Here is a 72,089-nt window from a genome sequence, read left to right on the forward strand (position 1 = left end):
TCAAAAACGGCTGCAGCAGCATATCGACAGGAAACTGCCAGAAATTCAGGCCCGTTTCAGAAGAGGGCGTGGAACCAGGGATATCATTGCTGATGTCAGATGGATCCTGGCTGAAAGCAGGGAATACCAGAAGGATGTTTGCCTGTGTTTTATTGACTATGCAAAGGCATCTGACTGTGTGGATCATAACAAATTATGGATAACACTGTGAAGAACGGGAATTCCAGAACACTTAACTGTGCTCATGAGGAACCTTTACACAGATCAAGAGGCAGTTGTTCGGACAGAACAAGGGGATACTGATTGGTTTAAAGTCAGGAAAGGTGTGAGTCAGGGTTGTATTCTTTCACCATACCTATTCAGTCTGTATGCTGAGCAAATAATCCAAGAAGCTAGACTATATGAAGAACAGGGCATCAGGATTGGAGGAAAACTCATTGACAGCCTGCGTTATGCAGATGACACAACATTGTTTGCTGAAAGTGAAGAGGACTTGAAGCACTTACTAATGAAGATCAAAGACCACAGCCTTCAGTATGGATTGCACCACAACATAAAGAAAACAAAAATCCTCACAACTGGACCAATGAGCAACATCATGATTAATGGAGAAAAGATTGAAGTTGTCAAGGATTTCATTTTACTTGGATCCACAATCAACAGCCATGGAAGCAGCAGTCAAGAAATCAAAAGACACATTGCATTGGGTAAACCTGCTGCAAAGGACCTCTTTAAAGTGTTGAAGAGCAAAGATGTCACCTTGAAGACTAAGGTGCACCTGACCCAAGCCATGGTATTTTCAGTTGCATCATATGCATGGGAAAGCTGAACAATGAATAAGGAAGACCAAAGAAGAATTGATGCCTTTGAATTGTGGTGTTGGCGAAGAATATTGAATATACCATGGACTGCCAGAAGAACGAATAAATCTGTCTTGAAAGAAGTACAACCAGAATGCTCCTTATAAGCAAGGATGGTGAGACAGCGTCTTACACACTTTGGACATGTTGTCAGGAGGGATCAGTCTCTGGAGAAGGACATCATGCTTGGCAGAGTACAGGGTCAGCAGAAAAAAGGAAGATCCTCAACGAGGTGGATTGACGCAGTGGCCACAACAGTGGGCTCAAGCATAACAACGATTGTGAGGATGGCTCAGGACCGGGCAGTGTTTCGTTCTGTTGTGCATAGGGTTGCTATGAGTCAGAACCGACTCGACGGCACCTAACGACAACAACAATAGATTTTCTTCTCTGCTTGGTAACCAGAGAGGGCAGGAGAACCCAGAACTCTCCCAATCCAAAGCAATGCCACTTCCTAACAAAATCCGAATTACGGCACCAACCGTCTCTGAGAAGGTTGCAATGAGTCAGAATCATCTCAACAGTAATGGTTTTTTGTTTTTTTCAGTTGGGGAAGGGTGTGCCTAGCGCCGGGCTAATCACGTCACATATGCAAACTTGTTTAATCCTCACAGCAACACCAGGAGGCCATTGCTATCACTGTGCCCCTGTTTAAGATCAGCGGACCAAGACTGGGAAGTTATTGGCCCATTGCCATCACTAAAAACATGAACCTGGAAGTCAAGGATTCTCTAATTCTGAAACCTGTGCTATTAATTTAAAATAACCATCCCTCCATGTTAACCTGCATCCTGAGGAATGCATAAAAATTGTTTCCCACATATTCCTACAGAAGGCCCAACCTGGTAGATTAAAAAAAAAAGTTTGGAAAATAAATGAATAAGAGACCAGAAATAATAAGTATTTAAAAAGAATTCTAAGGAAAGTTATTGCCCCTGCAAAAAATAAAATTCATATATGTTTAGTTGCTTGGATACATGGTTGAAAAACAAGAAAGGGTATTTGAAGGGTAGTTATAAAATAGGAGACTCAGAAAGCAAAGAGATTTAGACAAGTGATTAGAGTCAGGTACCAAAAGGGACACTCAAAAAGAGTGAAACGGGAAAAAAGACAAACTTTAAATTTGGGATGAGACTCAAACTAGACTGTATCTGCAGTGTAGGTTCTATGTAACATGCAGCACAAAGCGGCTGACAGTTGAATTTAATGAAAGCTGATTTTTTCTTTTTTAGTTCCTATAGGATACATAATTCAACAGCCATGAAAAAAAAAATGGTGCCTGCCTATGATAGAAAGAACTCAATTAGGCCTTTGACTCTCGTTCTTGAAAGATAGCTCTTGGAATTCCTTGAGCAATCAAAGTGTCTTTGTTTTTTTCTAAACCAGCCCAGCAACACTTAAATGTGTAAAATTAGAGGGCTACACACCATGCCTGGCAGCTAAACTTATGACACAATTAATCATGCTTATCTATTGATTCAATCAATCGTGACTATGCATCGAGGCCCCAATCAAACACACACAATGTTATAATAGGCCCTGAACTTGGAAGAAATGAGGCTTCCTGGATTGGGGAGAGAGTGGAAAGTCCCTGGGGGTAATGGAAATCTCGAGCCTAGATCCCTGCCCAAGTGAGACCTATCCTTTTTGTTTATACTTTTTCTGGTTATAATAAATGGATGACTATTTAGACGATGCCCTGTGAAGTTTGTGAGTCATTCCAAGGAATTAATGAACCCGTGGTGGGTGGGAAGAGCCAGCAGAGAGGCTGGTGTTTGCCTATTTGGCAGTCTAAAGGGCGAAGTCCTTCTAACTTGTGAACTCTGACTTAGTGGGGTGGCTAATTCAGAGAAAGGCTTCACGAACAGCTGATCTGAAGATCAGAGTTCTTCTAAGTATGTGCTTCAATTCAGCTCTGGGTAGCTGGAACTTTGGAGAGAGAATGTGCTGTTTGGAGTGGCTGGTGAAAAGGTGAGGATCGAATCCAGTTCCAGGTGGGAATTGGACACATGTGTATCCTTACCATGCAGTTTGCAATAGAGGTGGGATTAGCTATTTTGCCCCTTGTTTAGTGCAGTTGGAGCACTGCCAGTGGAAGCGATTGGTGTCCTGCTGTCACCAAAAACAAAAAGGGCCCTCCATGGTTCCCGATTCTGTGCAACACTCCTAGCTGCCAAAGGGATTGGGAACAGGAGCTTCTGGCATTTTGCTTCTACAGAAAGAGCCTGGGTCTCCTCCATAAATACTTATAAGGAGGAGAGTTCTCTAAATGTAGGCAGGCAAATCAAATACTGGACAGTTAAAAGGAATAATTACATGTCCACTGATGAGTTGTTTCAATTTCTGCCCCTTAATATGGCCTCAAAACACTGCAGATAGTCCTATAGAGTCCTCTTTACAATGCTCACAATACACCAAATCTCAGAAGTCTCTTCAACACATCCAAAAGCTTCAGAAAGCTGTCAGATTCCAGGGCTTCAGGCCTAAGTGAAAAGCATAAAGTGCTTCCTAACCCATTCTTGCCACGAGACTGTTGTATCTAATGGAATCTCTAAGACCTGTCCGATCGCTCCCCAGAGTATTTAATTAATTTATTTTTTTTTTGCTGTCAGGTCGATTCTGACTCATAGCGACCCTATAGGACAGACTAGAACTGCCCACATAAGATTTCCAAGGAGAACCTGGTGGATTCAAACTGCCAAGCTTTTGATTAGCAGCTGTAGCTCTTAACCACTACACCACCAGGGTTTCCAAGTATTTAATACATGTCTCAAAAAATAGAGTTGTTTTGGAATTATATGGAATTTGCAGAACTGAATGTATCTAAAAGTCATGCCACCATTCAAATATGTGCCCCTGAATCAGCCCACTGTGCCACACTGTTGACCTGTGTACCCCAACATGGACACTTTGCCTTACAGGGCCACTGAAATCCTTTTGGACGCTCTCATCCTGGAAAGCCCAGTTTATCATGAAGTCCCTATCATTAACATTTACCTTGCCTCATTTCACAGCATCTTCTAATTTTTTTTTTTTTCTAAATTTAGGTATAGCCAAGTTTTAACACCAGAACAAACCAGAGTATTGTGTTTTCAAAAAGTAGCTCTTGATTAAGACAGTCACATTTCAAATCCTGGCTCTACCACTTACTAGTTATATGACTTTAGGCAAATTACTAACCTCGTCAAGCCTTAGTTTTCTCTTCTGTAAATTAGAGCTGCCAACATTCTCTGCCTCATAAAGTTTTGAGGACTATTAGCAATAATACATAATGATGCGTGTAAAAGCACCTGGAACAGTTTCTGACATATTGAATTCCTTGGTGTATTAGTTTCCTAGGGCTACTGTAACAAATCACCTCAGCATGGTGGCTGAAAACAACAGAAATATATTCTCTCAGAGTTCTGGGGGCCAGAAATCCAAATAAGTTTCACTGGGCCAAAATCAAGATAGTGGGAAGTCTATGCTCCCTTGGAGGCTCTGAAGAGAATCTGTTCAGTGCTTCTTTTGTCTTCTGTTGGCTGCCGTCATTTCTTGCCTTGTGGCTGCAGCACTCTAATCTTTGCTTCTATGGACACATTGCCTCCTCCTCTTCTGTCTGTATCTCCCTCTGCTTCCCTCTTAATAGGGATACTTATGATTATATTTAGTGCCCACCCAGATAATCTAACCTCCACATCCTTAATTTAATCACAAATCCTGCCATATAAGGTGATATTCACCCTTTTGCCCTGTTAAGGTAATGCTCGCAGGTTTCAGGGATTAAGGCATGGATACCTTCTGGGAGTTATCATTCAGCCTATGAAACTTGGCAATCCTATTATCAATGTTTTTTTTATGACAAAATCGACCCTTAAGAAGATTGAGTAGTACTGGGAAAGCCAGCACAACTCATACAAGGCAAGGTCATGGAAGCTTCACAGATGCATTCAAACTCCCTGAGGGCCCAAATTGCTCAGCTGAGGGCTGTGAGGACCATGGTCTCAGGGAACATCTAGCTTAATTTGCATAACACAGTTTATGGTGAGTTTTTGGTGAGTAGCACCTGAGGTCTTAAAAGCCTGTGAGCAGCCATCTAGGCTATTCCACTGGTCTCACTCCTTTGGAAGCAAGGAAAAATGAAGAAAACTAGAGATACAAGGGAAAGATTAGTCCAAAGGACTAATGGACCACATCTACCACGGCCTCCACCAGGCTGAGTCCAGTACAACAACATGGTGCCCAGCTACCACCACCGACTACTCTCACAACGATTACAATAGACAGTCCTGGACAGAACTGGAGAAAAATGTAGAACAAATTTCTAACTCAAATAGAAGGACCAGGCTTGCTGGCCTGACAAGAAACCCTGAGAGTATGGCCCCAGACACAGACATCCTTTCAGCTCAGTAATGAAGTGACTCCTGAGGTTCACCCTTCAGCCAAAGATTGGTTATGGAAAAACAACTGGAAACAAAGAGCAGAAGGCCATAATTGACAAGGAATCAAGAGCTTTCAGCACAAGTTTCTACATCTCTAAAATGGGTGGATTAGACTTGATATCCAAATGAGAGTGACACTTTTCTAGCAATTCCTGGTAAGTCTTCTCGAAATTTCCCATTAAAGTAGTTGTGAAGACATGAAAAAAATTAAATGTGCAATAGTCCAGGAAATGAAGGATAATAGGAAATCGTTTATGCGCACTTGGGAGGAATTTCTAGTATGTATGTAGAACATAGATGGAAATGGACTGACAAATAAAACTGCTGGCATAGATATATTTTGTCCTCTAACCCAGAACATAATGGTAGATGATGGCTAGAAAATGCCAAACCTTATACTCACTGCCCCACCACCTGCCACCAGCTTGGAGATTAAAAAAAAAAAAAAAAAAAGGGTCCTTCCATTCCCACTCCCGTTGCCTCACCATGCAAGTACGATAATACAGATTGTGAAAGTTAGGTCTTCCATGTTACCACCTCCGCCACCATATCCCCGATACACATGTGGGCCTAGCCCTTTAACAAGTATTAGAAAATATCTAGAATTTCAAAGGCTGACAGTATACTACATTTTGGGATGTGTATGTAAAGGCAGAGCCAGGGAAATCCCTGGTAGCAGATATGTCAGAAATTGTAATTTTTCATATAAGTGATTCGGATCGGAAAAGAGCTGTAGGCTGCCACAGGTGATGTGGGCATAGAAATGTTCAATCCCCAAGGCAAAGTACTTAAAATATAGGATAGGCCAAGAGTTAATCTAAAGCTGGAAGAGCCTTATTGGATAAGTTCCACCTTTTTGGGTCTCAAGTAGTATTTAACAGGCACCTAAGAGGACACTGACAGTGGTCAAAAGAAAACTGGGTTTTTTACCTTCTGGCAAACCCTGAAACTAGACAGATGTTTCCTCAGTCAAAGCTGAAAGATCATTAAAACATTTTCATTTTCCTCATGATTTTTCTACAACATAAAAAAAGAGAGCATGGATTGTCAAAGACTTCAGGAAAATCATACCTCTGAAACTTATTTACTACAAGAAGACTTTTATAGAAAAAAAAAAATTGCCTCTTTCTGAAAAAAGTCATGATACTATGGACTCCATTGAAAAATAATAATAACATATCATGGTTTTGCCCTAAAAAGAGATCAGGATAAGACAAAGGACTGAGATTTAATCCAAGGTAAGAAAAATTTATGATCTCCCCTGAAACTGGAAGAGTAGAATTAAAATCCAAAAGCAGGCATTAAAGAGGTGAATTTACACTTAATTAGCTCCTTCTCAAGGAAAAAGATAGAGAAGCTACCTCAGAACACTACAGAAAAGATAGAAAGATCAGGAGTAAATAATAAAATGGAGAGGAAAGTAACAAAGGGAATAAAAGAAGCCAAAAAAGATGTTTTTAATTAAGAAGAAATCCCATAAGCTGGTAAAAAAATAAATGCAACTGTAGATCAAAAAGTTCACCATATCTCAGGAAGGAAGAAGATATAAAACATGACAAAAAATGTTAAATTTCAAAGATTAAGAAAAAAAATCCTATAAGAATGTAGAAGGATAAATGGTTTTCAGCAATTAAAAAAAAAATCCTGTTAGTCTCATTTCTCCTTCCTCAGACGAGATTTTAGAAGAAAACGGAGTTTATAGAGTTTGATAAGAAATGAGGCTATTTCCTACACAATACAACCCCCATCGTCTAAGTGGGAAAGATATTGTTTTCTGGATTCTGTTGTTGTCGTTGTTGTTCAAATATGTTAGGAAACAGAAAAAATAATCCCGGCGCAGATTGTCTGAGAAAACATACTTCAGAATATATTTCAGATGACTAAGGGTTTAATCAAAATTAAAGTGCCAAAAATATGGAAGACATGTCATAAAGAAAAACTGACAACTGAGTAAAATTAAATAAGTAGTTATACATCTAAGCAATCTTGTGTAAATGAGATAAAATTAATACAAATGTCTAAAATAATCTTTGAACAGATAGGTCAAATGAAAAAAACTATGGATTATTACTAATAACATGTCTTCATAAAATTAAGATTTATTAGCAAAAATGGTAAAAAAAAAAAAAAGAAAAGAAAAAAGCTAAAAGATTAGTGTTACATAGGGGAAAAATTTTTTTTTTTTAAATGGAAGTAAGAAGTTATTATACTGTTGTTCACTGATAATTAGAAAAATTTAGATTACGTTGTGTTTTTGAAAAACTTAAAGGTGATCACTGGCGGGATTAAAAACAGGGTGCACACCTGTTTTCCAAATCACTACATAACAAACAAAGCAAGATTCAAGCCTTTGCAAAGAATAAGAATAAAAATTAAAAAATAGTGCTACTATTTATTTAACTCTTACTCTGTGCCAGGTGCTGCACCTGTTGGGTTTTTGTTTTTGCTTTTGTTTTTTCCTTTATTTCTTACAAACCTTCTATGAAGTAGGTGCTATTATTACCACTATTTTTAAGAGACTGTAATTGAAGATCAGGAATATTCAGCAATTGATTCAAAGACAAACAGCTATGAAGGGCTAGAGCTGAGTATTTTAACTCAAAAAGTTGGACTTCAGGGTTAATGGGCTTGTCCATCAGAATATGCTTCCTCCTCAAAATGATCATATGCCAGGAACTGTGCCATTATTTTACTTAATATTTTTTGACAACTCTAAGTGATAGATAGAAACATAAAAAGAAGCAGAAAACAAGAAGTTATTCAGCATATCAGTTATACAAGGGACTCAAAAATCCCACATGAAAGCACAAAGAATTGGGGGTCTGGCTTTTTTTTCTTTTTTTTAAGTTTATTTATGTTGTTGGTGAGAACATACACAGCAAAACAGGCACCAATTCAAAAGTTGCTACGTGTACCATTTAGTGACATTGATTACATTCTTCAAGTTGAATTCTCGCCCTCTTTTTCTGAGTTGTTCCTCCCCCATTAACATAAATTCATTGCCCTCTAAGGTTCCCTAACTAATCTTTTGAGTTGTTGTTGTCCTTTTGATCTGATATGGATCGTTCTTTAAAAAACATAATGCTCAAGGCTGATATTTTTTCCTAGTTAAGCCAAACTAATGCTTAGTTTTAAGAAGACTTCAGGGAATATTTTTTGTTTAAGATTTAAAGATTATCTCAGGACAGTAGTTTTAGGGGTTCATTCAACCTTCATGGCTCTAGGATGTCTGGAGTCCATGCGGATTTGAAATTCTGTTCTGCATTTCCCCCTTTTGATCGAGCTTCTTCTATGAATCTTTGATCAAAATGTTCAGCAATGGTAGCTGGGCACCATCCAGTTCTTCCGGTCTCATGGCAAAGGAGGCAATTATTCCTGGATGCAATTATCCACACATTCCATATCCTTCTCCTCCTGACTCTCCTTCCTCTATTGCTCCAGATGAATAGAGGCCAATTGTTGTTCCTTAGATGGCTGCTCACAAGCTTTTAAGATCCCAGGCACTATGTAACCAGCTAGAAGGTAGAACAAAAGCCTTAAACATGTTATTAGGCCAATTAATGGGATATCCCATGAAACCTAGACCTTAAACCTCCAAACCAAGAAACAAAATCCCATGAGGTTTTTGGTTGTACATAAGCAGCTTTAGCAGCTCTTTTTTTTTTTTTTTCTTTTTTTGTGGTCTTTGTTGTGAACATATCTATCACACAACTTTTGCCAAACCAACTTTTTATAGGTGTACACCTTATTAACAGCAAATACAGGAATCAGCTGTGTAACCCTACTCTTAATCAATGCGCTATTCCATCACCATTAACCCCCCCTTACCCCTCCCTCCCTCCCACCCCTGGTAACCACTAATAAACTTTGTTTTCTATACATTTGCTTTTTCTTGTGAAGTTATGCAATATTCCTCCTTTTGTGATTGACTTATTTCATTCAGCATAACGTCTTCCAGCACCATCCATATTGTAGCTTGTACCAAGACTTCATTTCTCCTACTGGCTGAGTAGTATTTCATTTTATATATGTACCACATTTGCCTTATCCACTCATCTGTTGATAGGCATTTAGGTTGTTTCCATCTTTTGTATATTATGTGAAAAACAGTGTGGCAGTTCCTCAAAAAATGAAAAATAGAACTTCCATAAACCAACCAAACCAAACCTGTTGCCATCAAGCCAATTTTGACTCATAGCAGCCCTATATGACCTTGCAATTCCACTCCTAGGAATATACCCAAAAGGCTTAAAAGCAGAGACTCAAACAGACTTGTATACCAGATGTTCATTGCAGCACTATTCACAATAGCCAAAAGGTGGGTTTGCTTTTTTAAAAGATCCAACCTTGTCAAGTTTATACTATTTGGCTTAAAACTTTAAAAAAAAAAAAAAACTAACCTGTTGCTGTCAAGTCGATTATGACTCATAGCGACCATATACAACAGAGTAGAACTTCCCCACAAAGCTTCCAAGGAGTAGCTGGTGGATTGGAACAACAGACATTTTGGTTAGCACCCGTAGCTCTTAACCAAAACTAAATGAAGCAAAAAAAGAAAACACAAAGTAAAAAATAAATAAGAAGAGAAAAACTCTACAAGATGTAAGACAAAAAGTGATAAAAGGAGAGCATGGGAAGCAAGATTGATATTGTAGTCAGCATTAAAAGAGTTAGAAATAAAAAGAATCATCACATTGTAATGATTGTAAAAATTTAATCTATAATTAACATAGATAACATAAATAACACTATAATTATACTAAGTTTTTATACATAAAATATGTCGTTGCTGTTGTTAAGTCAGTTCTGACTCAAAGCAACCCTGTCTATGTACAACAGAAAGAAACAGTGCCTAGTCCTGCACCATCCTCACAATCATTGCTGTGTTTGAGCCCATTGTTGCAGCCACTGTGTCAATGCATCTCGTTGAGGGTCTTCCTCTTTTTCACTGGCCCTCTACTTTACCAAGCTTGATGCCCTTCTCCAGGGACTGATCCTTCCTGATAACATGTCCAAAATATGTGAAACGTAGTCTCGCCATCCTTGCTTCCAAAGAGCACTCTGGTTATACATCTTCCAAAATAGATTTGTTCATTCTATATATAATGTATAAACCAGAAAACTAAACCCATTGCCTTCAAGTCGATTCCAACTCATAGTGACCCTACAGTACAGAGTAGAAGGAGCAGGTTTCCAAGGAGGAGCTGGTGGATTCAAACTACAGATCTTTTGATTAGCAGCTGTAGCTCTTAACCAGTAAGTGAACTTTATCTTTAATTAAGTGACCTTACAATCTTAGGGAGGAAAATAAAATGGACACAGACAGATACTACAAGGCATAATGCAGTAAGTGTGGCCAAAAAAAAAAAAAAGGAGTATAAATTGCTATGGAGCCACAAATAGAAGTTATTTACTACTAGCTGGCATCTCTGGGTGGTACAAACGGTTATGCACTTGACTACTAGCTGAAAAGTTGGCAGTTCAAACATACCAAGAGGTGCCTGGGAAGACAGACCTGGCTATCTGCTTCCAAAAGTCATAGCCTTGAAAACCCTAGGGAGCAGTTCTACTCTGCACACGTGGATATACCATGAATCAGAATCAACTTCTTGGCAGCAACTAACAACAACATTTTATACAAACCTAATATACGTACATATATGTATATACATGTATACATACATACATGTGTGTATATCCAGTCTGCATTAAATGATAATTGTATATATAGAATCCCTGGTGGTACAGTGGTTAAGCACTTGGCTGCTAACCAAAAGGTCAGTAGTTCAAACCCAATAACTATTACTTAAGGATATATACCTATTAGAAATATAAAGAACAGTGAAAAAAAAACAAAAATGTGGTGAATCCCTCAATGTACCAATGTCTATATATGTGGCAGATCAGGAAGATTAAAAGACATAGAGAATTAGAATAATGTAATTAATCCTATAGCTTTAAGTCAAGCTTTGTACCCTACAGACAAATCATCGATGGAGATTCAGCAAATGGATCTTACACTTAGCCAGAGTCTCAACGCCGTAATTATAGAGGCTGAAGTTACAGTGGCCAGATTTTTTTATAATAAGACTGTAGTATTATAAATTAGTTTGTTCATGTAATAAAAATATCTTAAACATTAAGATTTATTCCAAAAACAATACAAAAATTTCATAGTAGCCTAAAAAAATAGAAAATATGACAAAATAAAATATGAGGTCACCAAAACTGCCTATAAAGGTATGTTAAAAGTCTTAGAATACTAAAATGTTTTTTTAAATAGAAAAATAATTAACCCAATTGATTTAAGAAATAGAGGACTTTTTTATATATTTAAAAATAGCTGACCAAAAAATAATAAATTTATGTATAAAATGAAAATAATAAATGAGTACAGAAGAAAATTAAAATTAATATACAATGACTGTTTCTTAGAGAGTAAATTGTATAACAGAAATATCAACTCAAGAAAAATATATGAAAATAAATATAGAATATTTTATACAACTTTATATTGACAGCAGTGGGTTTTGTATTGATTGATAGACTTCAAGGAAATGAAGGCTACCCTGGAACAATATACCAAAATTAATTAAAAGAAAATTAAAAATTGAAGTATATTTCTAAACATAGAATGCATGGGAAAAAGATTACTTCCAAATATGTCTCTGTGTGGACAGGTGAATTATTTCAACCTTTAGCATTGTAGGTTACTCTAGCATGTGTGTGCCTTTTCAGCACCTAGGAAACAAATAAATCATTTATTGTCATTGTACCTAAACTTCAGCCATAGGAAAAAATAAAGTTTAAAAAGGAAAAGTATACAGAGAAGCTGCTTAATGTCAGTCATGCTAATTTGTGGCCCCCGAATAGGCTTTCAAATATATACGACTTAAATAATTGACTCAATCTGCCTAATTTTCTATGTCTGGGTGGACATAGGCAATGAAGTGTTCTGTTCACTTCAGCAAAATAAAATCCAAGTTGCAATTGATGGGTTTGAATTTTCATCTCTAGCTCATTAATGTCATCTCCCCTTTATTTGATAGTTAAAAACTGAAATGCCTTCATTTTCATATTAGATCACTATTCTTTAGGAATCTGAGGGGAATAGCTTCAAAATATTCTTACTTAGTCCCACTAAAGTCAAGATTGCTTCAGGGAGAATGTTTCTTAGAATAGAAACTCCATTATTTCCATTTATTGTGAAGATGATCTTTTACTACAAAGATGAATTCCCAACCTAATTAACCATTACTCTGACTTTCAGTACCTAAAAATGAGAAGAATTTTGCAGTTTACTATATATTGTAAAACTTGAGCTCAGTACACCTGGTTGATTCAATGGAAGAGTTCCTGCTGTCTTCTGTTGTCTGTAATAAACTGTGCTTACCCCAGCCAGAGGTTTGAGTCAATCAAAATATTGTGAACAGTTGTCTAAATAATTTGATGAATCACTTTAAATTTTAAAATTCAATTCATGGTAAAATCCTTTTCTTGCTTTGTTCTTCCCTCATCTATAGCCTTCCAACCAGTGCACAGGCTCATGTTATTCAGTGTCCGTCAAGAAGTCCGGGATGCATCTTCATACTATTCTGTTGAGTCTCTTGGTCTTCATGTTAACAGATGCTTTGGAAACTGTGATCATATCTTAAAGCTTCCTCTCTCCCAGCTGAGGGCTAATCAGTTACCCTTTCTTTTACGACCCCATCTTCCTACCTTCCAATGTATCTTTTTTCTCTTTTGAATATTCTGTTGTTTCAAATCTTTTATAAATTATGAAAAAAAAATTCTTTAATATATTAATTCTTCTAGTATTTCCATATTAATGGAGCAGATGACCTGGACCAAGTCATGGTGGCCAGTAGGAGAATAACTACCTGAGTGATACAGGTGGATCACTTCTCAGTCCTCAAGCACCTTGTTAGCACATCTGCCTCCATCTTCCAGCCATTTTGATTTCTGTGCAGCTGTAGTAACTGATTCTGACCTGATGCACTATGATTTGATATTTTCTTGCTGGAGTTGTTTAGATAATTTTCAATCTCTAGTTTTGGGGTCCTGATGGCTAGTGGTTGAGTGTTTGGCTGCTAACCAAAAGGCTGGCAGTTCAAATTTACCAGCCTTTTCTTGGAAACCCTATGGAGCAGTTCTACTCTGTCCTATAGGGTCACTATCAGTTAGAATTGACTCGGAAACAGGTTTGCATTTTGGTTTAGTTTGGTTTTTGTCCTACATGTGTATTTTTTATTTCAATGCATGATTTTTCTAATTTGTCAAATCTAATTGTGAAGATTTTTGTTTAACATTGAGGTGTAATCCATAGGGAAAGCTGCAGCCTTTGATCTTCATCAGTAAGTGCTTCAAGTCCTCTTTGCTTTCAGCAAGCTAGGTTGTGTCATCTGCTTATTGCAGGTTGTTAATGAGTCTTTCTCATCATTCTTGATTGAAACCTGAAGTCAAGACAACTAGAGGAGCCAAAATATAATCAAAACAGACTGGATTATGGATGAAGGATAGGGACACTGAGGAAGTGCTGACAGCATAGAATGGACTTTCTTAGGGTTCTAAAGCTTATCAGAATACATTTATGGACTTAGCCAGACACTCTGTTCACTCTGTTATTACTTCTGTCCAAATTACTTCTGTTCAAACACACTCAATTATAGTACAGAATGAGTGATGAATTCAGTTTGGCTTAAAGAGACAGAACACACAAAATAACAGTGGATAAAGCAAAAAGAATGTATTTCTCTCATGTAGTCAGACTAAGTGTGATTGTGTTTTAGTTACCTACTGGGTGGCTTTAAAGAACAGAAATTTATTTTCTCACAATTCAGGAGGCTAGAAATCTGAATTCAGGGTGTGGTTCTAGGGGTAGGCCTTTTTTTTTTTTTTTTTTTTTTTTCCTATTTTCCGCTTCTAGTAGCTAACAATCCTTGGAGTTTCTGGGCTTGTAGATTCATCTGCCTCTAACGTGAGACAGCATCAGCCTGTCTTCCCCTTGTATCTGTATGTGTCTCTATATCTATGCTGATCTTTATGTAACTCAGACGTGATTAGGTTTTGGATCCTGATTGAATGTTTATATTACATTAGATTGTATTAGCTTAGATTACATTATGGAAGTTGATTACATTGTATTACATTAGATTACATTACATTACATCACATCCATAGGCATAAGAGTTAGGATTATAACACATATTGTTGGAGGGACACAATTCAATCCATAACAAGTGTCTTCACAACCATTAGAGGACCAGGCTTTTCTTGCCACATCAAAGTGACCTTGTTGATATAAGATGACAGCTCTAGCTCTAGCCACATATCCTCATCAAGTCAGAAGAAAAGAGAAAAGGGCAGAAGTACATGCTCTCTCCCTTTCAGGTCCTTTCTGAAAGAGGTCTGTTATTACTTCTGACCAAATTAGTTTGGTTAGAATTTAATGATATGGCTGTGCCAGCTGTTAATGAGGTTGGAAAATTTAGTTTATGTTTTGGAAAATCATATCCCCAGCCAATATTTGGAAGTTCTATGATTAAAGAGGAGAGAGGATAGATATTGAGGAAAAACCTTCATTACCTACCAAGACTTAATACCTTTATTTTTGTTAAATAAGAATTTGAATAATTTAATAATATATGAAATCTGACTGTCTCTTCTTATTATACTTAGTCCAACCTTCCCTTGAGGAGGTCCAATTGATCAGTTTTACCCTAACAATGCAGCATATACAAGATGTGACTTCAGGAGAGACATCATTGAACACACTGTCATGGGTATCATAAGTACGTGTTTATACAAATCATACTAAACGATGTACACCTGGCATTTCACATAAAAACTATTCTGTATATTAAAGCTCGTGAAAACAGATTATTTAACGTTAAGTGTTGCTTTAATAAACACCCCATTGCCATTGTGTCGATTCCAACTCATAGCGACCCTATAGGACAGAGTAGAACTTCCCCATAGGGTTTCCAAGGAGCGACTGGTGGATTCGAACTCCCAGCCTTTTGGTTAACAGCTGAACGTTTGGTGGTACAGCAGTTAGGAGCTCTGCTGCTAACCAAACTATCAATAGTTCAAATCCACCAGCCACTCCTCGGAAACCCTGTGGGGCAGTGGTACTCTCCTACAGGGTCACTATTAGTCGAAATCGACTCGAAGGCAAGAGGTTAATAAACACATGCAAATTTTAATCTCCACCCTGACTGCACTTTGACATCGCCTGGGGAGTTGGTCTTTTTGTTGTTGTTCGGTTATCTTTTAATAATTCCAACACCCAGCACCCACCTGAGACCAATTAATCCAGAATCTGGAGGGTGTAAAAGAAAACTTTGACTTTGACATCGCCTGGGGAGTTGGTCTTTTTGTTGTTGTTCGGTTATCTTTTAATAATTCCAACACCCAGCACCCACCTGAGACCAATTAATCCAGAATCTGGAGGGTGTAGGGAAGGGAAATAGGACCCAGGCCTCTTTATCTTTTAAAAGCACCTTCTAAAGAATGTGGATAGGACCACATCAATAGTAACTGCTAATGAAGCTTTATAATATAAGCATTAAAATTGTGGCACTGATTATTTTAATTGTACTCAAGAGTAAAGGGCAATTAAGATAATTCATGATGTGATTGATCTTTCTGTATATGGAAGACTGTTACACTAAAAAAAGCAAGTCGCCAAGGTGAATTAAATACATTTCTGATTTCCCTTTGAAATCAGACTTCTTTTTTCAGATTAATTAAATAAAGCAATTGCAATTATACAACACATAGTAGCAATGTAATTTTTTTCAAGTATAGAAAAAGGGGAAGGAAGGTGAGGTACGCAATATGATAAAAAAATATGAGAGGATTTAGTGAAGGTCATTTAGCGTCTTCACAAAAGCTGCTGGCACTAGGTGGCTGGGGGACTCAGAGCAGCCCACCACCCTTTCCTCACTAGTCAGGCTTTTGGGTAGTTCCAGCTTTCCTACCCCCAGAGGACAGGTAGAAGTTGATAAAACCTTTCTCCTAAAAAGTACTGCAGGGGCAAAGCCCTATGACCAGGCCAGTGAAAGCTTGGATTTTAGACCCAGATCTGCTACTGCTTCTGACTACTAATCTGACTTCTAACAACTCTGAAGCAAGGTGCCCCCTAGTCAGGACTCCCCTAATCAAACACATCCAATTAGAATACAGAATGGGTGAAGAACGCAGTTCAGCTTAAAGCGCAGCCATTTGACAAGTGGTGTCTAGGTCCCCTAGTAGCTCCAGAATCCTGTTTCCACCTGGCACTTCTCCTATTTGGAAAAAAAATTAATAATTCAAATTTCCTGTCCAAATAACTGCATCAGTCCTCCCGTGACCATAGGGTCACACCAGAATAGCAGCAATGACTAGAGGGAAAATGTTCAATTTGAGCCTTTTCCAGGTCCCCTTGACAATTCAAACACATTAAGTTAAGAGAACGTGGTTAGAGCAAACTCAGGGTTTAAAACAACACATAAAACACCTGGCCTGAGCTCCTCCTTATGTGGTCCCTAAGGAAGAGCACTGCCTAAAGGTTTTGAGGCTTTCTAAGAGATATTAATCATGAGGTCTATGGCTATCCAGTGGCCCAAAGGAAGAAACCTACTTCAGAATGGGTGATAGAAGGGGACAAATCTCACCAAAAAATGCAGAGACCAAGGTTAAATAAGGAAACAAGTACCGGATATGAAACAAACCTGGAATGTGTCTCAGTGGCCAGAATGAAGAGCCATGGATACTGGAATGGTCACATAACACACAGACTTGAAGGTAGAATCAAGACACTTGAGGGTTTGTAGTGAGTTACATGTAACCTGTTAAGGGCTCAGAGTAAGAAACGCCATTAAGATGAATTGAAAAAAACGTGACGAGTCTAAGGAAGCATGTATCAGAAACGAGAACACCAAAGCCACCCAAAAGCAGGACCAGATAAAAGAAAAAAACAAACCCTTTGCCATCAAGTTGATTCCAACTCATAGTGACCCTACAGGACAGAGTAGAACTGCACCACAGGGTTTCCAAGAAGCAGCTGGTAGATTCAAACTGCTGACCTTTTGGTTAAGCAACCAAGCTCTTAACCACTGGACCACCAGGGCTCCAGATGAAATAAAGAGATTGATAATTAGACTCAGAAGAGAATTAAGATATCTTAGGCAGATTGCACACCAAGTTTTCTGCTCTTGCTTATTAAAGACTCCAAGTTTCTTTCAGGGCAGCCATATGTCCTGCTACAAATACTCAGTTTCACCGCCTTCCTTGCATGTGTGGGGAAGGAGAGCAGTAGGGTCACAAGATCATTTCTGGACCATGTGATGCAGAGAAATTCCTGAGGATGCCATCTTCTCCTAAATAAGAAAAAAATACAAAAAGGCTCTGAAGGAGGCAGGCTGCTGGTCCTTCCTCTCCCTCCATCCTGGAGCATGAATATGAAACCAGAGCAGGAACCATGAAGTGGGACGGATATGACAAAGCTGTAAGGTAAGGATGGCAGGAGGAGGTTGGGACATGGAGGCCTCACAGAACCACTAGACCATCCTGGACTTCATGGTAAAATACACCATTATTTGACTAGGCCACCTTCCATGCAGACCATAATATCCAATAAGCCAAATAGCTCATTAATCATAGTATTAATACTTCATGACTCTGCAATGCTGAAGAATTGAAAGGACCGAACAACCTGTGCAATAGAAGATAGCCCATCCAACATCTGAGCAGCAGAAATAAGCAGATGCCCTTTGGCAGTACCATAATCTCCCTTGAGATGTAAAAAAAAAAAAAAAATTAAAATGTCCATACAGAGCCTAACGAACTCAACTTTAACACAAATGCAGCAAACTTCTTAGAGGATCCTTCCTGAGCAGGGGGATGTTTGTTCCATTTGTATAACAATGGAGCAAAGATAGAAAAAGGCTAAGATTAGAATCGTGCCAGAGCTCTGACATTTGAGATGATATTAAAACTACAAACTGGCTTTCATAAACGACGAGAAACACACAGGAGAGAAACACATCTGCCTCCTGTAGCTGATTCAAGTTTGAAAAGAAGCATTAAGACTCAGCAGTTCCAGATAAAGCCTGGAGAATTTGAGATGAGTCGCAGAGAGGAAAATAGGAAAATACTATATTCCTAGTTGATGAAGAGGTATTGAGGCCTGAACACCTGGCTGCCGGAGAAAATAAATTCCCTCCAGGTTGCATTTTATTTATTTATCGCTGTAGTGGGTAGCATTTGACTTCTGTACGGACTGAACAGAGCAAAGTGACAATTTGTTTTTTGGTTTTGGTGTTTGCTGGTAAAGCCATTATTTTCCCAAGGAATTCATCTTCCTGACATGGCTAAGCCTGGTGATGTCCAGCCCTGCACTGCAAGAATTGCCAGGCTGCTATGTAGATATTCATAGAATTGAAAAAGAGAAAAGGCCACCTTGGCCCAACAGTTATTTCTGTTAAGATAACCCAGACCTTCACAGGAGCTTCAGCACAGAGAAGCTGCCAGCAAGGCTTCCAATTATGCTTTAGAAGCCTGTTGCTTCCCATTTTAGCCAGGATGACTCTTTAAGCCATGCTTCCTCATAAACTCATGGTATCATGATCTCTGATCAAGGGTCATCAAGGTTGACCCCCACAGCTGACCACTGCCTCACCATTTCTAACTCAGAACAGGCCAACAGAACAAAAGTAGAGTTGGTAAACTCGTATCTGAGCAGCAGGGGTCCCTGGGTGGTACAAATAGTTAACACACATGGCTGCTAACCAAAATGTTGGAGGCTCAAGTCCACACAGAATTGCCTCAGAAAACAGGCTGACGATCTACTTCTGAAAAACCAGCCATTGAAGCCCTCTGGAGCACATAGAGTCACCCTGACACACATAGAGTCACCATGAATTAGAGTCAATTCCATGGCAACTGGTTTTTTTTGTGTCCACACAGCAAGTCAGCCACCCCGTCACCACCAAAATACCACCAATTCCTAGCTCACTAATGGACAAATGAAGCCAACTCGCATAGACTATAATCAGACTGTGAGGTTAAGGGTTTGAAGATTTTTTTTTCCCAATCCGCTAAGAACCTCATTGAGAGTCTACGGTCTGCAATTACGTCAGGAAACCTCTACTTCGACAAAGAGAAAAATCACTCTATAGAATGAAACTTGAATTTTCATTGTGACTGAACTGAGTTGATGAAGAAAATTCTAACAACTTACTACTCTTTAAAAAGGAAGGCAGCATTTTATAAAAGTGAGGTAGAGTTCCATTTGAAAGCCAGCTTTCTTCAGAACTAGCCATGTGGCCTTAATCTGCTCACCAGTATCTCGGAACCTTAGTCTCTGAAGGGCATCATGAGAGATGCCGTGCAGGGATTTATGGAGGATTAAATGAAATGACTTCTGCACTTTGGTAGTTAAAAGATTATTAGTAGTTTCAATGTAGTTATCTTTTTTTTATTTTGGTGAAAGGATGCATAGCCAAAGATACACCATTTCAACAATTTCTACATGTAAATTCAGTGACATTGGTTATATTCTTCAGGCTATACTACCAGTCTCGCTTCCCTTTTCAAATTATTTCTTCACCATTATCTTAACCTCGCTGCCCCCTAGGCTTCCCATCTAGCCTTGCCAGCTGCCTTTGTCAATTTGACTTCCACTTAATATGTAGAAGCCCTAGTGGTGCAGTGGTAAAGCACTCAGCTGTCAACTGAAAGGTCAGTGGTTCGAACCCACCAGCCATTCTGTGGAATAAAGACATGGCAGTCTGTTTCCATAAAGATTACAGCCTTGGAAACCCCATGGGACAGTCTACTCTGTCCTATAGAGTTGTTATGAGTCAGAATCAGCAATGGGTTTGGTTTTGGGGGTTTATTTTTTGGTTCAAAGAAGGCTTCAATGGATAGTTTTTCTGTAAGGGTTAAAATTTAAAGATTATCTCAGGGCAATAGTTTCAGGGGCTCATCCTGCCTCAGTGGCTCTAGAAAGTCTGGATTTTCTTGAGAATTTGAAGTTCTGTTCTGGACTTTTCTACCTTTTTATCAGGATCCTTCTGTAGACTATCAAAATGTTCATTAATGGTAGTGGGCACCATCCAATTCTACCGGTCTCATGGCAAATGAAGCAGTTGTACATGGAGGTAACCAGACATACATTCAATTTCATCCTCCAATTCCTGACTCTCCTTCTTCCTCTATTGCTTCCAGTGAATGGAGACCAGTTGATGGTCATTTGTTAGTTTTTAAGACCGATGGTCACTTGCTAGCTTTTAAGATCCCACTGACTACACAACAAACTAAAAGGTAGGAGAGAAGTACTGAGAAACAATATCAGGCTGATTGATTGCGATATCCCCTGAAACCATGACCCTAAAGCTCCGAACTAAAAACAAATCCCATTAGGTATTTGGTCATGCACAAGCAGTCTCAACAGCTGCTTTTTTTTTTTCAGTAAAAATATATGTTAAAAAAAGTTGCCAATTCAACATTTACCAGGTACATAGCTTAGTGATATCAATTGCATTAATCAATTGTATAACCATCACCCTTAATTGATGCCAAATTTTCCATCACCATTAACAAAAACTCACTGTTTCCCAAACAGTAGTTCCTCTTTCCCACTCCCTCCTGACCCTGGCAACTACTAATAGACTTTGGTTTGTATATATTTGCCTATTCTTGTCATTTTATATAAGTGAGATCATACAATATTTCCCCTCCTGTGACTGACTTACTTCACTCAGCATAATGTCTTCAGGGTTCATCTTTGTTGTTGCATATATCAGGGCTTTGTTTCTCCTGCTGGCTAAGTAGTACTCCATTGTATGTATGGACCACATTTTTCTTATTCACTTGTCTGTCGATGGACATTTATGTTATTTCCATCTTTTAGCTACTGCGATTAGTGCTGCAATGAGCATTGGTGTACGTCTGTCTGCTTGCATCTCTGCTCTCAAGCCCTTTGGGTATATACCTAGGAGTAGGATTTCTGGGTCATACGGTAGCTCTATTTTTATTTTTTTGAGAAACTGCTACTCAGTGTAGTTATCTTTTGAAATTTCTAAAAATGACTAATACTTTATGAGGAAAATATAGATTCAAAACTAAATATAAAAAACATTCTAGATTATTTAAAAATTTCTGACCCTACTTCTGAAAATTAAAAGGTACACTGACTTAGGAATATGCTGACTTGCTCCAAGCAACAGTCTAACTGGTAAGGACAAAGGTCTGTTAGACCAGGAGAGTTCACTGCTCTTAAATCATAGGAAACAAACCCCACCTTCAAATATATGCTAAAGAGTACACTTCCCCAGACCAGGAGTCAAGTCAGTCCGAGGTAATGAAGAGTAAGCTTGGTAAGGCAAACCCAATAATGTGGTAAAAAGCCAGGGTTGAAGGTAAAGGATGAATTGTTTGCCTAGAACATCTGGGTTGTAGACACCACAACAAGGTCCAGGACAACCATAAGTGCTGCCTAAACAAACAACAAGAAAGCCAAGGGGCAGAGATCTCAAGCTTGTGAATTCATAATGTTAGCTTCCATTACTGAGCACCTACCCTATACAGGGAGACCCTGGTAGCTTAGTGCTTAAGTGCTATGGCTGCTAACCAAAAGGCCAGCAGTTCAAATCTACCAGTCACTCTTTGGAAACTCCATGGGACAGTTCTACTCTGACCTATAGGGTCACTATGAGTCGGAATCCACTTGACAGCAAAGGTTAACCCTATTCCAAACAAGTTACACCGGTTAAAACAAAAATCATATTAAGCCAATAATAGAAATTGATTGAAATTTATTGAACCTAAAATTTGCAAATGGGGCAACATTTTGACAAAAACAAAAAAACCAAACCCATCACGGTCAAGTCAATTCTGACTTCTAGCGACCTTATAGGTCCAAAATTCTTATACCAAATTTTATCGCCATTGTCATGGAACAAAGGGTGGGAACAGAACTGATAAATCTGTGGTCAGGAAGGATTTTCACGCAGCATTGTCTCGGAGAACAATTAAAATAATTACTAATTTATCCCAAACGTAGCTCCCAGTCTGACCTTTGGAGCCTGTTAAACAGCCTGAATTCTTCAAAAGAGCACAATGCCCAAAGCACAACGACCTTACTTGTTTATCTGGACTGTTGTTTGACTCAAAAGTGGTTATTAGGATCAAAAGGACATCTAACAGCAGTAGCCTGTGTGGGTTACCCCAATCTCCATGAAAGCCAGAAATCTGGATTCCAGGAGAATTAAAATGACTTTGTCCACCCGTTATCCCATGTAACCTTCATAATAAAATTATGAGGTAGTGCTAGCTTTCCCTCACTCGTATGAGCAAAAACACATTCAAAACAGTTCAGTCACTTAGGTCTTATAGACAACTTTTGAGCAAAAATGAATCTGTAGTTTCATGAAATTTTTCCTCCAGGCTCAAATTTACAAGGAACCTATTACCTTTAGGCTGGTCCACGGCTGTTATGGCAGATAACCTGGGTCTCATCTTGCTGTGTCCCATTCAGTCCCCAGGTCTCTTCTGATTCCCAGCTCCCAAACACAACCAGCCTGTGTCCTGCCTGGTTCTTTCAGGACAAAGATAAAGGGTAACCAGATAACCTAATAAACATTCTTATACTAACATATTCAACATAAAGAAAACAAAAATCCTCGCAACTGGACCAATAAGCAGCATCGTGATAAATGGAGAAAAGACTGAAGTTGTCAAGGATTTCATTTTACTTGGATCCACAATCAACACCCATGGATGCAGCGGTCAAGAAATCAAGTGACATACTGCATTGGGAAAATCTGCTGCAAAAGACCTTAAAGTGTTAAAAAAAAAGATGTCACTTGAAGGACAAAGGTGTGCCTGACCCAAGTTATGGTATTTTTCAATCACCTCATCTGCATTCGAAAGTTGGACAATTAATAAGTTAGACCAAAGAATTGATGCCTTTGAATTACGATGTTGACAAAGAATACTGAATATACCATGGACTGACAGAAGGACAAACAAGTCTGTCTTGGAAGAAGTAGAGCCAGGATGCTCATTAGAATCAAGTATGGGGAGACTTCATCTCACACATAGTGTATGCTATCAGGAGGGCACAATCCCTGGAGAAAGACATCATGCTCGGTAAAGTAGAGGGTCAGTGAAAAAGAGGAAGACACTCAATAAGATGGATTGACACAGTGGGTGCAGCAAAGAGCTCAAGCATAACAATGACTGTGAGGATTGACCAGGACCAGGCAGTGTTTCTTTCTGTTGTACGTAGGGTTGCTATGAGTCAGGATCAACTCAACGGCACCTAACAACAACGTACTAAAAAAAAAAGAAAAAACATAAGCATACCCAAATCCAAACCAAACCCAGTGCCATCGTGTCGATTCTGACTCATAGCGACCTTATAGGGCAGAGTAGAACTGCCCCATAGAGTTTCCAAGGAGCACCTGGCAGATTCAAACTGCTGACCCTTTGGTTAGCAGCCGTAGCACTTACCCACTATGCCACCAGGGTTTCCAGCATAAGCATAGGTGACATTTTTCATCTTTTTCTGTAGATAAAAATGTCAGAGGTTGTCTAAAGGGTCAACATGTGGCCCACAGCAATCTTGGGTGTCCCAAAGAACTTTCAGCAGGTCTGTAAGGCCAAAACTATTCTTATAATAATGCTAAGACATTATTTTGCTTTTCCACTGTTTCTTGTTTTTTCTTGAAATGACAGCTCCATTTTGTTGATCTTTAAGAAAATATCTTCCAAATACCCATGCCTGAAAAATCATAGTTTTTCTGTCAGCCACCCTTTCAAGTACAAATGCCATTCCACAAAAAAAAAAAAAAAAAATGGTAGTTCAGCTCACAACTCAAACAACAGCACAAGGTTTTTTCCTCAAGACAACAATCATTCTTTGGTATGTAGAACTGCTATATACATAAATACTTCCTCTTTAATCACACAGAATATGAAAAAGACATTTACTAAAGGGTCAAGATTTAATGAAAATAATCATTTTTCATCCTTCGTCAAGGACCTATTTAAGCAAAACAGTTTTTTATTTGTTTCCTACCTGGGAGGTACAAACAGTTAACATGATTGGCCGTTAACTGAGAGATGGAAGGTTCAAGTGCACTTAGGGCTTCGAAGAAAAGCCTGGAGATCTACATTGGACAGACCAGCCACTGAAAAACCCAGGAAGCACAGTTCTACTCTGACACACATGAGGTCATCATGAGTTGGAATTGGCTCTAGCAACTATTTTTATTTTTTTATGTGGTGGTGAAGAATGTACTGATTACCGTATTTTTATGCAAATAACGTGTGCCTTGGAAACCCTAGTGGCATAGTGGTTAAGAGCTACAGTTGGTAACCAAGAGGCTGACAGTTTGAATCCACCAGGTGCTACTTGGAAACCATGTGGGGCAGTTCTACTCTGTCCTATAGGGTCGTTATGAGTCGGATCGACTCGATGGCAATGGGTTTGGTTTGGTTTGAACACGTGCCTTTTATGTTTGTTTGCCAGCCACATCCTACCCCCAGGAGGTATTTTCATAAGTGCCACTATGCCAATTTTTCTTCTCATTGCTTTAAAAAAAAAAAAAATTAGCACGGCACACTTAGGACAATACCTTGTGGCGGGAGCAGATAGCTGGCAAACACAGAAGGTTTGCGTTATTTACATAAAAATACCAGTATTAGCAGAGCTTACGTCTCTGCCTTGGTTCCTGCTAAGGCACCAGCTGTTTTACTCACTTTGGCTTTTCCACCATCAGTGCAAACATCATCACAGTGAAAAAGGCAAATTTGTTTCTAGTGATAAAATTTCAAGAAAAAATTAGAACTTTAGAAAATTTTTATCTGCAACTGTGAATTGAGAGTTTCTCAGTACCTCAAGATTTTTTCTGATGAAATTAGTGGTGATATTAACAAATTTTTTTATTGTACTATAAAATATGTTAACAATCAGAAGCGCTTCCTAACTCAACGAATCAATATCGTCCAAAATAACAATAGATGATATTATAAAATCACGTGTGGGTAAATGACCTCTTCAAAGAACAAGACCAGTAGATTTGTCAGTAACCAACTATAGAAAGTTCACTGATAATATTTTCAGATCCCACATTACAATTAAGCTTTAAAAAATTATCACTGGTCAAATTTTGGTGTAGTATCAGAGAAGTATATATGCAATTATCTGAAAAGTCTATCTAAAATCCTCCCCCTTTTTTCAACTAACTACACAGCCCTGGGAGGTTGTGTGTTCTTCATACACTTCAAACAAAACAGCAACCAATTGAATGCAGAAAGAGATACGCTAATCCAGCTGTCTCTTATTAAATGACACATTAAAGTGCTTTGTGAAAATGTAAAACAATGCCATTCTTCTCACTAAAAATTTTGTTTTAGAAAATACAGTTATTTAAATAAAAACGTGTTATTTATAGTAACATGTTGTTGTTGATGGTAGGTGCCATCAAGTCAGTTCCAACTCATAACGAAACCAAACACTGTCTGATCCTGCATCATCCTCACAGTCCCTGCTGTATGTTTGAGCCCATTGTTACAGCCACTGTGTCAATCCATCTCATTGAGGGTCTTTCTCCTTTTCACTGGTCGTCTCCTTTACCAAGCATGATGTCTTTCTCCAGGGACTGCTCCTTTCTGATAGCCTGTCTAAAGTATATGAGAAGTTTCACCATCCTCGCTTCCAAGGAGCATTTTGACTGTACTCCTTCCAACACAGATTTGTTCATTCTTTTGACAGTTCATGGTATATTCAATATTCTTTACCAACACCATAGTTCAGAGGCATCAATTCTTCTTCAGTCTTCCCTATTCATCATCCAACTTTCGTATGTGTATGAGGCGATTGAAAATACCATAGCTTGGGTTAGACACACCTTAGTTCTCAAAGTGACATCTTTGCTTTTTTACACTTGAAAGAGGTCTTTTGCAGCAGATTTGCTCAATACGATATGTTGTTTGATTTCTTGACTGGTGTTTCCAAGGCTATTGATTGTGGATTCAAGTAAAACAAAATCCTTTACAACTTCAATATTTTCTCCATTTATCATGATGTTGCTTATTGGTCCATAGGCAACATCATATAATGGGTTTATTATTCATATTTTAAAAGAACTTACAAATAAATATATTTGTTTTCCCAGTTTTTTTTAAGGTTCATTCCTAATGCATAACTATCAATAGATATAACTCCTATGAACAAAAATTCTCTGGGGTCCTCAAGAAATTTTAAGAGTACAGACAGGACCTGAGACAAAAAGGTTGAGAGCTTCTCCTAAAATCAAAAAAACTATTAAGTACTCTAAAAATTAGTATTTGGTAAGATAGGTCTTTCTGTAGCTTCAAATTATTCAAGATACCTGCCATGGTAGACAGAATAATGGCTCCGAAAGATGTCCACAGCCTAATCCTCAGGACCTGTTCTATGGCAGAAACGAGTTAAGGTGGGAGGCAGAATTAAGGTTGCAAATCAGCTGACTTTAAAATAGTGAGATTATCCTGAATTATTTGGATAGGCCCAAGGTAATGAAAAAACAAAACCAGTTGTCTCCAAGTGAATTCCTACTCATGGTGACCCCACACGTCGCAGAGCAGACCTGAGCACCACAGGGTTTTCACAGCTGTGACTTTTCAGAAGCAGATCACGAGAACTTTCTTTCCAAGTGCCTTTTGGTGGGTTTGAACCTCAAGCTTTTTGGTTAGTAGCCAAGCACTTAACCATTTGCACCACCCAGGGACTCCTAATGTAATCACTCATAACCCATTGCCATTAAGTTGATTCAGATTCATAGCAACCCTATTGGATGGAGTAGAACTTCCCATAGGGTTTCCAAGGAGCAGCTGGTAGATTCAAACTGCCAACCTTTTGGTTAGCAGCCAAGCTCTTAACCATTACACCGCCAAGGCTCTGGTAGAAGAGGGAGGCAAAAGAGTCAGTGTCGCAGTGTTGCAATGTAAGAAAGACTCCACCAGCCATCGCTTGCTTTGAAGATGGAAGGAGGCTGCAAACAGATGCCTGGTGGGGGAAAAGGGGTGTCAGGTAGGGGGGGCCCTGGGAGCTGCTTGAGGAGGAGAGCCAATGAGCAGCTTCTATTGGCCATCACAATTTCCATCATCGCCAACTGTAAGAGACCATTCAACAATTTAACACTAATTGCCCTAGGTGCTATTTTCCGTAGTTAGACCCTGGCCGCAAACCAAGGAGTGTGAGCAGCCTCTTAGAGCTGGAGAAAGACAAGAAAACAGATCCTCCCCTAGAGCCTCCAGAAAGGAACACAGCCCTGCCTACACCTTGATTTAGCCTAGTCAGACTTTTGACCTCCAGAATGTTATGAGAATAAATTTGTGTTGTTTCAGGTCACTAAATTTGCGGTGATTTGTTACAGCAGCAGTGGGAAACTAATACATCTGCCCACCTCAGATAAAACCAAGATACTACCCAGAGCCATCTTGAAAGAATAAACGAAACAGGAATGCTGAGCCAGAATTCTTATCAAACTCTGGTAGGTGGCACTCATAATAACCAAAGGGCATGGAAATTTGAGGTTGAAGGAATTTTACCGAGATGAGGATCTTTTCAACCAAATCAACAATCCCTGGACCCAAACTTGCAGGTGGCATAGCGAAAGTCTCAAAGAACCATCCTTAAATTCCCCGGTGGCCCAGAGCCCGGGCCATCACCACCCAGGGGAACTCCTTGATAACCTTTATAACTGCAGTGCACTTAGCCTCTGAGGACCTTCTTGTACAATGTAAGCCTGCATGTGAGGACTCTTATTTTATTTAAAAAAAAAGTAAAACTTGGAGAATGACCAAAAATCATACCGTTCCCTGGGGTAAAGAGTGGAAAAAGAATCTTCCCTAACCCATAACACTGTAAAGCCTTCCAAGAATATCCCCAAGCCTCACGATATGTTGCGCTATATTTACCAGGATGTTCTTTTAATAGGAATGACTTTGTTTTCCTGTTTGAATTATTTTTGAGTGTTTTGTGCCAAGCAAGCGCCTGCTTATAGTTGACATTTTGAAGTTGCAAAACAAAACTCTTTACTTCTTCCCTAAGAAAAAAATATATATTTATTCCTAAATTCTCCCTGATGAACCAGATGTTTGAGGGATGTTGGGAGCAATTTTAGTGTCTTATAGGGTCTTGTTCTTGCCTTGAAGGTTTGAGAACAAAGAAGCAAGAGGGCTCACTGAGTTTCCTTAGCAGCGAGCAAAGCCTAGCTAGTTGTAAGTCGCACACACATACACACAAAGGCACACACTTCTATTATGCCACTTTGCTTCAACACAGACAGCTTTCCAACCTTTCCGAAACCAGCAAGCTGCAAATTTCCTCTACCCAGAACACAACTCAACTGGGCAAGGAAAAAGTGCTGCACCAAAGACTCAAACACACATTCCTCGGAGTTGTCCCCATCTTTTCACACAGCAGGTAGAATCCAACATTCCTTGCTGATCATCGTATAAAACACAGAGCAGGCAATTTAGGGTATCTCATAAAATAAAGAGGTTTTAAAGGCGGAGCCCTACCCACAGCTGCACTTCTGGCCACATTTTATTCCTGTTCCGTTCCTCTCCGTGAGCCCAGGAACCTGGCTTGCATTTTCCTGCAGCCTGAAATCTACATGATGCCTTTCTCAGCCTAGTGGCCTGCAGCACAGGCTCGGGCCTTTCTCCAAGGAGCACACAGGTCTACTCATGCACGCAGGTGCTGTTTTAAACTAGCCACCTGACAAAACTGATCTGCACCCCAACGATGCTGCAACAGGCGGAGGGAAGTTAGAAAAAGCAAAAGAGAAAAACGAAAAGCAGGTTGTACCTGAAATAATAAACTCAATATGTGTGTGGACAATTGCCCATTCCACAGTCCACGTTTGATTCCTGGATGGATAAGCGTTCCCAACCTGCTGTCCCTGAGTGGGTTTGGGGAAAGATTTAGTTTCCTGTTATTATATGCAAAATTGTGCTAGGCGGAGGGAAGGGGGCGGAAATGGGTTTTATCAGATTCTCAGTAAAAGGTTAAAACCCACCTTAGTAAAGTTTAAAATTCAATTGAGTCAGACGTAGTCTCTTTAAACCCTCCAGCACAGCCCAAAGTATTAAAAAAAAAAAAAACTCTCTCACATCTGTGTTATAACTTTGGTTACAACCAAAGGAAAGTTTTTTTTTTCTTCTATGTCCTAGAAAAAAAAAAAAAATTATAACATAAAGAAAGGGAAAACAACCAAGAAAGGAGAGAGGGAAAAACAGGAAAACTGGAAGATAAGACAACGTAACTAGCTAGCTAAGGGTCAAAGGTAAAGGATAAAGAAAAATGATTATTTTTTTAAATAAGAGTCAAGGAAGGAATTGCTACATCACACAATTTGAGAACTAGGAAGATCACTGATTCCAACACTCCCTTATAACAAATGAAAGAATTAAGAACCAAAATGACTTAGTGATTTATCAAAGATCACACAGCTAGACATTCACTTAATCACTCCATCTTGCATCTTAAAACCAGTAGCAAAATGACAGCCCGGGATGAGTCAGGGAGGCAGTGATGAGGCACAAAACAAAGGAATAGTGAACTCAGTCACTAACAGGCTCCTAACAGCTAGTTTGGCTTTAAAGATGTCTTGGGTACAGAAAGGAGTCTCTGGGTGGTAGAAAAGGTTAATGAGCTAAGCTGCTAACTGAAAGCTGGAGGCTGGAGCCCACCCCGAGGTACCTCAGAAGGAAGGCCTGGCGATCTGCTTCTGAAAAATCACCCATTGAAAACCCTGCGGAGCACAGTTCTGCTCTGACCCACATGGGGTCCCCCGAGTCAGAGTCAACCCGATAGCAGCTATTTTTTAATCTGGGTACAGAAAAGCATATAGTGGCAACTGAGGCAAACCCATTGCCATTGAGTCAACGGGGACTCAAGACACCCTATAGGACAGAGTAGAGCTGCCTCATAGGGTTTCCAAGGCTGTAATCTTTATGAAGCAGATGGCCACATCTCCTCCCCATGCAGCAGCTGGTGGGTTCGAACCGCTGATCTTTCAGTTAGCAGTTGAACACTTAACCACTGTGCCACCAGGGCTCCTTGTAACTGAGCTAGCAGTAAACAAATACAGATTTTTTTTTAATTTTCTATTGTGGTATTTATTTGGTCTTATTGTTTTTCTTTCTGCCTACCACTGTGCCCTGGGAATTAGCAGAATTGGGTTCAAGAAACATCCCTTGCATTTGCCTAGTGTAAACTCAGTTGCTTTATGCACTTCTTCAGGCATCTGTGTGCATATTAGTGCTTAAAAGGATGTGTTCTTCAAAGCGTAAAGCTACCTGTTCAGAACATGCCAGGGTGTCAGGAACATGGGCTCGAGGATCCTCACGTCCACTCACTGTGACCCACACAGGCTCATACACTCCACCACTAGTATTCAACAGCTTTGTTGCCGTGGTCACTAGGAATGTTGGCAAGGTGTTATACATTGTGTCCCCTGGAGCGATAGGTGTAAGTCCTAACCCCTGTACCTGTGAACGTGACCTTGTTTTGAAATAGGGTCTTTCTTTGCATTTCTTTGCATTAGTTAAGCTAACGAGGTCAGGCTGTTGTGGCTCAACAGTTAAGCGTTTGGCTGCTAACTGAAAGGTTGGGGGTTCAAACCCAGCCTCTGGTAGCCTGGCATTTTTGGCACTTATTGGCTTGTAGATGCATCTTTGCATTTGGTCTTTGTGTAACTGTTTTTGTGTATTCTCCCCATTCATAAAACTCCACTTAGGTATCAGGACCCACCCTACTCCAGTTGTAGCCATTGTTAGGTGCTGTGGAGTTGGGTCTGACTTACAGTGATCCCGTGGACATTCTTCAGGTAAGCAGATTGTCAGGTTTTTCTACCAGAAGCTGGAAGAGACAATGAAGGATCTTCCACAAGAGCAGAGAGAGCGAAGCCCTGCTGATGCCTTGAATTCATACTTCCAGCCTCCAGAACAGTAAGACAATAAGTTTCTCTTCCTTAAAGCCATCTATTTTGTGCTGTTCGGCTATGGTAGCACTAAAAATATAAGGCACAAGGCAGGCATCTAAACGTACTTGGCTGCAGCCTCACGCCTCCCACCTCTGGTCATAGTGACCCCTCTCTCTGAAAGACCCTTCCTCAGTTGTCCATCTGGTGCACACCCGCTCCAATCTCCTCTCTCTCCCTCACCCCACCACTGGTAGAAATGGAGTCCCCTCTTCCGCATGGCCCTACCAAACACTAGGATCCTTGAAGGTGAGGACCATGTCTTGCTCATCCCTGTATCCCCAGCAACTGGCAGAGGGTCTGGCATCTGGAAGGAAGTTTCTGATCATGTCATGGCTGAACTAAATCTTTAATGGACTCAGGATTTATTCATCTGAAAAGCATTTATTAATCACCTACTGTGTACCAGGTCTGAGATATGGGCAAGGGATATAAGGGTAAGTCACTGTTTCTGCTTACAAAGAGCTTTTAGCCTAGTGAAAATAAATGCAAATCTGTCACTTTTATGGGAGTAAAATACCTAAGATTATTCTCTTCTGATGATAGGTCAGAGACACCATATTCATGAGGCCAGCGTTATTCTGCCATTCTTAGAGAAACCCACTCGACTGTACATCACATCCACACGTAGTAAAATTTAAATAATTTAACTTTTTAAAGTTAAATTTAAGTTAGTGGAGGCCTGAGAATACTGGATTGGGCAGAGGAAGTGCAAAATGAACAGGAAGAAAATTAAACCTATGAAAAAAGATAATAAAATTTTACATTAGATTTGGTTCTAATTCTTTGTCTCAAAATGAAGGCTATAAAGGAGAATTTCCCTTTATTCTTTAGAAAATCCACAGCTGGCCCAGGAGACCAGGCACGTATTCAGCTCCCACCTCAAGACTTCATTTATAGCATTCTCCTATTTTTAAAAATGGATTTCTGTAAAATGTTTCATAATGTGGATTGGTTTCTTTGGGGTCTGCCTCTGCACTGTAACGGCATAAAAAAAGACATTAATAACTTCTCCGTTAATGGGTTTTTCAGAGTCTCCAAAGATTCACCTTGTACATTATAACTTCCTCCCACTTAGCCCCCTGGCTAAATCTTGATTGCCCTTGTAAGACTTCTTCAGGACATATTGCTTAAGTTAAAGATTGTCCTTATGAGAAATAGCTTCTCATACTATGCTCAACACACGCTCATGAGATGGCAGAGCTTAAGTGCCGTCTTTTACCTTCGTCCTGTGAAACTCAGCGCACAGAGAGCTGACCCTGCCTGGTAAATGAAGAATCCCAGTGAGAGAGGAAGCGGAGGCTCTATCCCAGCCTTAAGAGGTGACTTTGAACTGATTATTTTATATTTTGTCCTTTGTCAAGACACTTGAGTCAAGTTACCCAGACACCAGTTTCATCGGATGTAGTGAAGAGTTCCCAGGAAACCTCTGTCCAGTTTTGAAACCTGAGTGTGTAAAGTGTGTGTGTGTGTGTGTGTGTGTGTGTGTGTGTGTACCATCACCTTCTTGTCAGTTTGTTGTATTATGGTGGCTTGCACGTTGCTATGATGCTGAAAACCACACCACTGATGTTGCAAGTACTAGCAGGGTCCCCATGGTAGACAGGTTTCAATAGAGCTTTCAGACTAAGACACAATAGGAAGAAAGGCCTGGCAATAAACATCTGAAAATTAGCCAATTAGTCAGAACATTGTCGACTTATTTGCTTTGGACATGTCATCAGGAGGGATCACTCTCTGGGGGAAGACATCATGTTTGTTGAAGTAGGGCCAGAGAGGGTAAGGGAGACCTTTGGTGAGATGTATTGACACAATAGCTTCAACGATAAGCTCAAACATATCAAATGTCATGAAGATCATTGCAGGACTGGGCACTGCTTTGTTCTGTTGTACCTAAGGTCACCACGAGTCAGAACCAACACAACAGCATCCGTCTATCTGTCCACTTATCTGTCTACATATCTATTTATCTATCTGCCTGCCTACCAATCATGTATCTACAGAGCTATTAAAAGTAGAAACTTGAAATGGTTCTCATATTTTACTGTATAAGGGCCAGGCAACCACAGAATATAAACTGTTAGAGGGCAAGAACCCTGAAAGGTTTATATTTGTCAGTACTTCTAGTCTTAAAATTTTAGCCTTTTCTGATTCCAGTAAAAATCAAGCCTGCATCTCTCTAGATGTCTATCTTTAGGACTGGTAACTACTGTTAACCCTCTTTAGTTTAGCAAGAAAACCTGACTTCAGATGTGACAAGCAAAAATCCCATGGTTTTTTTCACTAAAGCGAGGATTCTTAACCATTTATGAGTTACAGACAACTTTAAGAGTAAAAAAAGAAAATGTACACTTACTTTGGTGAGCAGCATCTGGGATCTTAAAAGCTTGTGAGTGACCGCCTAAGATACAACTATTGGCCTCTACTTATCTGGAGCTAAAGAGAAAGAAGGAAACAAAAAACTCAAAGAAGAAACTAGTCTACAGAACCAATAGTCTACATGAATGACATCACCTACCCTGAGGCCAGAAGAACTAGATGGTGCCTAGCTACCAGTGCCAACCATTCCAACCAGGTATTCAAGAGATGGTCCCAGATAGAAGGGGAGAAAAATGTAGAACAAAGCTCAAATTCCTAAAAACAAAAGGCCAGACTTACTGGACCAGTAAAGACTAGATGTACCGCCGTAACTATCATCCTGAGATACTCTTAAAACTTGGAACTATACCACTCCCAGAGGTCACCTTTCAGCCAAATGACATACTGGCCCATAAAATAAATAATATCACCCGTGAGTACTGTGCTACTCAAAATAATCATCTAGATGAAACCAAATGGTTAGCATTCACCCTAGACCAAAGATGAGAAGGCTGGGGGAACAGGGAAGCTAGATTAATGGAGACAGAACAACCAAAATGGAAATAATGAGAATGCTGATATGTTGTGAAGAATGCAACCAATGTCACTGAACAATATATACAGAAATTGTTAAATGAGAACCTAATTTCCTGCATAAACTTTTGCCAAAAACATAGTAAGATATTAAAGAGTAATAATAATATTGTTTTTTAATGTACATATGTATATACACACAAAAGTTTGCAGGCAGTTTTTGGAGGTCCCTACCTGCTAACTAAAAGTGTCTACCCTTGAAAATATCTTAAGAAGCAGCTTGCCTTATCTCATATTTTCCTATTTTATTTTATTTTGGTCTATACCTGCTAAAACATCGAATCTTTCTCCAGAGCTAACCAGTTTGTTAATTAAGTTACCAACAGAATTAACAGGTAACTGCAGTGGTAGTTGAGTCTCTCAGTATGGCCTCAAAGCAATGACAGTCAGGTTAACAAAACAGCACTGGTTTAGACAGATGACAAAGCTTTTGTGGCATGGGGATCAGTTTCAAAACAAATGGCTGTCTCATGTTACTCACCACTCTGTCAGGGGACTGTCAGAGGCTGCCTGTGTGTCGTTCATGTCTGAGGAAACTTGGCCAACTGGCGCTCACAGGAGATGACATAGATCAACAGCATCAGTCTCTGCATGCCTCCAAGTGCTACACCAAACGTTCAAATGCAGAAGTTCACGGAGGAAATATCCTGGGGCCGCATCTGCAGATAAATTGCAGACAATAAAAAGTCGATTCCAAAATTTGGGTTCACAGCTATGATTCCGTGTAGCATGAGGGTTGGAAGCACAAGTTTTAGACTCTGACAGGTCTCAATCTGATACTTGTCCTTTTGAACTAATTACTGGGTCACCATGACTCTCAGTTTTCCTTTATGAGAATGGGACTTTGGTAAATATCTCCATTTTCCAGTAGTATTGTTAGTAAGTATGTGTAAGTAAAAGGCTTTACACAGAGTCTAGCAGAAATTCAAGAACTGTGACAATGAGTGGAAATTGACTTTGACTTATAAAAGGAAATCGTAAGTTCTGAGAACTCCAAAGTGCTAATGGATTTATATGTTCAGAGAAATTTGGAATAATAAGATCAAAAAATAAGGTATTATTGCCTCTTTGATTTATGAGTTTTGAACTGACAGAAATAAAAATTCCAAATTGAGAAAACAGCTGTCATGGATTGAAACATGTCCCCCCCAAAAATATCTGCTAACTTGGCTGGGCCAGGATTCTCAGTACTGTGTGATTGTCCACCATTTTATGTGATTTTCCCATATATTGTAAATCCTATCACTATGATGTAATAAGATACATTAGCGGCAGTTATACTGATGAGGTCTACAAGATTAGGTAGTGTCTTAAGCCATTCTCTTTTGAGATATAAAAGAGAAAATTGAGCAGAGAGACAGGGGGACCTCATACCACTAAGAAGGCAGCGCTGGGAGCAGAGCGCATCCTTTGAACCTGAGGTTCCCGTGCTGAGATGCTCCCAGGCCAAGGGAAAACTGATGACAAAGACCTGCGTCCAGAGCCAGCAGAGAGAGAAAGCCTTCTCCTGGAGCAGGCGCCCTGAATTCAGACTTCTAGCCTACTGGACTGTGAGAGAATAGATTTCTCTTTGTTAAAGCCATCCACTTGTGGTATTTCTGTTATAGCAGCACTAGATGACTAAGACAACAGCCTATATGAGATGTGTTTCTTCTCCACTGGGCTCAGTTGGAGCCATGCATTGAGCATGAAAATTCTTCAACTTTTGCCCATGATATGAGAATATTTGTACAATCTGGGGTGGGTGAGCTATGGAGTCAAAAGTATGACACAAGGAAACTCCAACAGCTGTACAGGCGGGGAGGGCAGGAGGAGGGATTTTTTGCACTTCCATTGCTGAGGTGGGTGGATTTCAACCTTGAAGGAATATGGATGCCACAGAGAATACTTTAGGGTTCATGGCACACAGAGAGGGAGGAAGAAGGAAGGGGACTTCTTCTCAAAGGGGAAAATCCTGTCTAGTTCTCCGATATACCTACATGGTTCTCTCACCTTCCATGCTGGAAACCCTGGTTTAAAGTCCAGCCAGCGTGCCTCATGAGCAGACACCACTCATCTGTCATTGAAGGCCTCCATGTTGCTATGATGCTGAACAGGCTTCAGCAGAACTTCCAGACTAAGATGAACTAGGAAGAAAAGTCTGGCAGTCAACTCCCAAAAAATCAGCCAATGAAAACCCATCCCAAGGAACCACCGAACTGCTTTATGTTTCTACAGAATAGCTTTGCCTGTTCCGTAGGGTTGTCAAGAGTCAGAATCCACTCTGACAACAGTAGTTTCACATAAACGAAATCATATAGTATGTTTTCTCTTTTCCTGGCTTTTTTCACTCAGAGTAACATTTTTGTAATATTTCCGTATTGCCACATCCACATTGCAATTTATCCACATTAGCTAATTTTTTTTTATTGCCGAGTAGTATTCCATTGCATGGATATACTACAATTTGTATATACTCTCACCTGTTGATAGACATGTCTCTTTTCATCTTCTGTCTGTAATAAATATCTTGCAGTGAATGTTTGAGTACAAGTCTTTTTGTGGATACACAGTTTCATTTCCCTTAGAGTGAAATTGCTAGATACTATGATGTTGTTGTTATTAAGTGTCAAGTCTATCTGACCCCATGTGACAGAGTAGACTGTTCCATAGGGTTTTCTGCATCTTTCTCCTGCAGAGCCACTAGATTTGTTAGCACCCCCTACTTTTCAATTAGCAGCTGAGCTAAGTGTATGTTTAACTTTATAAGAAACTGTAAAACTCTTCCCCAAAATAATCTCATTTGGATGTCCCGCAAGCAATGCGTAATTCCTGGTATTCCACAGTCTCACCAACATTTAGTATTGTCAGTCTTTTTGTTTGTTGCCATTATAGTAGCTATATATCAAAAAAACAAACCCATTGCCATCGAGTCGATTCCGACTCATAGCGACCCTATAGGACAGAGTAGAACCGACCCATAGAGTTTCCAAAGATTGCCTGGTGGGTTCGAACTGCCAACCTTTTGGTTAGCAGCTGTAGCTAACCACTACACCGCCAGGGTTTCCAGTAGCTATATAGTGGTTTTTTATTGTAGTTTTTATTTTTATTTCCCTGACGGCTAATGATGTTGAGCTTTTTTTTTTTTTTCCATCTGCTTCTTGGCCATTCATAGATTGTCTTGTATGAACTGCCTGTTTAAATCTTTCAACTTTTTTTTTTTTAATTGGACTGTTTTTCCTGTTAGTATTGAATTGTGAGAACTCTTTAAATATTCTGAATACAAGACCTTTGTCAAATATATGTGTTAAAATATTTTCTCCCAGTTTTGGGCTTGTCTTTTCATTTCTTAAAACAGTTTTTTTTTTTTTTTTAAAGAGTAATTAATCATTTTTCTCTGTAATTTGTGTTTTTGTGTCCTCAGAAATTTTTGCTTATCTCAATACCACAAATCTTTTCTTATACATCTTTATCCAGTAGTTTTAATATTTACATTTAGGTCTATGATCTATTTCAAGTATATTTTTGTGTAAGTTGTAAGGCAATGATTGAAATTCATTTTCTTTTCCATACAGATACCGAGTTGCTCCAGAAACATTTCTAGAAAAGTTAATTCTTTCACCTATTGAATAACTATGGCACCTTTGTTGAAAGTCAACTGACTATATATATATATATATATATATATATATATATATGGATCTGTTTCTAGATTCTCTCTTCTGATGCACTGATCTGTATGTCTACGCTTAAGCCAGTATTGCTAAGTCTTAAAATAAGGCAGAGTCAATGTTCCAACATTGTTCTGCTTTTTCAAATTTCTTTCAGTTATTATTCAGCATTATCAGTAAAAATTTCTGTGATGATAAAAAATATAGTATAACTGTGCTGTCCAATACAGTAGTCCCTGGGTGGTGCAAACAGTTAACACTCTCACATGCTAGCCAAAAGGAAGCACCTAGGAAGAAGGGCCTGGCACTCTACTTCCAAAAAACCAGCCTTTGAAAACCCTTTGGAGCCCAGTTCTACTCTGACACAGATGGGGTCACCGTGAGTTGGGATCAATTCAAAGGCAATTTTTTTGTTGTTGTTGTCCAGTACAGTAGCTATTAGTCATATGTAAGGAGTCCTAGCAGTACAATGGATAAAGCAATTGACTGCTAACTAAAGGTGGGGTCATGGAAGAAAGATGTGCCAGTCTGCTTTTGTAGAGATTGGAAAAACCCTATGAGGTCACTCTGAGTCAGAATCGACTTGATAGCAGTAAAAGAGGAGTTACATGTGGTTATTGAGCACTGGAAAATTGACTCCTGTGACTGAGAAGGTGAATTGTTTCTTTGTTAATTTAAATGTAATTTTAAGTAGCTGCATGTGGCTACTGGCTACCATATTACACAAAACAGTTCATATGTATATCTCCACTTGCTTTGCCTCCTGGTCAGAAATGTCCCAGTGAAGGCTCATACCATTCCTGCAGTCATTTTGCCTCGCCTTCTAACACCAACAACGCATTAACAGTCAGGCTTTCTCATGGCTTCTATCTCATTCTTCACTGCAGGAAATACAGCAGTCCTAGTACCTAATTCAACCTGACTAGACCCACAGAGGATCTAGCTTTTCCAGCAGATGTCCAGAGTGATAAAATAATACCACTAAGAAGTATGGGTAGTTAATGTCCCATGGGAAGTACTGTGACCTAAGACAGACAGGAAGAAGTCAGCAGATACAGTCTTTTTCCTTCCTCCCCACTTGACTGTTTCAAGACACGATGGTTCCATAATGCCTTTCCGTCTCTCTGGAGACATCCCATGAGACTGAGCAATATCATTTTGAGAAGCTGTGGGAAGCTCTGTTAGGCATCACTTTGAATTATTTTCCATATTGCTTACTTCTCTTTCCTTTTTTCCTCACCCTTGCTTCCCCTAGATTCTATTCTTCAAATAAAGCAGGGCATGGCTACAGGCTCTTTTTCTTAATATAGGCTGCTTTGTGCTGATAGATCTGTTCTCTCCCTTTGTATATTAATTATCTATTGTTCTGTAAAAAATTACCCCAATATTTAATGGTCTAAAACAATAAACATTTATTATCTAGCAGTTTTTATAGGCAAGGGAATTCAGAAGCAACTTAGCTGAGTGGTTCTGGCTCAAGGTCTCTGATGAGATTGCAGTCAAAATATTAGCCAGGACTTCGGTCATCTGAAGGCCGGACTGGAGTGGGTCATCTACTTCCAATGTGGCTTATTCACATGGCTATTGACAGGAGGTCTCAGTTCCTTATCATGTGGGTCTTTTCATAGGGCTGCTTGGGTGTACTCACAATATGGCTGCTGGCTTCTCCTAGAAGGAGTGATCGAAGAGAGGGCAAGGAGGAAGCTTCAATGCCTTTTATAACTTCGTCTTGGAAGTCAAACACCATCATGTCTGCCTCAGTCTACTCAATAGAAGTGAATCATTAAGTCTGGCCCACACTCAAGGGGAGTAGAATTAGGCTCCATCTTCTGAAGGGACAGATTTTGAAGTCACCAAGCCTGGTTTCCATAGTTACTAGGAACACATATTTATAAGAGAGATTGTTAGGGGTATAGACTATAGACTTAAAATAGAGTGATGCTAACTATTCTACTGGAGGATTAAACTAACGACCATCACTAAAACTCTTCAGAGCTCTTTCTTACTGTCTTCCAATACTGTACCATGATGAAGGATTCACACACAATTTTAGATTGAAGTATGATGCCAAGGAAAGAACCCTAGAACCAGCTTTGATGCTGTCTCCTTTTGTCCTCTGTTTCCTTCTCAATCATATCTGTATCTGCATATTATAACCAACATCCCTACAATTGTTCACTGCTGGCCATGCCTACCATTGGTAATGGATGCTAACAGAAATAAGTGTTCTCATCTGTCAGTAATCACAAGGTTACTAGAAAAATCAAATAAGGTAACAAGTGAAAAACTACCATAGCATAGTGGCTGGCACAGCAGATGTTCAATAAACGTTCCCCTCTAAGTCAAAGCCAAAGAAATCTAAACAAGCCACTAATCAGCCAATAGCTCTTTGCTTTTTGCTGCTTGTTGCTGCAAATGTAATCTTGTTGGCTCTAGATCATATCATCTGATTTTTTTCCTCTTTCTCTAAATGGTGGTAAATAATTTGGCTCTTTTACCTGATGTTTTATTGGAACAAAACATAAAAATAATAAGGTTAGGTTGACCATTTCTGCTTAACTCCTTCCACCCATAGTTTATCCCTTTGACCTTGTTGAAGCATGAAGTGAATTTTTTTCACTCTACAGCGGGTAGCTGCTCACGAAAGATGTTTATGTCTCTAGTTAAATTCCCACATACTAAAAAAAACTGCCAGCTTTTAATTGTTTGTGCTAATGGGTAACCGGATAATTGAAATTAATGAGCCAATAACTACATCTTATCTTCCAAAATGCTTTTTCTTTTCTCTTTACCACATCTACCACACTTAAATAACTGAAATTTTATCTCATATTTTAAATATCCATGTTTATAGATAAAGTGCTAATAAGCAGAGAATAGTCAAATGTAGGGCAGTTTAAAGAAGAGAAGCAAAGAGTTTAGAGCTTTCAAAAGTGATATTCGTTCCCCCAAATAAATAAGAATCAATTGTTCTTCTTGATATAAAGACAGGGTAGAGAAAACTATAACAGGGGTAATGGTAATTGTAAGTGATAGGCCCTCAGATCAAGCAATAATGTTTTTAACTAGGCCAATAAATAGTTTTAACTGACTTGCCAACTTCAGCCTGTGGTCCATGGAGCAAAAGCACTGTGCTGAAAACAATGCCTGAACCAAGGGCACGGGGGAGAGTGGTAACATGTCTTTATTCTGTCTAGACTTTTGAAATTTATAACAACCTTACTTAAAACAAATGGCTTGAACCATTTCTTACCCATCATGCCCAATTCATTCATATAAACCTCACTTTTGAGCAAACCAGACTCTCCATTTCTGTGATGTAGATTGCCATTGACCATTCATTTCCTTCCCCTCACCTGCGCTAACCCAGCTGCCTCTGTGGATTCTACTAAGCTGTGCTCAGTCCCAAAAGAAAAGGGCAGCCAGGAGAGCAACTAGAGAGAAATTTCAGCCAAGAGAAATAAGCAGGGATGAAAAGACAGCAATGTTCCATGGGGACAACCAGAGATGGACACAACTTTGAGAAGACATGCATTTCTCGGGGGGAGGGGGGAGAATAATGCAACTCTGATGTCCCTGGAAACTCTGCCTGGTGATTCACTAAGGTAAGAATTGGCCCAACTTGCCTTGTGAAGCTACTCTGTAGGCTAGGAAAAAACAAACAAACAAATCCATTGCCCTCGAGTCCATTCCAACTCATACTGACCCTAAAGGACAGAGTAGAACTATGCCATAGAGTTTCCAAGGGGGTCTGGTGGATTTGAACTGTTGACCTTTTGGTGAGCAGACATAGCTCTTAACCACTATACCACCAGTAGTTAAGGCTAGGGAAGGGGATAAAATTAGCTCTACAGAGAGTTCAGAGCTTCTAAGAAGACACTTATTTGTGTCAAAATAAGTAGCAGCTCTATAAAAGGATAATGCTAACCCAGCATGCATTCAACAAACATTTTTATCCAGTGCCTAATCTATAAAAGACATCCTACTGCACACTAACTTTGCCTCCTGTTTCCTCCAAGAGATAGTGGCCTTTGCCGTCTACCTTATATCCCTGGAAGTGTTGTTTTTCTCCCTACATGCTGTGGCTCAGCTCACAGCTCACTGACAGCATTGAGTCACTAGGTCCTCTGGAGTGGCCATTCCTTTAATGAGCGTTTTGCCCTCACAGAGCTGACTCAGACTGATGCGTAAGGCCCCAGCATTTGATGTGTCCTAGATCTTGAATGTCCTTCCAAACAAATGTCCAGTAATTGAGGGCCCATTTACTGTAGAGATAAATGCTTTTGTTCCCATTTCAGAACTGCAGGCAAAGTCTAGCAATTTGGAAACAGGAAGAGGTAAATATATCTTTATATCATTTTACCCTAGTTATGTAACATTTCAATCAAAATAACAAGGACTACCAACTTTATATCAAAGATTCCCTACTACAGTTTTAACATTTTCATGCATACAATTTGTTAAAGAAACAAAACTTTTGGGGGGGAGATTGAATATTAATGTTGCAAGCACCCAATTTACATAACCATTTATGTTAATATGTGCATTTATGCTAATATATGCAATTTTCACCTCAGTTTCTACTACTTTAATGTTAGAATACCATCTTTGTATTTTTAAACATTTGTAGATTATTTTACCTTCATAATTTTTCCCCCCTATTTTTCTTTTAAGCCAAACTCTAACTTCACCACTCTGAGTATTTGACCTCAAGCGAGTCACTTCTGAGTCAAGCTCTTTATCTACTAAAGTGAAAATGACAATAGACCCGACCTGATAGGGTTGATGAAAACACCGAACGTGCTGCTACATGGAAGAGCACACAGAACTGAGTTGGCCATAGACACATGCCATTCTCAAACTGAATATCACCATTCAAGGAGAGGGAAAAATAAGGTTACAATCTCTGATGGCTTTAATGTTTATATATATATATATATATAAAGTATTAGCTACTATCACTACTATCATCATCTAAGTGTTTAGGACCCAATTGGATCATGTCCCAGGTATTCCAGCCCTAGACCTTCATGTCTCATTAAATCGTTTTTCATCAATGATGTTCCTATCTTTAGGTGAACTTTTTACTCTCTTTTCTGATACTGGGTCCTGATGACAAATTTGACTTTTGTGGTTCCACACTTCAAACTCACCATAGGCATGGTTTTGTACTTCTGTCTGGCTCCAATCTCTTCCGGCTGTCTTGCGTGATGCCAGGTGTCTTAGTCATCTAGTGCTGCTATAACAGAAATACCATAAGTGGATGGCTTTAACAAAGTGAGATTTATTTTCTCACAGTCTAGTAGGTTACAAGTCCAAATTCAGGGCGTTAGCTCCAGCAGAAGGCTTTCTTTGTGTGTCGGCTCTGGAGGAAGGTCCTTGTCTTCAATCTTCCCCTGGACGAGGAGCTTCTCAGGCACAGGGACTCCGTGTCCAAAGGACGTGCTCTGCTCCTGGTGCTGCTTTCTTGGCGGTATGAGGTCCCCAACTTTCTGCTTGCTTCTCTTTCCTTTTACCTCTTGAGAGATAAAAGGTGGTGCAGGCCACACCCCAGGGAAACTCCCTTTACCTTGGATCAGGGAGGTGACCTGAGTAAGAGTACAATCTCACCCTAATCCTCTCAACATAAAATTATAATCACAAAATAGAAGACAACCACACAATACTGGGAATCGTGGCCTAACCAAATTGATACACACGTTTTTGGGAGGACATAATTCAATCCCTGACACTGGGTGACACCTGTGCTCCAGTGACTCCCTGGAAATTTCCTTCTCATAGGTGACTACTACTCCCCCATTGCCATCAACTGGAGAGGTGACTAGACAATGGCAAATAGGTACCTGTGAGATAGGAGGTACCTGCTCAGGTGTATGTGCTATAAAAAACAGGGAGGGCATTCTGAGCAGGAAGTGGGTAAATCAGAAAAGATGCTCCTTTGGGGTTTGTTTGAGCTCAGTCTTTCTTCCTTCACTTTATAAAGAGTGATAAGTAATGCTTTAAATGTTTTGATTATACAAAAGTGGAGAAAAAAATTTCCATCAACTAGTCACATTTGAGGAAACCCTGATGGCATAGTGGTTAAGAGCCACATCTGCTAATCAAAAGGTCAGCAGTTCAAATCCACCAGGCACTCCTTGGGAACTCTGTGGGGCAGTTCTACTCGGTCCTATAGGGTTGCTAAACGGCAATTTTTTTTTGATGATTAGTCATATTTGCATATGCTATGCTCCTGTTCTGCTTTCGTAGGCCAACCAAGAGAGCCCAGAGTGGAAACAGTGTTTGGAAGAAAAACGGGACACAACTAAACCACGAGTAACTGCATGAGTTGAATGGTTCAGCCTACTCTGAACCTGACCTTTTGAAAGACAGTAGCAGGCTATCACACACGTATGGTCTCAAATTTCTTCATCTCCATTCCATTGGCGCCATCTTTTTCGGGTCTTATTACCACTCACTTGTACTCTAAAATAGCTTTCAAGTTCTTTCTTGCTCTTACTCCTAAATTCTTCCTGATCCAAAGCACTTTTCAAATTGATGCCAAATTACTCTGGTCATTGAGCTCAGATCTTCAGTGATTTTCTACTGCTGCCAAATTAGTCGAAACTCCACATTCCGATACACGAAACCCTTCACAAGTTAGCCCCAACCTAACTTTCCAGCCATAAGCTCTTCTTTTGTTGCCTACATACATCATATACTCCAGCAAGGCTGGAATATTTGATATTCCCCAGTGACTGTTCTCAATAACTTGCAATATTATTCTCACCAGAAGCGTCTCTTGCCATTTTTCCCCTTGTAGTATTAACAAATTTCCATGTCAAATTCTACTTTCTCCTTGCACCCTCCCTGGCTACAATCACCATGTCCCCTTTAGTGACAAGGTATAATCTCATCTCCATCAAGTCTCACTTAGTACTTTTGTTATACTTCTCTTCAGGCCCTTATTACATTCTGCTTCATGTTACATCATTTGCGTATTATAATCTTTACTTTTCCCTCATCAAATGAGATTCACCTCGAGGTTAAAGACTCTACCATTGTATCCATTGCCATGCCAAAAACAGAGCTTGGTATGCTATAAGCACTAAATAAATATTTTTCAAATTGAATTGAAGATTGTGTTGTAGACAGTATTCCTTGATATGTTGTATACATATTTAAATAATTCTGTTTTATTTTGCAAAAATTACTGACTACATTAACTTAGTATTTATTTTTCTCTCTTTTTTTTTTCTGTTACTGGTAATAAACTGTTTACATACTAAAAGCCAAAAGAAAACAATAAAAGAAAGAATAAATGGAGACTTAATCCTTATATTTAACCCTCATGTTTTAAATTTCCTAGTGAAAGTCCATCAGCACCTTATATTCTCAGATGCCCCGCATAATGCACCAGGCTATGACTCCATTTAGTATGTAGGAGCCTTGGTGCCACAGCAGTTAAGCACTCAGCTGCTAACTGAAAGGCTGGCAGTTCAAAGCCACCAGTCGCTCTGTAGGAGATAGATGTGGCAGTCTGCTCCCAAAGATTCATATGGGGCAGTTCTACTCTGTCATATAGGGTTGCTGTGAGTCGGAATTGACTCACAACAATTCAGGACAGAAATACAGCAATTATTAATACCTATACATCAAAACAGTAGCCCTGGTGGCACAGCGGTTAAGCACTCAGCTGCTAACCAAAAGGTCGGCATTTTGAACCCACCAGCCGCTCCATGGGAGAAAGATGTGACAGTCTACTTCTGTAAAGATTTACAGCTTTGGAAAGCCTGTGGGGCAGCTCTACTCTGTCCTTTAGGGTGGCTATGAGTCACAATCGGTTTTTATGATCCCACTGAGAGAAAGTAAAATAAACAAGACTACGTTATTACTCTTGGACTTCCTATTTCTCAGTTGTATTTTCCTTTATCTCTGAAAATTCTCTTCTCTCTCTGAAATTTGGTGTTCTCTCTGCTTTCTTATTGCAAACAATACACTTCAAAAATGCAGAATAATGAAATTAGGTTTAAGAATAAAAAGTTATGAATGCCAATAAAAAATAAATCACATTGCTTTATCCTTCCTGCACTTTGCTTCTTGGTCTCTGTGGTTTCTTCTTTCTGTTTCTGTACCTTTTATAATGCACTAAGCTCTAAAGTTTGAAAGATGGAAAAAGAGGAAATGCTTGTTCATGAGAGCAATTACGTACTCTATGCAGTCGACATTTTAAGTACAAAGCAATAGAACATTAATCTAAGAGCTACATCAAGTGTTTTATTTCATTTTTTTAACAGGAGCGCATAGAAGAATACACTATTTTTGTTCAAATAGATTTTTATAAAGCCCATTACATGATGACATATTAAACACATGATGTTTAAGAAAGACAGCATGATAAAGACAAAAACTTTCAATATGTTTTGTTAACAGATTCTTTAAAAGACCTCGAGCCACTCAGCTTTAAATAATTAGTTAATTAATAGAAATGTTGGCATTGGTAGAGTTAGTTCACCCTGAGTCCTAAAATAAGTAAAATTGAAAGAGCAAAGCTAAGACTTTCAACTGACTTACATCAAAGTCCAGGGTTGAGTCTTTCTATAGAAAACAATACATTCACAATATGCTCAATTTCTATGCTGAAGAGGCCCAATAAAGCCATTTGAATATACGTTTACTGTGACTCACCTGTTTCCTGAACATACAGTCATGTGCTTGTTACAGTGACATCTGAAGTATCTTTTACAGCCTCAATGACCAAAAGGCTAAGTATACTGAAAATCCTTTATAGTTTACCTCATATAGCACATCTTAGCTGGTGGATTATAGAAAAAGATGTAGAATGGTGGAGGATGTTACGAAACTGGAATATACTGTTTTGTTTTGTTTTTAAAGAATATCAGTGAGGCAGAAGAGGGACTGTTTTAGGCCTTGTCCCCTATTGAAGTTCTCCATTCAGACATTCCTCCTTGAAGGCTCAAATTTTCTTAAAAGCACGGCGCTTTCACATTTTCCTTTATTTCCTTAACTTAAAATTCCTTCCATTCTCTTTTCCTCTTATTAGGGCTGCCAGATTTAGCAGGTAAAAATACAGAAAGTGCAGTTAAATATCAATTTCAGATAAACAAGTATTTGAAGTATGTCCTAAGCAATATTTGAGACATATTGCAAATTATCCATTGCATACCTGAAATTCCAATTCAAATAATAAGTGTGTCCCATATATTGCATGGAACATACTTATATACTGAAAAATAATTCATTGTTTATCTGAAATCCAAATAAACCATAGAGCTTCCAAGGCTGTAAATCTTTACAGACGGAAGAAGACTGCCACATCTTTCTCCCATGGAGTGAGTGGCTGTTGAGTTTGAACTGCCAACCTTTTAGTTAGCAACCAAGTGCTTAAACACTGCACTATCAGCGCTGCTTCAGTAGCTGTGTTAGGCAATGGAAAAAAAAAAAAAAACCTGTAGCAAAACGCAGAGGATGGTCTTGTAGGCATCCCATACTGATAGAGATTAGCAAATGCCATGAAAGAGATCTGCACAGGGTACCCCAGGAGATCTTCAAATGTACCTCCTCTTAGGACTGTTGGTTATCCATCCCTCTTACTTCCTTATATCAATATATGGAGTTCTATCTTTCACTGCTCTGCCCCTCCCTAGCGTAGTACTTTGCTTATAATAGGTGCTTATTTTGTCTTGTTGGAGTTTTTCAAGTTATAACCAAAGCATTGAACTTGGTTTGTTTCTCTTCAATAAAGTGAGAAATATGGCCTTTTCCAATGTACTAAATGTGACAAGCATTGTAATATGTGCTTTGCCTAGTTATTTAATCCTCACACTATTTATATCCCTATTTTATAGAAGAGGACACAATGACACAAAGCCATTCAATAATTTGCCCCAAGTCACACGAATAATAGATGATGGAGCTGGGATTCTAGCTGTGATGGTTAAGATTAGTGTGTCAGCTTGGCTGGGCCATGATTCTTAGTGTTTATATGTGATCATTCTCACGATTGAATTTGCTATGAGTAGCCAATCAGTTGAACGGAAGTTACCTTGGGGGTGTGGTCTGCATCCAAATATAAGCAGATGTTCTGGCTTTTTTGCTCACTCTGGATCCTGCCCTGCCTCTTGTTCATCTGAGCTCCAGCTCTTGGGACTTGAGCTATCAACTTAACTGCAGATCTTGGAATTCATCTATCTTCACAGCCTGAGAGCAGAAGCCCTGCTCTCCAACCTGCCAGTCTTGAGTTCACCAGCCCTGTGGCTGCATGAATTGAGAGAAGCCTCTGTCCTGATACATGGACTTAGGACATTTCAGCCTCTACAGTGGCATGAGCCATTTCCTTGATATATATATATATACTTTACTGGTTTTGCTTCTCTAGAGAACCCAGCCTAAGATACTAGCTAAACAGACTGGCTGCAGAATCCATGCTCTTCATCACAATGCTAGGTTTACACTCTATAATAGAGACGGCTGAAAAATTGAAATTGAGTAAACTTTTGAAATTTTCTGCAGACACTTTATATATCCTCTTCTGTTTCAATTTTCATTTTTAAAACAGCAATCCTTTTTCGTGCTTCTAATGATCCACATGGGGCTCAAATAAAATCAAAATGAAGAAACGTTGAGAAGAATGAAGCCAGAACTGTGACATCTCACATAATGAAAGCTTGGCCGGACCATTACACTTCCCCTCACTGCTGTTAGCCCAGGTCATTCTAGTCTGTGCCACAGCCTGACATGCCTGGATGGAAAGGTAAAAGTTATGCATACCTCTGCTTACTCCTGGGCAACAGCACATCTGATCAGAAGAAAGAAGAGTCATTAATTCCTTTTTCAAATGACTGTTTAACTTACTGTCAGTTACTCTGGAGTTCAGTAAAAACATTATTTACCATTTGGTAGTAAATTAGAGTAAACCTAATATGGGGCAAAGAGATGTACTTAGGATTGAGTATTGTAGCTTTGTTACCTGACTTACAAAAATACAAACTTAGTATGGTGAATGCCCTCAGCTCCCAGTGACTTCCAAAATGTGTCCTATATAAGGTTGTTTTGAAGAATAATAAAAATATCCATAGAATGAGACTACTTAATACATGATGAGATTAATGTGGAAGAACTTCAAACCCACATTCTCTGAAATCTATATGTACTATCTGTTCCCACTTCTTGATGGCGGGGGATTTCTAGCAAATACATCACGATTTAATTTCAGCTGTTGGAGCTCTGGTGGCACAGTGGTTAAGCATTAGGCTACTAACCATAAGGTTGGGAGTTCGAATCCCCCAGCCACTCTTTGGGAATCCTATGGGGCAGTTCTACTAGAACTATAGGGTCGCTATGAGTCGGAATCAACTTGGCAGCAACAAGTTTGGTTTGGTTTATCCAAAATACCAATAGGAGCCAGCAGATAAAAAACCTTTTTACTATAAAAGAGACGAAGAATTGATAATAGCCAAGATGGGATTTTCATCTTGAGAAAATAATCTTCCTGCTACAAATGACCACAAATGACCAACAACCACAGCCTTCAATATGGATTATGCCTCAACATAAGGGAAAAAAAACCTCACAACCGGACCAATAAGAAAATCATGATAAATGGAGAAGAGATTGAATTTGTCAAGGTTTCATTTTGCTTGGATCCACAATCAATGCCCATGGAAACAGCAGTCAGGAAATCAGAGGACACATTTCTCTGGGCAAATCTGCTGCAAGAGATCTCTCTAAAGTGTCAAAAAGCAAAGATGTCACTTTAAGGACTAAGGTGCACCTGACCTGAGACATGATGTTTTCAATCACCTTATATGTATGTGAAAGCTGAACAATGAATAAGGAAGACCAAAGAAGAATTGATGCCTTTGAATTATGGTGTTGGCAAAGAATATTGAATATACCATGGACTGCCAGAAGAACAAACAAACCTGCCTTGGGAGATGTACAGCCAGAATGCTCATTAGAAGCAAGGATGGCGAGACTTTGTCTCATATACTTTGTACATGTTATCAGGAGGGACCAGTCCCTAGAGAAAGACATTATGCTTGGTAAAGCAGATTGGTCAGTGAAAAAGAGGAAGACCCTCAAGGAGATGGTCTGACACAGTGGCTGCACCAAAGGGGTCAAACATAGCAACAATTGCGAGGATGGTGCAAGACCAGGCAATGTTTCATCCTGTTGTATATAGGGTCACCATGAGTCAGAATGAATTTGATGGCACTTAACAACAACATGTGGTTTGGTCTTAATGTTTATATTTCACTTAAATTAATGCTGCGAATTAGGGGAAAGGTGCTTTGTAAAGCCTTGGCTAATGAATCGTAGACTCAAAGTAAGTAAAATTGTTCGGGAAAACCTGTTTGTCCCTAGGCATCAGATTGGTAACTAACCCACGACTTCATAAATATTTTTAAGTCTGTAAAGTGTGGAATATAGTCCATGCCTTCCGTCACTTTCAGAGTTAGAAGTTTGGGTAGAAATGGAAAATGTAGCAAATTTTGTTTAATAATTATACAAAAGTTTCAATATCTCAAACTCAAAATCCCTTTATTTTGGGTAAATTGTGCTACATGTATGTTAATATGAACTTCATATATAATTGATAATAGTATGACATTTAGAAAAATATAAAATGTCAACAGAGACATCTTGAGTAAACATGTCATGAAAGCCTGTGTTCATAAAAACAGCAGTAAAAGATTTGTAGGGAAAAATAAATTCTCAGAGTTTGAAAGAACTTTAAAGGTTATCTAGCTCAACCATGCATCCTAAGGTTTAATACAGTCTGTAGTATCCTCTCAGAATCTGGAAGGTTCCAGCCTGAGTGTTGGTAAGTATACAGTATCACCTGGAAGTTCACAGCCTATATTTCCACCAAAAAAAAAAAATCATCACTGGGATTGACTTATCAGCAAAGAACAAGAAGATGGAGTCAAGATCAGGAGGAGACCTTGAAAGAACCTATTTTCCACATCTCCTACCACAAATGAATTTGTTCATCTGCTTTTTAACTTCCACCCATTTTCTCTTCCAAACCTTAGAAAGAGAATGCAGGCCCTTTAGGAAGCGTGACTAAGTATACTGAGAACAAAAAGCCAAAAGAAACCCACCGGCATCAAGTTGTTTCTGACTCACAGTGACCCTGTAGGACAGAGCAAAACTGCCTCATGGGATTTCAAGGCTGTAAATCTTTACGGAAACATACTGCCACATCTTTCTCCTGTGGAGTGGCTGGTGTGTTCCATCTGCTAACCATTCAGTTAGCAGCCAAATGCTTAAACCACTGTGCCACCAGGGCTCCACCAAGGGTAGGAAAATTGGTATGAAATGGGAGCAGGGTCAAGAGCAGGTTTGAGCAGCTTTCTCCATTGTAAATTAATAATAATACACCATTGTGGTTCATACATCACTCTTCTTATGAGTTGGTTTCATGCATAAGTCCTTAAAAAGCCAATAAACCCTTTTTTCTTTACTCTGCACTGCAAACCAAAAGACAAAATGCACCAACTGTGGGACATCACCAAAATTCTACCATGTGAAGGCACACCTCACGACCAGCTGAGCTCTTCAGTATCTAACTTCCTTGTAGATGAAAAGCACACAGAGATATACACATTTTATATAGAGATGTAGTTCTACATATTTTACACGTCCACATATTTTTTATTACTCTTATTTTTTAATGAATTAAGTGGGAAGTGCTACCACAGGCTAAACAGATCAAATTTCTTTCAACCTGAGATAAAGGGTTGTGACCAGCATGGAACAGTGTAACAGGTTGAGTTAGGAAATGGACATTGAATTCAAACTTGGACACTCAGTAAAAAGGAAACCCTAATTTAGACAGTCCCAAGCTACTTAGGACAAAATGGAAATGAGTAAGAGCATAAATCAGGACGGATGGCCTTTGGTACCCTTAAGCCCTCCCGAATCAATGAAGAGAATCCTCTCCACTATCTCCATCCTATCATCCCTTGATGCGAAACCTCTTTCCCTCCTCCTTTTTAGGAACAACTATTAGAAATGAATACACCTTTGATGTGAATTTAATTAAAAGCAATGAGTTCTTAAGATTGTTCCTATGTTAAACCTCAACATCTATGATTAGGAACATCTGTGAATTGAGTTTGTAGAATTAGCCACGTAGGTGTTTGAACAGGGAGGTGTCAGTGGACCTAGGTAAGGTGATCAGTAGGTACACTAGGTCAAGACAGAAAGCTCAGAATCCGAAAACCAGGCAAGTAAGAAACTCTGTTATCAATAGAGTCGGCCCCTCCTAGATTTTGTTACAGACATCTGCCACTGACTGCAGGGATTGTCTTCTGTTTGACTGCTCGTTTGCAATTTTTTTGTCTGCCTGATATCTTGGTGGTTGTTGGGGTTATGGGGACGCGGGGTAGCGAGGATGGCAGTTATACTCTGTCCTATAGGGTTGCTATGAGTCGGAATTGGTTCGAGGCAATGGGTTTGGTTTTTTGGTTCGGAAGGTGAGCACCGACAAGGATGATCAAGACCCTGAATCCTAATTTTGACCAGTTATCTATGATATCTACAGCCACTCCCAAAAGGTGTGGGGGGAATAACACACATAGAACATATGGACGTGTAAAGATGCCTTATCACGTCAAGCTTTGTTCTATAGCCCTTAATCTAAGCCAACTCAAAGGGCCTCCTCAGTCCTATGCCACTATGTACCTAATTTATTCTTGGTTCGTGGTTCTTTTTTTTTTTTTTTTTAAAGCCACAGAAGAATAAGCCCAAGAGAAAGAAAAAACGTCATCCTAAAAAACAGGTTACTGCAATAGTCTTTTGAAAGGCAGGCCAAATTCTCGCTTCCCATGGCACCCGAGCTTGCTTACTGCTAGCAATGCAATCATCCTGCCAGCTTCTGAATTATAGAAACCCAAAAACTGATCAGCTTTTTAGAATAAAGATGGAACTCTAATTAGCAAAAAAAAATAAAAATTCACCCCTCAAAAGTTATCCCGCTACACACGAGAAAACTTAAGATGCTGTCTTCAATAATGATTCAATGTTAAGGTGAATCTCTGAGAAACAAATGGAATAAATTATAGTTGAGAATTTAAACACTGATACGGGCTGCAGTAGCTTTCCAGACAGTCCAGAATTCTGGGGTACCATTCTTCAAGATGTGGTAAAGATATCTGGAGTCCTTACCACATCTGAGAAGCTCTGCTCTTCCAATTAGGTACTCAGCAATGGAACAGGGCATTCTGATGGATGACTTTGAAATCAATGAGCTTTTCTGCTTGTGGAAATAAGATACGCCACAGAAAAATCAAGCCCACATGTGAATAAATTGCAGAGCCTCACACCCCTTTACGGGAGCTGACACCCATTGATTTTAAAAAGTGTACATTTTACCAGAACCCAAGGATGTTTTTAAGCAAGCCTTTCCCACACACTATCATCAGGTCCAGTCACTCTGTAATTAGGTTCAATTAACATGTCCCAAATAGCAGAAGGGCTGGCAAGAGTGACATTTAATGCATTTAATGAGTTAAAAAAAAAAAATTGCTCTCCATAGCTTTGAATTACATATCATATTCCTCTTCACTGGTCTAAAGTCTGTCCTTAGCAACCTTGAGAATTAAGATTTATGTAGTGCTTTGTACAAATTAACACATTTTAGAGGCAAGTTTACTGGAAGATTACATAGTTTAAAGACAGAACAACCAACTCCTAATATGGGTGAGAAGTTTTCATCCCCATTCCTTCTTGTCTATCAATTGCCTGGCTGAAAATAGGCCTCCTGGTTGAGGCAATCATTGAGAATGAGACAGAGCTAGCTTGAAGAAATGAAATGGAATATTCCTCAAGGTGTGCAATAGCAATGTTCACTTCTGTCAAATAAGAAAGTTGAGATAAAATAAAGTCTAAAGACAATCATGGCTATAACAGTGACTATGTGAGCATGAAGCAAAATGCATAGGTAAGAGCGAGACATAGAAAGCAACAGGCAATAAACTACAGAGCAAGGTTTGAGATGGACTTACTGGCCCAACCTATCACCACATTACTTTCATAATAAAGCTTGTACACATAATAAAAATGACAAATTAACTAATTCATTGACAAAAATAAATTGCCATATATATATGAATCGACAAAAGAGGCCTAAAAAGAAGGGAAAATTAGAATATTTGATAATTCGTCAATATAAACATTCTAAAAAGATGGCACAGAACACAAATCAGACCGACATCACCAGGAGACTAAAAAAAAAAAAAAAAGCTGCTCGATTAAATCAGACAGCAAATAAGATGAGAAGAATTACTAGACCAGAATCAGGGGAACAAAGAGACCCACAAAGTCTAAGCAAGTGCTGGCAACCATTTGTCCACCAAGGGCTTGAAACTGTGGAGGAGGAAGCAGAGAGGCTGAGCCGGACTTCTGGCAGGTTTTAGGGCTGTAGGAAAGAGATTGGAATCTGGCACATAACAAAAAATAACCAAGAACCCAATGCTTCAAGGTAATGTGAATGAAAAACAGCAGGATCAAAAAAGGGCGATAGAATCTGACCTATGGCAGCCCCAGATACTACAGATGTAGATTTTAAAAGAAGTATGTTTACTGTGCTCAAGGTGATAAAAAAATAAAAGAGTTGAGATTTTCATCAAATGACTACAAAATTTAAAAATAATGAAAATCCCAGAAATAGAAGAAACAACGACTTAGAAAGATATGGATGATTTTAGCAGCAGAATACACAGAGATGAACAGAGATTTGGTCAAGTGGTAGATGTCATTGTTAAGTGCCATCCGGTCGGTTTTGACTCAGCGACCCCTTGTAGAACAGAACGAAACACTGCCGGGTCCTGCACCATCCTCACAATCGTCGCTATGTTGGAGTCCATTGTTGCAGCCACTGTGTAAATCCACCTTGTTGAGAGTTTTCTTCTTTTTTATTGACCCTCTACCAAGCACGATGTGCTTCTCCAGATATTGGTCCCTCCTGATAATACATCCAAAGTGAGTGAGACAGGAATCTTACCATCCTCGCTTCTAAGGAGCATTTTGCCTATACTTCGTCCAAGACTGATTTGTTCATTTTCTTGGCAGTCCATGGGATATTCGATATTATTCACCAACACCATAATTCAAAGGAATCAGTTCTTTGGTCTCCCTTATTCACTGTCCAGCTTTCGCATGCAAATGAGGTGAATGAAAATACCATGGCTTGGATCAGATGTCAAAGTGACATCTTTGATTTTTGATGCTTGAAAGAAGTCTTTTACAGAAGATTTGCCCAATTCCGTACATCGTTTGATTTCTTGACTGCTACTTCCATAGGCATTGATTACGGATCAAAGTAAAATGAAATTCTTGACAACTTAAATATTTTCTCCATTTATTGTGATCTTGCTTATTGGTCCAGTTGTGAGGGTTTTTTTTACTTTATGTTGAGGCGTAATCCATACTTAAGCCTGTAGTCCTTGATCACCGTCAGTAAGCATGTCAAGTTCTCTTCACTATCAGCAAGCAAGGCTGTGTCATCTGCATATCAGAGGTTGTTAATACGTGTTCCTCCAAACTTGATGTCACATTCTTCTTCACATAGTCCAGCTTCTCAGATTATTTGCTCAGCATACAGATCGAATAACTATGGTGAAAGGATACAGCCCTGGCATACATCTTTTCTGATTTTAAACTACTCTTTATCGCCTCGTTCTGTTCGAATGACTGTCTCTTCATCTATGTACGGGTTCTGCATGAGTATAATTAAGTGTTCTGGAATTCCCATTCTTCGCAATGTTATCCATGAGTTGTTCTGATCCACACTGTTAAGTGGCTTTGCATAATCAATAAAACACAGGTAAACATCTTTCTGGTGTTCTCTGCTTTCAGCCAAGATCCATCTGACATCAGCAATGATATCCTTTGCGGATATCTTCTAAATGTGGTCTGAACTTCTGGCAGTTCCCTGTTGATGCACTGCCAACCATTTTTTAATTATCTTCAGGGAAGTTTTACTTCTGGGTGATATTAATGATATTGTTCAATAATTTCCGCATTTTATTTGGTCACCTTTCTTTGGAATGGGCACAAATATGGATCTGTTCCAGTCAGTAGGCCAGGTAGCTGTCTTCCAAATTTCTTGGTATAGATTCCAACATTGCATTCATTTGTTGAAACATCTCAATTGGTACTCTGTCAATTCTGGGAGACTTGTTTTTTTTTTTTTTTTTGCCAATGTCTTCAAAGCAGCTTGGACTTCTCCTTCAGTACCATTGGTTCTTGATCATACGCCACCCCCTGAAATGGTGGAACATTGATCAATTCTTTTTGGTACAGTGACTTTCTGTATTGCTTCCATCTTCTTTTGGTATTTTGAGAATCATTCAATATTTTGCCCATAGAATCCTTCAAAGTTGGAACTCGAGGTTTGAATTTTTCTGCAGTTCTTTCAGCATGAGAAATGCCAACCATGTTCTTCTCTTTTGGTTTTCTAACTCCAGGTCTTTGCACATTTCATTATAATACTTTACTTTGTCTTCTTGAGCTGCCCTTTGAAATAATCTGTTCAGCTCTTTTACTTCATTTCTTCCATTGGTTTAAGCTACTTTACATTCAAGAGCAGGCTTCAGAGTCTCTTCTGACACCATTTTGGTCTTTTCTTTCTTTCCTGTCTTTTTAAAGACCTTTTGCTTTCTTCATGCATTATGTCCTTGATGTCATCCCACAATTCATCTGCTGTAGTCGTTACTGTTCAATGTGTCAAATCTATTCTTGAGGCGGTCTCTAAATTCAGGTGAGATATACTCAGGATTGTACTTCGACTCTTGTCACAGTCAGCTCCTGGCCTTGTTCTGATTTTTGATATTGAGCTTCTCCATTGCCTCTTTCCACGGATGTAGTCAATTTGATTCCTGTGTATTTTATCTGGCAAGGTCCACGTGTATATTCACCATTTATGTTATTGAAAAAAAGGTGTTTTCAATGTGTATGTCATTGGTGTTGCAAAATTTTGTGATGCAATCCCTGGTATCATTCCTATCACCAAAGCCGTATTTCCCAACTACTGATCCTTCTCCTCTGTTTCCAACTTTCACATTCCAAACACCAGTAATTATCAATGCACCTTGATCGCATGTTTGATCAATTTCAGACTGCAAAAGTTGGTAAAAATCTTCAGTTTCCTCATCTTTGGCATTAATGGTTGGAGTGTAGATTTGAATAATAGCTGTATTAACTGGTCTTCCTTACAGGCATATGGATATTTGTCTTTAGTTTTCTTCATTCTTCCTTGCTCCTGAAGGGGTGAGAGCAGTGGAATATCCTAGATGGCCAGTCCCAGGCTTTTAAGATTCCAGACATGACAGCTAATTTCTCAACAAACAAAACAGAATCCAAAAGACAATGAAATGATGTACTCAAAGAGCTGAAAGAAAATAACTGCAACTACAGAATTTTACACCCATTTAAAATATCTTTCAAAAATGGAGATAATAAGTCAAAATTGAATGAATTTGCTGCCAGAAGACTCTCGCTACAGAAAATGCTAAGTGGTATTTTTCAGGCAGAAAGAAGATGTTCCCAGAAAGAAGTTCAGAGATGAAAAAGGTAATGAAGAGCAACAAAATAATAAATATTGGGATAAATCTAGTTAGTATTGACAGTACAGATGAAAATAATAATGTCTTCTTATATATAAAATGAAGAGACTTAAAATTCTTCACACCGCTGATTATTTGAATTATCTGAGACTAGGATAAAAGTACAAAAAAAAAAACTTGGCTTGATAACTCAGAGGTGCATGTTGTAATTTCTAATACAACCACTAAAATAACAGGAAAAGAGTTTAAAATGTTCAATTTAATACAGATAAAAATGTAATAATCAAAAATAAGGCAAGAAAGAAAGTGAAACATCAAAAATGTATTCAAATAAAAAGCAACTTAGCAAAATTAAAGATGTAAAACCAAATATATGAGAAATCATATTAAATGTAAGTGAAGGGAATTTTCAGAAAAAATAAAAAACATTTTAAGAAATAAGTTGCTATAAGAAAGACATGTTAAGCATAGGAAAAAAGCAGGGTTAAAATGAAAAGGATACAAAAAGTTATGCCATGGCATGGAAATGCTAATAAGAATAAACCTGTAGAGCTGTGTCAAAAATGGATATATTTTACTATAAGGCAAAATAGCATTACTAGAGATAGAAACACTTCTAAAAATGAAAAGTTCAAGTCATTAAGAAGACATAATTCAAAATCTGTATACATTTAATACCATAACCTCAAAATACCTAAAACCAAAACTGACAGAACTTTAAGAAGTAATAAGCATATTCTAATTATGATGGGAGATTTTAACACACCTATCTCTATAGTTAATAGAGCAAGCACATGCAAAAATCAGCCAATATAGATGACTGGGAAAACCTTAAAAAATCTTGAGCTCATTTACCTAACAAACATGGTACTTAACACATGAAAAACACATATTCCTATCACGTGCACACAGAACATTTACTAAAATGGAATAAATGCTGATACGTAAAAAAATTAACAAATTTCATAGGATTAAAATAAAACAAAACATATTCTTTAACCAAAATTCAAGCTAGAAAGAAAAGTAGAAAAGTCTACATATTTGTCAATTAAAAATACATGTTTCTAAATAAAGTTTGGGTCAAAGGAAATTTTTAAATGGAAATGAGAAAATATTTGAATTTATTGATATTAAAATACAGCATATCAAAAATGAGGGATACAATGAAAGCAATTCTGAGAGAAAAATATACAGCTTTAAATGCATATATTAGGAGAGAAATAAGTTGTAAAATCAAGGAGAAATATATCAATCTCAAGAAATGAGCAAAAAACAGAGAAGCAGAAAGGAGAATATGACAAAATATTTACAAAATAGGAAAATTACAGCCATTCTTCCTTTTGAGCAAAGATGCAAAAATTCTAAACAAACGAATAAACCAAAACCAAACCCAATGCCGTCGAGTCAAGTCGGACACATAGAGACCCATAGAACAGAGTAGAACTACCCACAGGGTTTCCAAGGAGTGACTGGTGGATTCGAACTGCCCAATTTTTGGTTAGCAGCCAGGCTCTTCACCACTGTGCCACCAGGGTTCCAAACAAACTAATAGCAAACAAAAATTGGTGAAATAATAAAATGATACATATCACAACCAAGATGGTTTATTCTAGGGATGCCAGGCTGGCTTAACTTTAGAAAACGAATCCATATCATTTACCACACACAATAAAGGAAAAAAAATAATAATATGATTTTCTCAATACATGCAGGAAAAAAATTTAATGAAGTTCAATGTCCATTCTTCATTATTTTTTAAAAAGTATGCACACAAGGAATAAGAGGGACCAAACTTAAATTCTTAACGAATACAATCATACGAAAGCAAACATATTTATGATGAAATGTTGAAAGATGTTCTTTGACATCTGTCAAAAGATGTTTTTGAGACCCGAAAGATGTTTACTGAGATCAAGAACAAACCTCAATTACCCTGTATCAAGACTCCTATTTGTCATTTCACTGGAGGTCCTAGCCACTGAAACAAGTAAGGCAAGAAGTATAAAAACAAATTAGGATTGGGAAGGAAAATATATTTACACATGTTATAATTGTATATGACAAAATATGAAAAAGAATCTACAGGAAATCCATTAGAAATAATAAGTAAATTAACAAGGTTGGTAATAATGGGGTCAATATACTACAATTAAATGTATTTCCATGTAACAGGAAGAGAAAATAAAAATTTAAATGTACCATTTATAATATTACAAAAAAATCAAATACCCAGAAATAAATCTAACAAAAAAATTTAACGGTTATGCAGAATATTATAAAGTATTATTTGAAAGATATTAAAGAAGGCTTAAATAAATGAATTGATCTATCATGTTTATGGATTGTTCATCTCCACAATGTACAACATTTCAAATTACTCCATGTTTGCCAATGTTGTTAGTCTTTATAATTTTATCCTTTCTGGTGAATGTGTAGTAATATCTAATTGTGGTCTTAATTTGAATCACCTGATGCATAATAATATTGAGTATCTTTTACATACTTATTAATCTTTTCATATTTTCTTTTATAAAGTGTCAGTTCAAGTCAGGAGAAGAAAAAATTAAAACAGCTGAGATGGAAGCAGCAAGGGGGGTAGGTGGACCTAGGGACAGAAGAAACACAGATGACCTGGTCTGATCTTGTCAACATGATAACTGGACTTCTGGGTAAATAGGCTATTGTTTTCACGAGAAGGAATAATCCTTATCTACAAAATGCCCTTAGCAGGTGTTCCCAGTTAAGTAAATAAATTCAGGGATATACATATTAAGCAGGCATGGCTCCCTGGAAAACATCATATAAGCTCTACAGCTCTCCAGGGTATGAAATGGAGATGATCCATAACTTAAAATCTCTCACTGCTATGTAAGATCAGCCCTCACAACCTCAATGAAAACATCATCTATTATACTTGAGCGCATGTCTGATGTAGGAAGAAAAGACATGGACATGGGGAGTTGTCCTCAATGTCCAGTCCTCTCTCTCTGCTTGATCTGAATTTCTTTTTCCTGTAACCTTGAAAGTATTAGTAATGATTGATGCGGGGTATGATTTCTGACCCATATCAGTTTTATTTAACAATGCAGTCCTTTGTGCGGAAACCCTGGTGGCGTAGTGGTTAAGTGTTATGGCTGCTAACCAAGAGGTCGGCAGTTCAAATCCGCCAGGCGTTCCTTGGAAACTCTATCAGGCAGTTCTACTCTGTCCTATAGGGTCACTATGAGTCAGAATTGACTCAACGGCAGTGGGTTTTGGGTCCTTTGTGCTAGCTCAGTCTTTGGTCCTTTTTTTTTTTTTAAGATGTCTGTCTTTTTATTATTAATTTTGAGACATATTAATGCATTCTGGATACATAAATTTTATTAATGTTTTTCCCAATCTGTGACTTGCTTTTTCATTCTCTTAATGTTATCCTTTGATGAGCAAAAGTTGTAAATTTTAAATAAATACAGCTTATCTACTCTTTATATCTAATGTTTTTTGTGTTCTCTCCTAGAAATCTTTCCCTACCTCTGCATTTCAAAGATACTGTCCTTTGTTTTTTTCTAGATGTTTTATGGTTTTAGTCTTTACATTGAAGCCTCTTAGCCATCTCATTAAATCGTGTTGTCACTTGCAGTAGAGATTGAGATTCATTTTATTCATATGTTTATCTAGTTGTTCAAGCAGCATTTTTTGGTAATACTTTTCTTTCCTCCATTAAATAGAAGTGATGTCTTTGTTGAAAATCAAATGATCTCCAGCCTGTATTGTTGATCTATTTGTTCTTTCACCAACAGCACTGGACTGATTACCATAACTTCAGAATAACATTTGAAATGAGGTACTGTGTGTCCTCCAACTTTATTTTTCTTCTTATTTATTGTTTTGTTTATTATAGATACTTTGTATTTCTATATAAATTTTAGACTCAATTTGTCAATAAAAACCCTGCTGGGAAAAACTAGCTGGAAGAGACAGCTGAAAAATTTTTAGTCTTCCCATCCATGAACATGGTATACCTCTCCATTTATGTAGATCTTAAATTCTTCTTAGCAATAATATGTAGTTTCAATGTAGAAGTATTGCACAAATTTTGTTAGACTTGACCCGAAGTATTTTGTGTTGGGGATGGTATTGTAATAGTACTTTTTAAACTTTCATTTTCTAATTATTTGCTGCCAGTATTAGAAAAAAATCTTTTATTGCATATTGACTTTGCATACTATGACCTAGCTAAACTCACTTAATAGTTTTAGTAGTTATTTTGTAGACTCCTTAGGATTTTTTTTACACACATTATCATGTCACCTGTAAATAAAGACATATTTAGTTCTTTATCCCCAAGATATATGTCTTTTATTTATTTTTCTTGCCTTATTGCACTGCCCATTTCCTCCAGTAAAATGTTCCCTACAAGTGACAAGAGTATACAATATTAGGAAGAGAGAGATCAATATTACAGTAGTCAGTGTGCTGTTATCTTTAGATTTTATATGGACTTTATTGTCTTGAAGAAGCTATGTCCCATTACCAGTTTGCTGAAAGTTTTTGTAATGAATAGGTGTTGAATTTTTACAAGTGATTTTTCTGCATCTACTTAGATATTCATAAGGCTTTTCTCCCTGTTCTCTTAATATGATAAACTACAATAAATGATTTTTCAATGCTAACCTTACCCTGAATTCCTGACATGAATGCCACATATTCATATATATTTTCCTTTCTATATTATGGTGGATTTGATTTGCTAATGCATTGGTAAGGATTTTTAGTTCCATATTCATAAAAAATATTGCCTTGTCTTTACAAGGTTTTTACATAGATTATGCTGCTTCAAAATATATGTTGGTGAGTGTTCCTTCCTATTCTATTTTCTGAAAGAATTTGTGTAAGTTTTTTTTTATTACTTTTTCCTTAAGTATTTAATAGAATTCATCAGTGAAGCCACCTGGCCTGGAGTTTTCAGTATGAGAAGATTTTAATTACAAATTCAGTTTCTGAAACAGATATCCAAAACCCACTGCCATCAAGTAGATTCCAACTCATAGCAACCACATGGGGTTTCCAAGGCTATAAATCTCTACAGAAGCAGACTGCCACATCTTTCTCCCATGGAGCCATTGGTGGCTTCAAACTGCTCTGCTTTTGATTAGCAGTCAATTACTTTAACCACTGTGCCACCAGGATTCTAAATATATATAGAAATATTAATACTTTTTATTTGTTCTTGAGTTGGTCTTGATAAGTAGTATTCTTCGAGGAATTTATCCATTCAATCTGTTGCCTAATTTATCGGCATAAATTTGTTCACAATATTTTTTATTATTATCTCTTTAATATCTATAACGTTAGTAGTGATATTGCCTCTTTCATTCCTGATATTTAACAGAGTTTTCTCTCTTTCTCTGTCTTTTAACTTTATTGATCTCTTCAAAGAAGCAATTTAATTGTCTTATTTGTTTGGATTCTCTTTCATAAATACCTTGTTTTACTTACGTTTTTTCTTATTTGTTTGCTTCTTAAGACTGAAACTTGAATCACTTATTTTAAACCTTTCTTCTTTAATATAAGCATTTGGTGCTATTTTCTTTGATTATGCTGAATCCCACCTGTATTAATTTCCCAGGACTGCTATAATAAATTGCTACAAATTGGGTGGCTAACACAACAGAAATATATTCTGTCATAGTTCTGGAGGCTAGAAGCCCAAAATCAAGGTATCAGCAGGGCCATGGTTCCACTGAAATCTATAAAGAAGAATCTTTCCTTGCCTCTTTCTAACTTCTGGTGCTTATCCATAAATACTTCCTGTTGTGAATTGAACAGTGTCCCTGAAAAATATGTGTTGTAATTCCCAACCTCTATGCCTCTGATTATAATCTCATTTGGGGATGGGTTGTCTTTTTTATGTTAATGAGGCAATATTAGCATACGGTGTATCTGGAGTCAATCTCTTTTGAGATATAAAAGAGATTAACAAGCAAGCAGAGATGGAGTCAGATAAATGTTAATGCACATGGACATATCCAAGGAACCAGGAAGCAAAAACTGAAGAGACAAGGACCTTCTCCTCCAGAGCCGAAAGAGAAAGAAAGCCTTCCCCTACAGCCGGCACTCTGAATTTGGACTTCTAGCCTCCAAAACTGTAAGAAAATAAATTTCTGTTTGTTAAAGCCACCCATTTGTGATATTTCTGTTATAGCAGCATTAGGTAACTAAGACACTTGGCATCCTTTGACTTGCAGTTACATCACTCACACCAATCTTTGCCTCTGTCATCACATGTGTGTCTGTCTTCACCTGGCTTTCTTATAAGGACATCAATCATTGGATTTAAGGCCCACTCTATTCTAGTATGACCGCATCTTCACTACTTGCATCTTCAAAGACCTTATCTCTAAATAAGGAATGTTAGACTTGAACATGCCTTTTGGAAAACTCAATTTAATCCACACCACCATCTTTTGATATAGTGTATTTTCATTAGCATATAGTTCAAAATATTTTTAAATTTTCCTGTGGTTTCTTCTTTGACCCGTAGATTATTTAGAATTTTTTTTAATTTAATAAATTTTGTTATTGTTGCTGAGCATATACATAGCAAAACATATACCAATTCAACAGATTCTACAGGTATAATTCAGTGACATTGATAACATTCTTTGAGTTGTACAACCATTCTCACCCTCCTTTTCTGGATTGTTCCTCCCCCATGAACATAAACTCAATTCCCCCTAAAGATCCTATCTAATCATTTGAGTTGCTGTTGTCGCTTTGATCTGATATAATAAAAAAATAGATAGTTCTTAAAAAGAGCATAACGTTCAAGGCATTTTTCTAAGTAAACTAAATTATTATTTGGTTTTAAGAAGACTTCTGGGAATATTTTTGGTTTAAGATTTAGAAATTATCTCTGGGCAATAGTTCAGGGGTTCATCCAACCTCCGCAGCTCCAAAAAGTCAGGAGTCCATGAGAATTTGAAATACTGTTCTGTGTGTTTCCCCTTTGGATCAAAGATTCTTCTATAGATGCTCTGATCAAAATGTTCAGTAGCCAGGCACCATCAAGCTCTCCTGGTCTCATGGCCAAGGAGGCAGTTGTTCATGGAGGCAATTAGCCACACATTTCATTTCCTCCTCCTATTCCTGATTCTCCTTCTTTCTCTGTTGTTCCAGGCAAATAAATACCAATTGTTGTGCGTGCCTTGGAAGGTAGAAATATATTTTTCTTGATTTGCAAACGTTTGGGTATTTTCTAGCTGTCTTGTTGGTATATATTTATAATGAATTCCCTCATGGTTAGAGAGCATACTCCATAAGATTTCAGTTATTTGGACTACATTGAGACTCATTTTTTGTTCCACTGTGTGATCCACCTTTGTGGTCATACCATGAGCATTTGAAAAAAATGGTGTATTCTTTTGTTATCAGGTGTAAAGCAAACCAAACCCACAGCCATCAAGTTGATTCTGATTCACAGCAACCTTAAAGAACAGAGTAGAACTGCCCCCATAGGGTTTCCAAGGCTTTAAATCTTCACAGAAGCAGGCTGCCACATCTTTCTCCCAGGTAGCCACTAGTGGTTTCAGACTGCTGACCTTTTGATTAGCAGCCAAGCGCTTTAAACACTGTGCCTCCAGGGCTCCCCATATTAGGCATAACAATGCCAATTATGTAAGTACGGTTAATAATCATGTTCAGTAATCATGTCCTTACTTAATTTTTGGCTATCTGTTCAATCAATTACTAAGAAAACTGTTAAAAATCACCAACTATGATAGTGGATTTCTCCCTTTAGTTCTGACTGTTGTTCTTTCATGTATTTTGAAGTTCTATTATTAAGTCCATACACATTTAGGATTGTTACATTTTCTGGATGAATTGAATCTTTATCATTAGAAAATATTCCCTTTGACAATGGTGTGACTTCTTGTCTTGAATTTAGTTTAAATTATAGTAATAGAATCACACCAGTTTCTTAAGTTTACTAGCCTAATATATCTTCTTCCATTCTTTTACTTTCTTCAACTTGTGTATTTGGATTTAAAGCACATATTCTGTCCTGCTGAGTTGATACTAGCCAGAATAGACTCAACGGCACACAATAACAACAACACAAACAGTAAAATGCATTAAAAATAAACTGTTCACTAATTTTTCACAAAGCGAACATTGTTATAACCACCACTCAACTTAACAAACAAAATATCACCAGCACCCCCAGGAGGTCTTTTTGGGACCCTCTCATCCACTGCTTCCTTACTCTTTGCAAAGTTGAATACTATCATGATTGTTAAAGTAATCGTTTTCTTGATTTTCCATAAAATTTCGCCACCTAGGTTGTTAGGTGCCATCAAGTTGGTTACAATTCAGAGTGACCCTATGAACAACAGAACACCATCTTCACCATTGTTGCTATGTTTGAGCCCACTGTTGCAGCCACTGTGTCAATCCATCTCATTGAGGGGCTTACTCTTCTTCACGCACCTCCTACTATACCAAGCACTATGTCCTTCTCCAGGAACTGATCTCTCCTGATGACATGTCCGAAGTACATGAGACAAAGTCTCTACATTCTTGCTCCCAAAGAGCATTCTGGCTGTATTTTTACCAAGACAGATTTGTTCATTCTTCTGGCAGTCCATGGTATATGCAATGTTCTTTGCTAACACCATAATTCAAAGGCATCAATTCTTTGGTTTCCCTTACTCATTGTCCAGCTTTTGCATTCATATGAGGCTATTGAAAGTACCATGGCTTGGGTCAGGCACACCTTAGCCCTCAAAATGATATCTTTGGTTTTTAAGACTTTAAAAATGTATTTTGCAGTAGATTTACCCAATGCAATACATTCTTTGATTTCTTGACTGCTGATTCCATGGGCGTTGATTGTGGATCCAAGTAAAATGAAATCCTCCCCACCTTCAATATTTTCTCCATTACTATAATGCTGCTTATTAGTCTCGTTGTGATGATTTTTGTTTTCTTTATGTTGAGGCATAAGCCATATTGAAGGTTGTAGCCTTTGATGTTATCAGTAAGTGCTTCAAGCTCTCGTCACTTGGGCAAGCATATCTCAGATTGTTAATGAGTCTTCCTCCAATCCTAATGCTACGTTCTTCTTCCTATAGTCCAGCTTCTCGATTATTTGCTCAGCATACAGATTGAATAAGTATGGTGAAAGGATAAAACCCTGATGCACACCTTTCCTGATTTTTAACTACACAACATCCCCTTGTTCTGTGGGAACAACTGCCTGTTAGTCTATGTACAGATTCCTCATGAGCACAATTAAGCTTTCTGGAATACCCATTCTTCACAACATTATCCATAATTTGTTAAAATCCGCACAGTCGAATGTTTTGTATAGTAGATAAAACACAGATAAACATCTTTCTGCTATTCTCTGCTTTCAGCCATCATCTGTCTACACCAGCAATGATGTCTCTTGTTCCATGTTCTCTTCTGAATACAGCTTGAATTTCCAGCAGTTCCTTGTCGATGTACGGCTGCAATCACTTTTGAATGATCATCACCAAAATTTACTTTGTGTGATATTAATGATATTGCTCAATAATTTCCACCTTCTGTTGGATCACTTTTCTTTGGAATGGACACAGATATTAATCTCATCCAGTCAGGTGGCCAGGTAGCTGTCTTCCAAGTTTCTTGGCATAGACAAGTGAGCACTTCCAGCGTTGCATCAGTTGGTTTAAACATCTCAGTTGGTATTCTGTCAATTCCTGGGGCCTTGTTTTTTTGCCAGTGCCTTCAGTGCGGCTTGGACTTCTTCCTTCAGTACTATTGGTTCTTGATCATCTCCCTCCTGAGATGACCGAACGTCAACCAATTCATTTGGGTACAGTGACTCTGTGTATCCTTCCATCTTCTTTTGATGCTTCCTGCTTCATCAATATTTTCCCTCATAGAATCCTTTAAAATTGCAACTTGAGGCTCAAAATTTTTCTTCAGTTCTTTCAGCTTGAGACATACTGAGCACATTCTTCCCTTTTGGTTTTCTAACTCCAGGTCTTTGCACACTTCATTATAATAGTTTACTTTGTCTTCTCATGCTACCTTTGAAATCCTCTATGCCATCTACGTATGCTTCCCTAAACTCTTTATTGTCAAATTGTCCCTTGGTACCCATGGGGGATTGGTTCCAGAATCCCACAGATACCAAAATCCACAGATGCTCAAGTCGCTTTCATAAAATGGAATAGTGTTTACATACAACCTACGCACATCCTCTCGTATACTTTAAATCATCTCTAGATTACCTATAATACCTAATACAATGTAAATGCTGTGTAAATAGTTGTAATACAGTACTGCACCGTTTAGAAAATAACGACAAGACGTGAGGTGAACAATGCTCACCCAAGGAGTGCTCGAGAGAAACTGATGATCTGTGAAATGGCAGAAGACAAGAGATGCCTATACATCATTTCACGTGGATTCAGCATAGTGCTTGGTGTGCAGCAAATTCAAGTTTTGCTCATTGAAACTCTCCCTTTTTTTTTTTTTTTTTATATATTTTCTGTCCATGGAAGATTGAATCCACAGATGCAGAACACATGGATTTGAAGGACCAAGTGTAGTTTTCCTTTTTTTTGCAGTTTATATGAATGGAATCATAGAGTGGTGGTTCTGGCAATGGCATAGTAGTTTATAGCGAACTCATCCCTCTGCAAATATCATTCCCTCATTCTGGACAATATATTAAAGAGAACTACCTGGAGATATAAGCAAAGATGTCACCTCGAAGATTAAGGTGCGCCTGATCCAAGCCATAGTGTTTTCAGTTACCTCATATGCATGCAAAAGCTGGACAATGGATAAGGAAGACAAGAAGAATTGATGCCTTTGAATTGTGGTGTTGGCAAAGAATATTGAATGTACTATGGACGTCCAGAAGAATGAACAAATCTGTCTTGGAGGAAGTACAACCAGAATGCTCCTTGGAAGCAAGGATGGCAAGACTACGTCTCAAATACTTTGGACATGTTATCAGAAGGGATCAGTCCCTGGAGAAGGACATCATGCTTGGTAAAGTAGAGTGTCAGCAAAAAAGAGGAAGACCCTCAATGAGGTGGATTGACACAGTGGCTGCAACAATGGGCTCAAGAGTAACAATGATTGTGAGGATGGCACAGGACTGGGTAGTGTTTTGTTCTGTTGTACAAAAGGTCACTATGAGCGAGAACCAATTCGATGTCACCTAATAACAACAACAAACAACTTGGAGGTATTGGAAAGTAACCAAGGCAGGAAGAAACTGAAAGGGATTTGACCCTTGTGATAAAAGAGAATCATACTAGGTACATACTGAACTGGGTGACCATCCAGAGTTCAAAGATGGAATATACTCTTCCAAATAAGTAAAATGAATTCTAGTAAGGATATTTAACAGTCTGAGAAGTAAATACAACAATGATATTTTAACACACAACCTTAACTGAGTTCTCCCATGCATTTGGAATCACAAAAAAATTAATTGAATACAACATCAGTTCTCAAACTATTACTCAGAGAATAAAAGAAAAACATATCAAATAAAGTGCAAAGTTAAAGAAAAAGCACCGACACTACATAAGATGAAATGTAAGCTAGGGACCCCTAAAATTCATACTCAAACATGAGTAAAAGAAGAAGAAATTGCATATTAAATAGACACAAAAAGTGAAAGGAAGAAGAAACGGAAGGTGGAAGAAGAGAAAGAAAAGAGAACAAGAGATAAAAGTAAGATAAAGAAAAGGAAAGGAAGAGGGAGTACAAAACACAGACAAGGAACAGAGTCTGGAGGAAACCATGACTCATGGAACAGGAGAAAATACTTTGTTTAAATGCTCTAGAACAAATGAAAATAAGTTCAATAAAAATCAAATTATAACAAAAAGACATCATTTCCAAAGTAAAGAATAATGTGGAAACCACAATGAATCAAACAGACATATCAAAAAGGGTTCAGTTAATCATTGCAAATGCATAGAAAAGAGGGAAAGTTTTTTGTTTTTGTTTTGTTTTAATTAGAAAGTAGATAACAGAAATGGAGGGCCAACATAGATAACCCAAATAAAATAAATGATTTTCTCTTAAGTACAAAAGCTGAAATACAGAGCAGGGAAGTACTCAAAGATAGAATGTAAGAAGTTTCTTGGAAAAAAAAAAGGAATATTTGATCTAAACAAGAGTACATCAAGTCCTAGGATATGTTGATATAATATGATCAACCCAGATATATGTCCTGATTACATTTCTGAACTTCAAAGGCAAAGAATGAATCCCTCAAGTATTCAGGCAGGGAAAAGGAAAAGAAAGAAAATTACTCATGAGGGAGAAAAACCAGAATAGTCTCAGACATCCCCACAGCAATATTCAGTGCCAGAAAACAATAAAATTATGTTTTATAAAGTTCTCAAAAAAAAAACTTTTTTTTTTTCTCTTCAGGAAATAACACGAAATTAGAATATTTTACCTAGTCAAGTTGTTATTTGAATAAACGCCTGTTGCCATCGAGTCGATTCTGACTCACAGTGACCCTATAGGACAGAGTAGAACGGCCCCGTAGTATTTCCAGGAGTGGCTGGTGGATTAGAACAGCCAACCTTTCAGTTAGCAGCTGAACTTTTAGCCACTAAGCCACCAGGGCTCCCTGATTTGTATAAAACCTGAAAATCATTGCTGTGGAGTCAATTCCCACTCACAGCTGCACCATAGGGTTTCTGAGAAATGCCTGGTGGGTTCGAGCTGCTGACATTTTGGTTAGGAAGGCAAAAATATAAATGCTGTCAAACATGAAAGAACCAGAGAATACAAGCACCATGAGCCTTTCTAGAAAAAATTAGTTGATGGAATATCAAACAAAGCCAAATTCATTGTCATCAAGTTGATCATAACTCACGGCAGCCCTATAGCACAGAGTAAAACTGCCCCATAGCGTTTCCAAGGCTGTAATTTTTTTTTTTTTAATCTTTACGGAAGCAGGCTGCCACATCTTTCTCCTGCAGAGCAGCTGATGGATTTGAACTGTTGACCTTCGGTTAGCAGCCAAGTGTTTAACTACTGCACCACCAGGGGTCCTTGATGGAATACACACAATTAAAAAATAATTTAAAAAAAGGAAAACAAAAAGCAGAGAGGCCATCTATAGAGATTTAAAAATGTCGTTTTTTTTTTTTGTCATTGTCCCCATGAGAGGTGGCATTTATTTCTCCTAAGTTTGAATCTGCAGCAGAAATGATGCTCAGCCAGTACCAGGCCTAACCTTTAAGGGAACTGGCAACATTGGTTCCATCCCATATGGGGTGCTCATACTTGGGGTGCTCTCTCTCAGAATCCAAGCATCGTACTGTGTGAATCCCCAGCCTTATGGAGACGCACATGTAGGTGCTCCAGTCCACAGCCCCTGCAGAGCTTCTAGCCAAGAGTCAGCATCAACCACCAACCATGTGAGTGAGCCATCTGAGATGTTCCAGCCTAATTGAGCTCCAGACTACTGTAGCTCCATCTGATGCCATGTGGAGTGGGAAAAAATGAACAGCCAGCTTAGTCAGTCAAGAGCCCAGTCAAGGCAGAGACTCATCAGTGATAACGTAATGGCTGTTGTTTTAAAAGCAATAAGTTTTGGCATGTTTTGCTACATGGTATTCTAAAACTAAAACACAAAAATATATAAGCACTGATAGTAAGCGCCAAGCTCATTTTAAAAAGCTAAACAGCTGTGGAAATTATATTTATGGAGCAGAAGGTAAACATTGTAATCACTGAAATGCAAAAAATATATACCATAGCTAATAATGGTTTTCATTTCACTCAGAGCATAAGCCATGGCCCACATGTAGACCTTACCATGGCCTACAGAGTCTTATTTCATTGGCATATTCCACCCTATACAACTTCTGTTCCTCCTTTCCTATTACTATCCTCTTCACTCATGTCACTCCAGCCAAGCTGGCATCCTCACTAGACCTGGAAATGCCAGGCATGTCTTAAGAATTTAATCTCCCTTTTTCCTGTGCTTGGAATGGTTACCCTCAGATATCTGATTCACAAACTCCCTCCCCTCTTTCCTCAAATTTCACCTTCCTAATAAGTTATGAAGGTTCCTGGGTGGCACAAAGAGTTTGCCCTTGGCTGGTAACCAAAAGGTTGGCAGTTGGAACCCACCCAGCAGCACTATGGAAGAAAGGTCTGGCACTCTGCTCTGTAAAGATTACAGTGAAAAAAACCCTATGGAGTAGCTCTACTCTATAGCACTGGGGTTGTCATAAGTCAGAATTACTCGGTGGCAATGGGTTTGGTTTTGGAATGAGTTATGTAACGGTACGACCATCTCCTAGCATTCCCACACCTGGCATTCCTAATCTATCTTACTCTTTATTTTTTCTCTACTTTTTTAATTTACTAAATCGTTATTGTGATTATTTTTATTGTTTATCTTCTATCTCTCTCTGACTTGAGTGTAAGCTCCAAAAGGGCAGGAGTCTTTTTTATTCATTGAAGTATCCTAAACACCAAGAACAGTTTGTGGTTCACACTCAATATATACTCAATATATACGAATTACTAAAATTTGGAAGATGGAAATGAGGTAGGAAAGAAATATGAGAATGCTGGT

The sequence above is a fragment of the Loxodonta africana genome, chromosome 23, assembly GCF_030014295.1.
Source record: "Loxodonta africana isolate mLoxAfr1 chromosome 23, mLoxAfr1.hap2, whole genome shotgun sequence".
NCBI classification, from domain to species: domain Eukaryota; kingdom Metazoa; phylum Chordata; class Mammalia; order Proboscidea; family Elephantidae; genus Loxodonta; species Loxodonta africana.